The sequence below is a fragment of the Homarus americanus genome, unplaced genomic scaffold (genome assembly GCF_018991925.1).
Source record: "Homarus americanus isolate GMGI-L3 unplaced genomic scaffold, GMGI_Hamer_2.0 scaffold56009, whole genome shotgun sequence".
Classification (NCBI taxonomy): domain Eukaryota; kingdom Metazoa; phylum Arthropoda; class Malacostraca; order Decapoda; family Nephropidae; genus Homarus; species Homarus americanus.
In genome coordinates this window covers 1,104,842-1,165,789 of record NW_024739542.1, presented here as the reverse complement: position 1 = coordinate 1,165,789, position 60,948 = coordinate 1,104,842, and the positions used below count along the sequence as shown (strand labels likewise).

General features: G+C 38.3%; 1 protein-coding gene across 3 annotated transcripts; it reads left to right on the top strand.

Annotated features, from left to right (window-relative positions):
• The first annotated feature begins 1,219 nt into the window (after positions 1–1,219).
• Positions 1,220–34,209, top strand: LOC121874843. 3 transcript variants are annotated; one of them, XM_042379127.1, is made up of 10 exons: positions 1,220–1,516; positions 11,837–12,248; positions 18,143–18,270; positions 22,279–22,356; positions 23,472–23,604; positions 25,087–25,122; positions 27,382–27,450; positions 29,814–29,986; positions 30,570–30,699; positions 32,485–34,209. In XM_042379127.1, exons 2-10 carry the CDS (start codon positions 12,179–12,181, stop codon positions 32,706–32,708), a joined length of 1,041 nt encoding a protein of 346 aa, XP_042235061.1. In that variant the 5' UTR covers positions 1,220–1,516; positions 11,837–12,178; the 3' UTR covers positions 32,709–34,209. The 3 variants fall into 3 exon arrangements, with proteins under 3 accessions (XP_042235061.1, XP_042235062.1, XP_042235063.1); XM_042379128.1 differs by lacking the exon at positions 1,220–1,516 and adding an exon at positions 6,486–6,701; XM_042379129.1 differs by lacking the exon at positions 1,220–1,516 and adding an exon at positions 7,648–7,933.
• The last annotated feature ends 26,739 nt before the right edge of the window (positions 34,210–60,948 follow it).

Sequence of the window (60,948 nt, the reverse complement as noted above, 5' to 3'; positions counted from 1 at the left end):
CCTTGGTGCTTCTTCATCGCGGACGTACGATCACTTCCCAGACGTAGCCACGGAATAACTTACGGGCATAAAACTGTTTTATGTATATACCAATATGGGTGAAGAATGAAACAAAAATATATAAATAATTATGCATATATTTTTTTCCTTAGCTAGTTGTTAGTTTCGTATGGTGGTAGTCACATCTGGCGGTGATTCAATTAGATAATAGTGATTTACGTGTACTGATGTGTCCGTGTTGTGGTGTGTGTGTGTGTGTGTGTCAGAGTAAGGCCACAACTGTTTACTGTACATAAAGAATATTTAGCCATTTCAAAATCAATTTCCGATAAAGCCCATCCAGGGATTCTGGCTGAGCAGATTATTAAATAAAATATTGCACTTATGTTCTTCTGGATAGGCTGCAGGGAGTCAGAAGTCCAATTATATCATTAGGTAATTGACTGTGAAGTTTTGACAGGGAAACAATAGAATGAGGCTGGATAACAAGGTAGATGTGTGTTATGACGGCAGTTTAGGGGGCAGTCATTTGATTTCTTAACTGAATGACCTATGAACCACAAAGAAACACATATACTGCCATTAGCAGTGTGTGGAATAACTGATGTGTGTGTGTATGTGTGTGTGTGTGTGTGTGTGTGTATGTGTGAAAACCTGTCGTACATCTTGTTGAACAAAGTGAACTGAATAATAACCTTTGTGGCGATTTCTGCTGAAATTAATGTTCCAGGAAAGGACCAATAACTGAGTTGTTTTTAACTGACAGCAGTGACATAGGATATTCTTTTAGTGCCGAAAGTAAAAATCCCATCTCTCTCTCTCTCACTCTCTCTCTCTCTCTCTCTCTCTCTCTCTCTCTCTCTCTCTCCTTCTATCACCATTCAAAATAATTTATTAGTAATTCCATTTGGTGTAAAAGAATATGCAACATATGTCAATTACCAAACCCAATCGTCACCAACGGTACATAATCTTATTGTGCAAACCCGCTCGTTCAGTCGCGTTCTTCCAGTGATGAACCGCAGGCAGGGGTTTCTTATTTCTGATGGATTTAACTATATGCTGTAGAGAAGCGAGGTGTTTATTCACTTGTGGCAGTTGGTAAAAAAAAATATGGCATTCTAGAGAGAGAGAGAGAGAGAGAGAGAGGGGCAGGCACCCGTGTTAGTGATGGGAGGTGGTGCAGTGGATGGCTGGGTCGTCAGTATGTGCGGGAGAGCCGTGGGTGCTGGTTGTGTGTGTGAGAGGAGAGAGCGAGTTCTCCAGCCCGCAACCTCTCACTAGCTGTTGCTCTTACCGTTTTCGAATTCGCTGTTTTTAATCTGTGGCTAATTTCGTCTTAGCTTCATTGTCCTTCAGATTGATAATGAAAATAGCATTATTCTTATTGATAATTTCCAATTTATATAATAATATCTATACTAATGGAATGCTAATTATAACTAAAGACGTAATCTTTAGCGTTATAGGAGCGAGACAAAAGTGTGCGACTACGTTCTCAGCGTTTGTGTTGACGGTAAAGTGACTTCAAGATATAAACGTACATAACTCGAAAGGTTCTTTTGTGATTAAGGTGTCTAAGCTTTCTATAACCCTGTCTATAGAGAGTATATTCCCGAGTCTTTTTTATCGTTTCAACTTCCTATAGTAAGAATGTATATATGCATAATTTACACACACACACACACACACACATCAACAGGGTCATGTACGTGCTACTATACACAAAAACCACAAACATAATGACTACACACACTAACACACATACATTTTTTTATTTATCCAGATAGATAAAAATTATAGATAAATGCACGTACACCGACTTGTATATATGTACAACATACGTGCACTAATAAGTAAACACACGTACACGAGAACATATAACCATAAAAGCTCCAATACACAGATATCACTCACACACGAACACACATGCAGTACACTTATGGAAACATACACATGCAGGATTTTATTCTCTCACGCTCTCATAAATTATCATAACCAATATTTTCATGAGTTATTATAAACTAAAGTGGCTAATAATGTGTCATCTTAATTTCAAGCCATATCACCTCATTAAAAGTTTGTTAAGGTTTTACCCAGCTTTTAACTACACGTGAGTATTAAATTCATTTATTCTTTGATTTTTCGAGCTTTCTTCACTAAGATATTTATTTATTGCTTTAAGTTGAAGCTTAGGGATGTTAACACCCAGAGAGGCAGCAGTACTCTTTCTTCTCTCAATGTACATAATGCCAACATGAAAAGTGTTTGGGTGAATTTTTTTTTATTTCTCTTTGTGAATAACGAAGCTAATCCAGTATCTCCACACTGGTTAACATAGAGAAAATAACTTTTCTTCTTCTCGTAAACCGGAATGGTTTAAGGACAAGGTTAGAAATGAGTGTGTTTTTATCCCCTCTGTCTGACGAGGATAAGATAGGAAGCGTTGTCTCTGTGACTGATGGTCATAGTTAGGGCATTTCATTAGATGTCACTTGATAATCCCACAAAAAATACAAGTGAAGATGAGATTTATAAAATAGTTATCACATACTGTATGTTTCCCTCCAGAGACAACTTTTACAGCTTACCAGAGCAAACTGTGATACTTTGTTATACCTCAAACAACACTATTAATAATCTATTCAAACGTTCAACTGAGCCTCACGAGATTTACACAAGAACTACAGTGTTTCTGATAGTGGAAGGATTTAATGAAATCTGTTCATCTTAAATGATGAACAGTTAGACAAGGAGGCGCTAAAACAAGGCAACAAAATATTCATATCCTTAGATCAAGTTTAATTACACTGCGTCAAACAATTAAACCAAAAATCTGGATAAAGTAAAGAACTGTTGGGTTTCTATTGACTTCATACTGATAACGATGTTGTCCCTTTACAGTAATACTAAGCTTTTGGTCATGTCATCACGAGTGTCAGAACAAGCCGCACACAATGTAAGCACAACGAATAATGTACATGAAAAATCCCTCTCGCATTATGTTGTATTTTTGTAGACATCTCTGCTGAAAACTTGCGAAGTGACGTTTAATACACACGACTTAGTTGTAGACATCACTTCCATGGCTTGGTTACGGAGACAGCATTATGATTAAGCTTTATTTTTTCTTCCAACTCGATAGATCGTTTAAGATGCGACAGAGTTTTTGCCCAAACTATACACGGATATGACTACATCAACCGCGCCATGTTGGATCTAACAACAGTGTACAAAACAAACCTGTATCAGTGATCTGATGCTGAGTGTAATGATGAAGACGGGAGAAAAGAATTAGTTTTTCCAAGTAAATAATGTTTGTAAATACCTCACTGAGGTTTTTATTTTCACTTAGATTATCTGGATAAAGTATTACCATCACATTTACTCGATGCACACCACGGATCTCACACAGCCACTTGCCTACCCAAACACCACAACCTGAGGAGACTTGACGAGAATGATGAATGAATAGTAAACAACAAACAAAATGTCCCAGAATTCTGTGACTGGACAAGTGTGTGTGTCTGTGCTATGTTGATAAGAAAAGACCAAAAACATCAAGTTATGTACTGAAGATATAAATTATTCCTCTTGAACAATTCTTGATTAGTATAGTAACTGGACTAGTACAGTACACTGAAAATACTTGTACATTCTATCCACGAGACCTGGGCCGGGCAGGAGATAATGCTTAGTGTGTGTAGTCATAACTCAAAAGACTCTAAACTCCACCACTATGCCAGTTGTCAATGGAATTCCGCGCTACTGCAATATATGATAAGGAAGACCAATTTCCTCATTGGATTTATGTCAGCGTGTATCATACATACAACACACATCTATGAAATATGATAGCAGGAGAAACGTGATGGATTGTTATTTCAGTTCATCTCAATTTGCAACAAAGGTTTAGTATTGTCGATGTTGTTACCTATTGTCTCTTACTCTAAAAATAAGGAGGGAATTTTCCTTCAGGTCACTTTAAAGACAACAGTGGAGATTTACCCTTAAACCGTAAAAATAACAGAACTATAATAATTATAATAATAATAATAACAATAATAATAATAATAATAATAATAATAATAATAATAATAATAATAATAAATTATTAAAGTTTCTTCACAAAGATAGCCTGAACAATGTACTGTACGTCACATCAAAAAAAAGTGAACAAAAAAGATACAAAGTCTGACCGAGGGCCCGAGTGATTGATGAAACACTGGGAAAAGTTGGAGAGAAAAGAATGGAAGGGATAGGTGGATGAGAGAACAGGAGGAGGGTGAACGGGAAGAGGAGAGATGACAGGGACACCAGGAGAGTGAGGTGACCGGCTACAGCTGTATCATAGCTAAGTGTGCAGTACTGGTAAAATGGTGCTGCAGCCGACGCCACCTCGGGATGCAAATTGGCCATTATGCATAATATACGCGCACGTCATAAAAGTGTGGCGATATAGGTGGACTTATGACCATACTGGTAATGTGAAGAGGAGAAGGTGGTCTCTTAGAGGTTGGAAGCGTGGTGGGATGTGGGTGATAGAGGGTTAATAAGAGATGGAGGGCTGGATACAGTGCTTGCCGCCTGTCCTAATGGTCACTGATTTACGCAAAGGGCACCCTCTGTCCACCCAGCTGTGAATGGGTCCTAAACTTATCACACTGTTTTTTCGTCTTCCTCTTTTTTGTAGTCTGTGGTCTTGTTTCCTTTAGTATTATTTTACATTATGATGTTTCACCCAGATTTTTTTAGAATGTTTTATGCTTAATGGTTTTTGCAATAAAGTTCTGCTGTACAATGCATAGAGACTTACACTCTCACGTACAGAAACACAAGGAGGATATATTAATTTATATATGTATATCCAAACATAAACCTATGAATTTTAGTTCTAACGTAGAGCCAAGCAAACATGATCTTTAAACACCAACACACTCAAACACACAAGCTCAGGGAAGCAAAGAAAAAACTCCAAATTAACAGCACGAGACTGTTTGTGTTAACTAAATGTTGACTGTATTTCACTATCCCTTATACACCTGTCGTGAAAACACAACCTCTATTATCATTAAGAGAAAAACAGGTAACTGGATATTTGTTAACCTTCATTACGCTCTCTTGTATCTGTGTGACAAATATTAAACTTAAAACTACTGTCCAAAAATGTATATTTTCTCGCACTCGACGTGAGAGGTGAGTTGGCCAGGTAACAGAGAGAATCAGCTCCCCCACGAATCTCGCCCTCTCCAGAGTATGGCTCATTCGCGCCTTTTAAACAGGGTGGACCTAATTGCAGTCTGTTGTACTATATCAACGCCCAAGACATTTCTAACAAGGGGGCTGAGGCCATTCTAGGTTACATCGCAAATTCGGATTTACGCAAACACATGCACGTATTATCTGCAATACGGAGTTAGATGATTTATTCAGCATCACTGACCTCGTGGTGATTCTTGAGAAAAGAGAAGTAATGCTGGGAAATTGTTAACACAGTAAGCTAGAAATAATCATTACCAATACTCTATTGAGTGTCTCTGAAATCCCAGTCAATATGTCCGTATATCAAAACATTTATTTATTTCTCGTCCTTTCATAGTTAAAGGTTAATTGACTTGATTTACCTTATTCTTCTTTATGAATGGCAGTATTTCGTATTTTACTTAAAAGTCTGTAGAACAACTATCAGTTTCCATGACACGTTATACTGTACATCTCCTTCTCCAGGTACTAGTATGTTTTGTTGTCAGTTCGTGTTAAGACATATAATGCGTTTGTAAAATCTATAGAAACTAAAGGAGGGTCCTTAACACGTTTAAATAAATCTGTATCCGGCTGGCATCATTTCCAACTTTCATTTCGTCCTTCCAATTACGTCTGTCATTACAAATACGCCTCAATCATAGTTCATGTTTCATTGACGCAGCTTTATTAAATGATCACCAGAAGAGTCAAGGTTAAGTGTGATAGAACAGATTAGCTCCGGTGAGGAAAATAACGCTGAGTAATAGGACTGCAGTCATTAACCTTGGTGGGGTCATTGTCCTCCACCCACCATGATGAATGACCACAAGTTGGGGCTGCTGCGTTATGTAACTTCTGAGAAGAAATTACTTGACACAATATTATGCTTACCATCTCCGCCCCCCCTTCTCCAAATACCTGGGAACTATTATTATTACTATAGTCGACCTACTGACAACTACAGTGTCTTATTAAATGGTTTACGTGAAGTTGAAGCTAAAGAAAATGATACCACCTTCATGAGTGAGGACCTTGGTATGAGTAACACCTTCTATATAAACGTTTGTGGTAGTGATGGGTTAAAACTCTTATATAAAGACAATATATTTAGATTTTCTTGTGTCATTTGGTAGACGAGATGACGTGAGTGTGGTGATCAAGACTGTGGCTCTCTGTTTTTATACATGTCTCTCTCTGCAGCTCAACTCTGTTCATACTGAATATTGTCTAGTCACCCTGACAACCGGAATAGCAAGAAACCTTTTAGTTGTTTGTAAAAAAATGCTGTAAGAGAGGGAGGAGAGAAGTGCTCGCTGGAAAACTAAATCCCGGAATATTTTGCTGATGATGAATAACCTGTTGAGTATTACAGGTTAAGGGAGATATATGAAGTAAAAGACAGTTAATCACGTCACTGGAAAGGCCAAACAGGAATCTTATTTTGTCAACATTACACGGTAAGATTATTTTTAATATTTATTAGACGTTCTCTAAGAATACGAGACAGATGATTTTTTTTAGTGGGAGCAAGACAGGAGCCTATAACATAACTGAAAAGTAAAGTTGTATTTAAGAGACGAGAAAACTTATACAGATACCACAGCATCGAGCTTCTGTGCGGGATGGAAGGTTATGATGTGGTAAATTGAAGTGGTCATGAAATATATTTAGGTGTTTGAGAAATAAGTAAGTAATGAATTATTATTATAATTATAATTATTATAATTATTACTATTATTATTATTGTTATTATTAATATTATTATTATTATTACTATTATTATTATTATTATTATTATTATTATTATTATTATTATTATTATTATTATTATTATCATCATCATCATTATTATTATTATATAAAAAACTCTATAAACGAGTATGTTAATATTGATACCTGGGCTACAGGATAAAGTAAAATGAAACAGTTCTGGAGTTCTACTCAAATTGTAAGCAAAAAAGGACTTTTGAAACGAAAGTTTTTGGGGCTCCAAACTTTCCTTGCTTGTATTACTCAAAAAATTCCCTAGATTTCGACTATTTAAGACGAATATATTCCTTACAGCTGAAAAATAATATAATATAGGTTATACAATACAAATCGATGGCTATATAGTTAACATCCTTATACTCTCTAACTAAGGCAGGTGATTCACACGTATATTGCTAAAATGGAAATCATCCTATTTTCTGGAATACTCATTTTTATGTAGGAAATCAGAGAGGTAAAGCAAACAGGTTAATGAACAGCGAGATACTAGGAAGCAACACAGGGGCAGCACTGAGACACACCTACAAGATCTCGGACTTTAGATTTGCCTGGTGCTAAGTGAACGCCTTTAGTTAGGGTAGAATCTTAGTATAATTTCGATATTATTTTCTTTTTATGTTAATTTTGTGATGAAGCTTAAATCAGCCATTTAGGAGTTGTCTTATCTAATCACTTAGGAGCAACATTCATCGTGCAAGCCTTTGTGATGGAGCCTGAATACTGATTCCGCTGTTCAAGAGTTCGCCTGATGTCGTCACGTTGAGGCACAAAACCACTGAAATTTACTCCTACCCTAACCAGACAGACGCACCTCCTAAGTAACACAAACAATCCCACCGAGACAAACCCGTTCGTGAAGAAAATTGTCCCAGTCATACTTAGAACTTCATCAATGTTACCGAGAGTTCGCCTCTAAGACGTGAGTACTGTCTTATTACTTATTCTTAACTCCTCCCGAGACACTCACCTCAACCAGCAGGATACTCTCTCTGAGGTAACGTAATATATGTCAACAAAGTTTCAATTTCCCAAGATGTAACATCGTCCTGAGATTATCTTTCAAGACAGGATGACGTCAATAACTTCAAAAGATGCCTGGCCATCACCTGCCCCTCAGTGTGTGTGTATTCTCTGACGCAGTGTACCTGACAACCACTCAGTTGGGGATCATATTGATAGCCTGGAAAGATGGGAGACTATTTGTGTGGGATAACACGTGTAGTCTCGCCCCAACAACAGCTGTTATTGACAACAGTACCGCTAAAGAAGGTTAGGTAATTATGTTAGGTAATAGCAGTATTCAACGGAGATGAATAAAGCATAAAAATTACAAACTATAAAAAAGTAGGATCTAACCTGGTTTCCTAAATCTTATAGCATCCTCTGAAAAAAACAACATAAACTTTATTGCAAGAGTAATCACTCTTGATGGGAAGATGGCTGAGTGAAGTAAAACTAGGATAATAGCAGCAAAAATTAATATTAAAGAAATAGAACGATAAAAATACATAAGTCTGGAACAAGATTAGGAAAAACAATAACTCGACTCGTTCCTGAAAAAAATACCTTCATGGTTGCCGAAAATTAAGAGTAAAGTTTGAGAGGGAAGTTCTCTAATAGAACGAAACAGAAGAGGATATTGGATAATGTAAACAAGAAAGAGGATAACAGGGTAATATATTGTTTAAGTGTCAAGTGTGAGTCAGGACAACTACTATAACCCATGTATTTGATTGACTTGTCAAGAAACCCCTGTAGAATCACCAGTTACGCAGGATATAGAAGTTTTCAGAAGTGTGTAGCGAAGGAAGAGAAAAATCAGAAGTGGGGGGTATGAGAGAGAGAGAGAGAGAGAGAGAGAGAGAGAGAGAGAGAGAGAGAGAGAGAGAGAGAGAGAGAGAGAAACGTGAAGCAGTCATGCTGGGGTTTATGTGCTTAGAGTCGGCACCAAGATAGATATCCTCGGGCCTTGTTATGCAGGAGGCACATCACACCAGAACACAATCTATTATGGGACAATGTGTTAAACTTGATCTACACTTCCCTGTACCATGTTACAGTAGAGAGTAATGGATGAGAGAGAGAAAAAAAGCGAAAGATAAACTGATAACTGAGAAAAAAGCCAAACAGACGACACAGGGAAGAAAGGTAACCACAACCTGCCCGAGACTCCACCACCGCTTATATATTTTATGTAAATTTTATATTGTTGCTGCAAATTTATGGGTTTTATATTGACTTCGATCTTACGATATATTTTATAGTCGTTTCATTAAATGATTCATGGAGGTACAAGAACTCACTTGTTTCCCAAGTCTAAGTCATACAGTACAGTATATTAAGAAACACTCTCCAGTGTATTCACTAACGTCTTCTGGGATATGGAAGCCGGAACAGATCCCGCGAAATATATTAGATAAATACTGGGAAGATGTAATATATACAGTATAAGCACTATTGTTGTTGTGTTGCGGCGAAAAGACGGGAAGTGTGTTGTATCCCTTCTTCTTCTTCTTCTTCTTCTTCTTCTTCTTCTTCTTCTTCTTCTTCTTCTTCTTCTTCTTCTACGTTGTTCCTTCAATTTTTAAGTCAATTAAGTTGAAGCTTGCCAGCAGATAAGTGTTCTGGCTTCATGTTTCATCAAGTGTGAAAAATAACAGTGGTCAGCTTGAGGTGTATATCAAAACTATATCTCCGTATTAGATATTACTTTCCAGACAATGGTATTTAAAACTGCCGAGGGGAAATTAATCATAAAGATGTGCTTCCAGACACAGCCAACACAGCCAACATCATCAGATATAAGTTAGGAGAAAAGAGATTCTGTCACACGGACAATGTCAGACGTCTGAACTCCGTTTTTTTTAACCTAGCATTATGTAAATGTTTAAACATTTAAGTGAAACATCTAAGAGATACACTTTATGTTAATGAATATTCTGTTTGAGATCTGCATAATGTTGCGAGCTGCCTTATGTATGATCCTGACATTTCCGACCATCCATCTCTCCAGCTTCCTCTATGCGGAAGACACAAAACCGTATGTTATAGTTGCTGATGACCAGACACTGTATGAGTCAAGATCCAAACCATTTATTCTCTTCAACAGTATCATCAAGATATACATTTATATCTTTAAATAAAGATAGAATCTTAAATATATGTATAATCTATTACATTCAAGAAGTCTTAATAATCAAACCAACGAACTAGATTAATAGCTTGTTACAATAATTCACGGTAGATAAGTGTTATATCCATTCCATTATGCTGGCAACAAGACAATATAATATCGTGGCAGAGGAAAATATTTTCATATTCGAGAAGTAATGAGAGCCCTTGCGGCTTCACGTCTTTAGTATACTACTATATTGCCTTTCAAATTCCTGATGCCAAGCGTTTGGTCGTGACAGCTGGCAGTCTCTACAACAACATTTTATTGCTTTAATCATTCCAACGATTTTTTTTCAAATACCGTGTAATAAAATTGAAGGATTATGACTGATTTATACTTAGAAGTAATTTAGTGAAATGAGATTAGTCTTCAATACAGTGACGTGGCCGCTGTTGGGTTAACTCACCTTCTGGGCAGGACACTCTCCCATCTGATAGTGTACTCACTTTATGACTGAGTGTACAGTACAGTGCAAGGATACAACCCAGTCCTCCACTCCGTCCTGGATTGCGAGGTTAAAACTCAACCACAATGGTATTTTCATCTCGATCCCTGAAACGACTATGAAAGACTTCAGTAACCAACCTTTGTACTGCAACCGATGGGATGGTAGTCAGCACACTGCACACTACAGCCTAGGTTCAACTTCCTGCCGAGGATTTTTGTTTTTGCTTTTTTTGTTTTATAACGGGGATTAGCTCACCCGGGAACAGGTCACTGACCCACATCGGGGCCTTCGGGGGATAATAATAATAATAATAATAATAATAATAATAATAATAATAATAATAATAATAATAATAATAATAATAATAATAATAATAATAATAATAATAATAATAATAATAATAATAATAATAATAATAATAATAATAATAATAATAATAATAATAATAATAATAATAATAATAATAATAATAATAATAATAATAATAATAATAAATAAATAATAATAATAATAATAATAATAATAATAATAATAATAATAATAATAATAATAATAATAATAATAATAACAATAATAACAATAATAATAATAATAATAATAATAATAATAATAATAATAATAATAATAATAATAATAATAATAATAATTCATAGTAAATACAAAATTTAATAAAAATACAAAAATTTAAAATAAAATAATAAAATAATAATGATAATATTGACAATAACAACACTGTAATAATAATAATAATAAAGAACCATAAAGAAATAACAAAAAACTAAAAGTAAATCAATATTGAGAAACAATATATGTATGTTGTGTTGTCAAAGTAAGAGACAATTGAAACCCTGCAAGTGTGTGTAAATGAGGCAGAAAGTCAGATCAGCAACCTGGGACTTGATCACAATTTTCGTGATGCCATATAGCAGCAGGGTCTATCCATTAGACAACACATTAAGCTTCCAATATCTTCCCAATGTGGCTTATTAATTTTATAAATTAGTTCTTGTAATGCAGTTAATAATAAATGTCTGTCACTAATGATATGTGATAAAACCCTTTATTGCTGTAAATATATGTAAACAAAAGTAATAATGATAATTATACTTATACTAGTACTACTACTACTACTACTAATAATAATAATATATTATACTCAACAATACTGTATATTGATAATTATGAATTTTCCTCTCCAGGTTATCCAGACACAGTAACTGCCGTGAGTTTGTGTACAATCTGAAGACGCCAGTGACTAGATTAACTGACTAGAACAACAGAACTTCCCAGTACCAAATACAGTACAGTGTACCTCTCACCCATGTACGTACAGTACCTACATACGTGAGATATATGACACAGAAATATATATAAATTATATATGCTCTTCTCAGGTGAAATACAATATAAAAAACTGATTAAGAATTCAAGTATTATGTGTATCTCAGGAAAGAAATTAAAACTGTTAAAGAGTGAAGAAGTAAAGTGAGAATTTGAACCTGAGGATGTGTCGCTTATAGTACTAGACGGTGTGGACCAACATGGTGAGAATCTTTCGTACCTCCTGCTGCTGCCGTCCATTTCTCTGGCTCTTCCTCTGCTGTTGTCTGGGTAAGTCTCTCTCTCTCTCTCTCTCTCTCTCTCTCTCTCTCTCTCTCTCTCTCTCTCTCTCTCATTTTTACTAGGATTTTAGTTCTACCATAGTAAGACTACAGTACAGTACGCACTTGTAAATTTCGTATAATAATATTGGATTGGATTTTACACATTACACTTTGTCCCGTGTTATTGACCTACCAAAGAACTTCATGGAGTCTACAGTACATCACTGACTGACTTAAGTACTCTGAAGGTGGTACTTACATTTATGTATCATAAGTTTTTGACTATGTTGTATGAGTGTTTGGTGTGTGAGATAAATTTGTTAAGATAAGGAGGATGCAGGTTTATACAACAAGAGACCGTGTTACCAGCGAGGAAATTCGAGAGAGAAATTTGAAATAAGGAGAGGAAAGGGGGGAGGCAGTGGGTGAATGGAAATGTTGACAGAATGAGAGTGGAAAGGTTCGAGAGAGGGAAAAGTAAATGGATGTGGAAGGAAGTAGACCAAAAAGACCATAAAATAAAAAGGAAGTAGGTGGGTAAGGAAAAATGTGTATTGAGATAGAAGGAGAAGAGGAGATATAATTGTAAAAAAAATAAGATAGAATTGTTTTATACAGTTATAATTATATATACATCCATGCATACACACACACATACATTTGCATACCTCATCCAATTTCTCTTCTATGCATTTGGAATATTAAATTAAAACTTTTCTCATGAACCTGCATTTGGGGAGCGTGTCGTGTTTACAGTGGATGGCTCCCATGGTGGGTCGCTGCACGCACTTTATCTCGTTAAAATGTAAAGGTCAACATATGTGCCCCTTTCATTACTCCAACCAACTGAAAGAAATATTAAAAATTAATTACGAATTTCCATGTGTTCATATCAATGTTATCGGAAGTGAAATATTCCCTTTAGTCACCAGTGGACGAGAGGGGGGGAGGGGGCAGGTATACAATCATGTACTAAGTATGACGAGTCTTTAATCCTCAAAATAGGTAAAAAAAAAATTCTTGTCTCGTATTGGTTGTATTGCCACGTAAAGATATGAGATATTCTTATTATATACTTTATAAATCCTCAATGAAAGACACTTAACAAAAAAGCAGCTGTTTTTCTTTACGCGATAAAGTTTATTTACAAAAATAAAATAACCACAAGTGTTAGTTTTTATACCAGATAACAACACTGCAATGTTCTATATGTAAGGTAGGGGTCAAGGATGAATGTGTCACAGTAAAAATTTCAGAATAACAGTTAAACCCATAAATAAAAACTTTCCAAATACAAATTCACAAGTTTTCAAGATCATCTCTCATAATTTTCAAATGCAGCATTAAGTTAGCCGGAGTCTTTGATACCAAGAAGAGAAAAAGAGCTGAGAGATAGAGAAAGAAAGAGATCAGAGAGACAAAGAGGGAAACGAAGGAAGAAGGGAAAGAGGTTATAAAGAGAGGGAAGGGAAGAGGCAAAGGAGAGAGAGAGAGAGAGAGAGAGAGAGAGAGAGAGAGAGAGAGAGAGAGAGAGAGAGAGTCGAAGAAATATATGATAAGAAATATTGGTGAGAAATACAGCCACGAACTTTGGAGTGAATTGTATTGACCTTTTGAAGTGATGGTGCTCGTGTTGGGTATGGATGAGAAGGAGGAAGAGGAGGGTGAGGAAGGGGAGGGTGAGGAGGAGGAGGGTGAGGAGGAGGAGGGTGAGGAGGAGGGGGGTGAGAAGGAGGAAGAGAAGGAGTGGAGGAGCAGGACGATAAAAGAGTTGGGGGTATAATACATAATAAGGGAAGGTGAACGAAATAAAAGAGAAAACATTCAATTGTCCGGATTTTGGATATTCAAGGTTGTTATGAAGCATTACGACACAGCTTAATGATATTGTTTTTCTAACGCTCGTTCTCTCTAGTCCTATTCCGTCCTTATAACGTTAAATGCTGTTATTATCTTCGAGATCACTGGACAATATTATCATTATTTTTCATCGGATATCTTATTTGTTTTGGGCCAATAACAAATAGATATAACAAAGAAGGCAAACAGCCGCTGACAGTAGTAACTAAGAAAATGTTTGTTCGAAAAATGAGAGACATATTTAGGGAGAAAATAAAGATAGTGTCTGAAGATGAGAGGAATGAACACTAGACACATTTTGGCAGTGTGTTTAGGATGTCAAAGATGTGTAGTAATAATGTGCAGGAGTATACGCTTGAGAATTCTGTTGTTTTCAAGTACAAGGATGACTGATGGAGATCTGCCAGAATATTGACAACTAATTACAGAACAGAGAAGGGAATACAACAGGATATGAAGGCAAGAAAGATGTAGCTGAAATCCCGAACGTTGATAAAACTTTTGATTGGATTTTTTCGAGAGGGATTACGTAGGATTTGGAGATTCATCCCTAACTTGTAGGAGTTGTCCATAAAATACGTGAGTCACACGGTACTGTACCATTCTGGATTTGTAATTAGGCTTATTGTTTTTTTGTTTTTGTTTTTTATCTCCAACATGAACCACCATCACACCCATCACAACCAATAATACCATTACTAATGCTACCATCTCTACTGCCATCAACAACAATTGCCACTCCAACTACCACCACTAGTATAATAACCACTATTAGCATTTTCACGTAACTCCCTCCACATATTATCATAACACACACACACACACACACACACACACACACACACACACGCAGCTGGCCAGGTTGTGGAGGCAATTTTCCCAGATGTTTTATTTGGACACATTTGCTCGATTTTACGGGCATCGACGAGCTCTGGAAGCACCTGTGATTGTGTCGGTCTCCATTTAATGTACCAGTATGTATGTATGTATGTATGTATGTATGTATGTATGTATGTATGTATGTATGTATGTATGTATGTGAGATAACAGGTACAGACACAATACCTTGAGAGAAAGTGATTAGCCATTGGTTTATGAAGGCGTTAATCTCTCGTCACTAAAGGGATAAATCATCATCCTAAAAGGGTTATTTAATCTACGGTTGATTCTTCTACCTCTAAATTCCTCTCCCCTTCCTCCCGTTCCACCACATCCCTTCCATTTCCCTTTCACATCCCTTTCCTCCTCTACACCTTTTCCACCCTTTCAAAATTCCTTCCTTCCTTCCTTCCTTCCTTCCTTCCTTCCTTAATCCCTCATATCACCATCCTTCTACATAACTCTATCCTTCCATCCTCTTTCGTTCTAATCTCCATCCTTCCTCCATTTCACCCTGTTCCCTACAACCTCTCTTCTTCCGTTTACCTTCCCTCCTTAAAATCTCACCTTCTCTTTCCCTTGTCTTACTTCCGTTCACTTCTCTCTCTTTCTTTCTCCTTCACTCTCCTCCTTCTCTACCTCCTTCAAATCTTTCCTTCCTTCCTCAATTCGCCATCAAATTGAGGTGAACTAAATGCAGATATAATAGACTAAAGTCACTAAACGAAAAGTAAAAAATATTTTAGTTTTAAAATTTACCTTAAAAGTTTATGAAAAATATAATGATATAACTTTCTACATTAATCTGCTTACTCGAGCACAAAATACTCCTTCCATTTTCCGGAATCTAATTTACTTTCCGGAATGAAATGAAGAAGTAAATTTAATAATAGTTTTATAAATGATGAAAAAAAAGAAGACTAAATATACGATTAAAAAAGATATGTTCGAGGAACCTTCAGCGTGACAGGTTATATGCAAATTAGAAGTGAATTTATGATGGTTGACAGTGGCTTTATAGTAGATCATAATTAACCTCTATACACAGCATCATTAACGTGTGTCGCTTTCCCTTGTCGCTGTCTGTGATACTACCGCTATCCATTGACTTTCTCTTTCAAAACTATCATATTTTGTCTCAGAATCGTGCCATATTGTCTAAGTACACTGTAATATTGTTTCAGCACACTGGCATATTTTCTCATAATACTGCAATAAGCCTTCTAAGAGACCCTATTATCTTCTATGAAACTTGTCACACTGATCCTTGTAGGATTCAATTATGGTAGACCAACAAACAGGTCGAGGAAGTAACGATATTAAGAATGTAATTTATCCTGAATAACACAGCTTCAATCATAGTAATCTGTACTTAATATTGGGATGTGTAGTTGTGCTGATATTACTGTATTAAGTTTATTAAAGTGAGACAATTTCTAAGAAGTGTTGTGCCCTCTGGAATGGTATTGTGTGGGTGAAGCAGCCCAAGAATACAATCTGTTGGAGTGGTTGGTGTGCACGTACACAGCCGTTCAAGCAAGTCGTCAAGCATGTTCACCTTGGCTGAGTGTCTGTTTACTGTGTGGCTCCTGGGAGTATATCCAAGTCTTTACCTCACCTGTCCTGGCAGGGAAGACAAGGGATGATAAGTAATCAGTAACCATTACGTAAAATCTATAATAATAAAAGAACATCTGTCTCTTCCAGAAATAGCTCCTAAACGGAAACAGTTAGAGACCTGACACTTTATGCATATATTACATGGGTCCCCAGGCTGTGCACCTTAGTATTACCTTTGACCACGGACCCCAGGGTGGTCCGGGCAAGACCCAAAAATCTTCCCCGACTGAGATGTCATGTCCTAAGTATGATTTCTGTGGCGCTAACAACTTCCTAAGACATGCACATGCACTTGCACATATAAAGTGCAAGTATAGTGCTCACAGAAGACGTAAGACGAGAAGATGGACCCACATCCCTCACACCTGGTCCACCTCAGCTACACGTCCAGACACCTGAGGACGTCTGAGATGCCGTTGACACTTGCAAGCCTTATGGCACTCCGGAGTAAACAGGGAGGTCAGTCAGGCACCTTGGCACTACCTCGTGTCGTCCTACAGTCAATAATTGGAAATTAAAAAAAATCAGAAATCACAATAATGAGCTTTGTTTGAGCCGATTGTCAGTGTTTACAAAAACAGCTGTAACGATTATAATCGTTACAGATAGATAATTATCTATCAGCTTAAACCTCAACTACACTTATTATGTGACTGTGTTGATTTAATTATCGGTTGACTTTTTCACACTTCTCTTCTTCTACTATTATTGTTGTTGTAATTATTATTTTATATTATTTAATTTATTTACTATTGTTATTAGAAAATGCACATTATAAAAATATACATACTGTACAGTATAAAAAGTTTTATTAAAATTTCATTCTATACAATATATGGTTAAGTATAGGAGAAGGTTAATATGACACAGAGTAAAAAAAATATGACCAGCTTTTACTGAAGGAGCATTTAAATAAGAGACCAGTTGTCGGGTGGGGAAGATAACATGAGGTCAAGTGTTAATAAACTCCCAGAGCTGAGAGTTTAATTGTCACAGTACACGAAAAAGAAAATTTCTGTTGTTTGAAAATACAATGAAACTTAATCTGTTTGGAACTGTAAGTATTACTGTATATGTTCAGTTATTGCATAATAAAAAGAATAAATGATAAGATTAAAATTTCACTTCCTGAAATGTGGAAGAAATTGAAATTCAGTTATTGGGCAGAGTACAGCATAGATAAAATATTAATATTTAAAATTGCATGGCATTGCACTGTTACTATGTGAAACTAAAATTATCTAGACATTGAGAGAAAGGCAAAACTATGTCCTCTTGGTCCAAACAACTTTATCATCCTCAGCTCACAGAGAAGCTTGTTGACTTAAGGTGAAGCGACGTGGTTACCATGACAATAGGGTTCAGTTATTTCTTTGGTAATCAGTAGTGAGAAATATATCATTAATGTGTGAGAAGGTTGGATGAGGTGAAAAGCGTTTGATTAAAAAGACAACAATTTCACCCACATAGGTTGCTCGCTTCACAGTATTGACACGTGTTCGATAGCTAGCGATACACAGAGATTGTTCTGGTGTTTTACAGGTACGGGCGCTGGCGGCAAATGGAGAGGTCCTCAGCCGGAGTTCGGAGAGGCAGAGAACACGGTGAAAGTCCAGGAGGGTCAGACTGCCCGGCTGCCTTGTGTTGTGTTACATCTTAACGACAGGGCGGTGAGTGTTGTTTTGTGTGGTATAGTCCTCAAAAACAGGAATCTCTATGGCATGGTGGTAAGTAATATCTACTATATAAAAAGTCCCGTTTCATCTACAAGAGCACACTGAAAATCACCAAGTATGTTTACCGGTTCTATAAACAGTATTTAAAAATTTTAGAGAGTACGTTTGTCTGTGCCATAACCGCCTGAAGTCACGGGTTATTCCTCCAAACAGTGATATTATATTTTCCAATGGTTATCTTTAAGAAATTTATTGTTTTTAGTGTAGGTCAGGTATACGGGTAATGGTAAGGAGCATTTTCTTTACCTTCAGGATAGTGAGGTGAAGTGTTGGTTCCGTCACCTTCAACAAAACCTGATATATTACCTTTAAGTTTGTGCCTTTTACTGAGATAAAACTAAACCATATAAGGACGATGGTAAAGCGGGAAGGAGACGAAACAGTTTTGATGCTCACTCGTGTCGGTACAACTGACACGTCTCACACAGTTATTTGTTGAGGAAATTAACCGGTCAGTACAGAAACTTGAAGCAGACAGGTAGTCGTCCGCCAGTTGCCGCCAGCTGTTGCACAAGTTGAATACACTTCACCTTTGAAGTGTTCGAGGGAACTGCGGCATTGTTATGGTTTGTTCGGAGGTAATCGAGTTTCACGGAACAATAACCAAGCATCTTATAAGGACCAACAACACGTTAAAATTATTGATACTCATATAATTCTAACGTTGTAGATATTTCACTCTTTGTCGACTTTTGTTTTATCGGAGACTCTAAAGTTAAATTTTAGGAGCTTTTATTGGAGACGACTGAATCATATTCCTGATGAAATACTAATATGATGAATTTAACATCACTTAGTTAAAAGATTCAACCATTCCTCGCTGGAGTTCATTGTTTGTTGGTAGTTGTGGATGTTCTTGTTCTCCCTCATAGTGGAAATTATACTATGTATTTATTTCAATTCAACTTTCATTCATATTTTGCGGAAAGTTAAACACGTGTTAGCTTAAATCTGGGATAGTTTATTACACTACATTTTCCATTTATAAAGGGAGGTATTTTATAATCTTTCACATCAAAATATGTTAGACTGTGTCATAAGTATGGTGTCCTGCTAGACTCTATTCCAGTGGTAAGAATCGTGTCGACAATACCTGGAGCTTCTAATAGGATCGTAGCTGGTTATAGGTATTTAGTAATCAGTATCCAGGAGTATCGCTTAAGCTAGAGCTGATACTGTACAAGGTATCTATACATCCTCTAGTTTATTTCGGTCTTACACTCCTCACTGTTCTGTTGAGACAAAGAGATGAAGCGACCATAAAACTAACTATTGTTCTCGAGGTGAAACCCTTCAGAAATAATAGCAGTAGCAATATAGTTAGCTCTGGGCTTAGAGTAATTGCTCTTAATAACCAACACACACACACATGTCTGCTGCCGACTCTAACGAACAGGGCAACTGAGCCAGGAAAGATTAGTACGACTGTTATGGAGTTTGCTTTATTCAGTCAGTGATCAGTGAGTGGAAGAGGTGAACCCATTATGGTGGTACATGGAAAATGGAGTCTCCTGGTTACTCTTTCCTTGTGTCCAGGAGTGGTAGATAGATGGAGGTTTTATCAGGACGCACCATATGCAACCTGAGGCTCAAGGTTACTCACGGTTATTATTATTATATAGAGTCTAGGGGTGGAAGACAGACGCCCCGTGACAAGATGATAAGAACACATGTAAATATCAGCCTGGGCCGGTATACACAAAACTTTTCTGCTAATGACATAATAGTTCTGTTAGCTAGCAGTAAAATTTAAAAGTTATACACAAAGCTTAACTAGCAAAATTTTACCGCACAAATAGTTGTTTGTTAAGTACAGCTAAGCAGCGCTAAGATAGCAGGAGTTCATCATATAAAATGGTCTTATGGGTTTTTCTTGCCGTGCTGCTTGTAAACAAACGTGTTATAGAAGGAGTGGACAAGTTGAACATCACGGAAATGGAAGTCTCAACCCCACGAAAGACAAAGAAGCCCAACTGGACAGCAGACCAGACTTTATTATTGGTGGAGGTCATTGAAGAAAAAAAGTTAATATTGAATGACCGTTTCAAGCCTTTCTTTAATAATAAAGACAAAAAGAGGGCATAACTGGAAATCACCATTGCTGCGTTTCCTGGTGAGGTGAGGTCAATGGCAGAGTGTGAGACACTCTGGTTCTCAGTAATGTCAAAATCAGGTTTATTTATTCATTTATTTTTTTACTAGGCCAATGGTATTTCTGTGAAATCCGTTCTGTGGCATTTTTATATTGATAATTATGTCATGAGATAACCCCTAACCCCAATAGAGGCATTTGCAAGAAAAATGCCACTAAAATTGTGGCAGCTGATGCCATATTCCTCCCAGTTCTACTTTGTAGTTCCCCTCACTAAATCAGTTACTGCCATGATACCTGCACGGTCCAGTCGGTTTCGCATCATGAGTTCAGAATCACTATACAGTATTCATTAAATATATATCTCCTTTCCTGATAAATGTGTTGCCGCCGTTGATGTTGTTGTTGGTTCGCCGTGGTAACAACTAACAGACGACTATTACGCTACTTAAAAGTGCTCCCGGGGTCTTTTAATTTAACAGTACTATTAAGGCCCTTAAAAGTTTTGTGTACGTACTATTAGTGCTTAACAGAAAAATGTCAGCCTTAACAACTGTTTGCAAGCACTTAAAAGTTTTGCAGGTTATCAATCTCACTAAATAATGTAGGTACTCCTCTTCCTACTAATCCTCCCCTTGTAACCTCAATTGTATCACGACCAGGCATATTCTTCTCTTTTCAAATTTCAATATATTTAAACTCGTTCCCAAATTCCTTTACTGTCTCATATCTTTCGTCAATCCCTCCCTCCACCCCCTCAAAAAATTGACACCAATCCATAATCACCTTGAGAGCTTTTAAATATTTTTCCTATCATGACAATTACTTCCCTGATCACACGTATTAACTTAGTGACCAGTAGTAGATCATTACTACCAGGAAGGAACCACCCATGAGACCGACCACTGGCGAGAATAACCACGAATGAGTCAGATTTAATTTAAGCTCGTAGCCTGAAAAAAAAAAATTGCGGCAGCACGGGCTGTCAACATCGCCTGGTATTCCTCTTCACCTCAAAGTTGAATTTTTATGGCAGGTATTTTTCTGCCTATTGTGAAGCTCTTTAGTGGCTGGGAAATTAGACTCGTGTATCAGACGAGGCGCTGGCATGTTAAGTGTTTTTTTGTGTGTGTGTGTGTGTGTCCATAGTCTCTTGTACGTTCCGTGACGTGTTTTTCCGCCTAAGGAGAGAGATAAAAAGTTTGAGCTGTATGATGTAAGGAGGGACCAGCCCAGTACTTGGTGGTGAGTGGTATTCGTAGATATCAGTGACAGAATAATGGATGACGTCCTTATTCCAAATAGTATTAGCTGGAGAAGAGAGAGAGAGAGAGATATACAGTTAAGGGACTCCCGCAAAGTTTCAACACTACCTTCTTCACATTTCAGTTCCTTTTATATCATGTTTTCCTCATTTTCCTTATTTTCTTTCTTCTGTATGCCTAAAAATCTTTCTTCTCCTTCCCTCTGACTACCTTCCTGTCTCTCCCGTCTTGTTGATAACGTGGGATGGTCCGAGACTAAAGTTTATTATGTAAATAACTTAATCTTTCCTTCCAGCAACCAAATTAGGGGGATTTTGTATCAGGAAGGTAATCGGTGGGTGTGTGGGAGTGTGTGGAAGGGAGGTTCTCTCGATATTTAGGGGAATAATGTTTACTTTTACGTAACCCAGTATTGACAAAGGCTGAATTAAACCACAGTATAACTTAGTTTTATATGACTGTCTTCGTAAAATCTATATATTGTGTCTGTTGTGTTGATTAGTTGAATACATATATTTATTCTGAATTATCTCCATAACACAAACACCTTCGTGGACGTTAATAGTATCATGTATACTATCGTAGGTGACGTGGCTGAGACGACGAGACCTTCACATCCTCACTACCGGCCATCACACTTACTCTGCTGACGACCGATTCCAGGTAGGTCTCTCTCAGTCTCTCACGTACACACACAAACACAAACATTGGTAAATTGAAACAACAAATTTACATAGGCAACATACAGAACAAAATTACTTGTAATCACAAAATCTCATAATCAAATACATGCAATTTTGTTCCGTATGTTGGTTGTGTGAAATTTGATTTGTCATTGTTTCCAAAAGTTAAGGTTTTAAGTTTTAGCCTTTTACTGTATTACGAATATGTACAATTATAAGGGCACGAGACTGGAACAACACCTAGATATATTAAATATATACAAGAGAAACAAGACCCAGCGATTACAGTGTGTATCAGAGCTGAGCATCATAACCGGACGCTTCCAGCTACCAGTGATACAACACACTGCAGGAAAATTATATGAAAACCTTCGAGAGTAACACACACACACACACACACACACACACACACACGCGCGCGCGCGCGCTCTTATCCCCCCCGACACATATCAGGATAACCTTTTATTTACCTTCAAGAAGCCACTAACCCCTTAATGACGCAGTGAACCCAATACTCCACTAACTACCCTACGGTGCTGTGCATTGTAATGGCACAATAATACTCAGGTAACATGTGAACTATTATACATGGTGCAATAACTCTTAGGCTGTCCATTAACTTCAGGAGTAATCAACACACCGGTAGTACCACAAACTCGAGGTTCTTCACTTACTACCGTTCATCACGTAGTCAAGACGCTTCTACACAAAGACGTGGTGGGGTGTTTGGGGGTGAGTGAGTTCGGTATTGTCTCCTGCAGCTTGGGTAAAACCTTAGGAGGCATAATATAAGCTTGTTCCTCTAGACAGGTCATGATAGAGAGGCAAGAAGTCGCTGCTAGTTACCAAAGTCATTCGCTGTATAACCTCTTATAGACGCTGAGGTAAGGATACCCACAAAAGTCCTGTCGTTTCTCCTGAACCACGAATCCCGAGATTTAGACTTATGAACCCGAAGCAGTAGACACTGATGCATTATTCTGTCCTTAAATGCTTCGGGTTCACAAGTCTGAATCTCGGGGTTCGTGTTTCAGGAAGAAAGAAGACAAGACTTTTGTGGGTCACTGCAGACAATGGTGTGGTATCCTCCCCCAGGTGGTCCACAGCCCCGGCAGCGATCAGTGGACGCTGGTGGTGACCTACGCCCAGTTGAGAGACTCCGGCATCTACGAGTGTCAGGTTAATACTGACCCTAAAATCTTCAGGCCAGTCACACTCAACGTCTTCGGTGAGTAGTGTGTGTGTGTGTATGTGTTGGGGGCAGTGGTGATATACAGTGATGATGGTGAACAGTGATGATGGTGAACAGTGGTGGTGGTGGTGTACAGTGGTGGTGATGGTGTAGCGGTAAAACAAACATAAAATATATTAAGAATGAAAGATAGCCTAACACGGAAAAAGCTCGCGTATCTTTCCGCTTGATTCATAATGACAATGAAAAGTTAAAACAAGTAATTTAGGTGTAGGACTGCGGCAGTGTTGTAAGGCTTGGGGTAATACGCTTCAGGTGTGCCACAATGAGACGTGGGTCTGGCATAGCACGTAGCACGAGGCATTATAAGAGCTGGGGAGTTGAGCAGAGCCCATCTTGTGATTGCTCTAAAATCATAAAAGCAAGTTGAGGTACCAGGAACATGCTATTATGGAAATTTTTGATATTTGAAGTTATATATATATTTGGTTGTGGGACTTCCTCCCGCGAGAAGTTTCTTACGTATATCGAAACATTTCGAGAAATCTCTTATAAGTTCAGTCGTTATTGTTGATATCAATATTCGTATTGATTCTGACCCATTGTGTATAAATGTCAGCTGAGCGAAGCGAGTTGAAAAAAAGAGTAAGCCTAGAACCAGTGGCAAGTAAGATACAAGGTATCATGATCATTGACATATACTTGATAACAATAAAGCTGAATAGATGGATAAAATTACTGTGTGAGTTTGTCTCTTGGTAAACAAATATAATATGATATAGACCATTGCTTCTCCTGGGATAAAGACGTCTGCAGCTTTTGACAGGTGATAAAACGCTGGTGCTTGATATAACAAGTTGTAGGAGGCATTTTTTCCGAATTCATGACAGAAAATGACTGGATACATCAGCTGGGCCTTCTATTACAAATGATGGAAGGAGGAACAGTTGTAGACATTTACTGTGAATTATTCTTTGTTGCTAGAGAATGACAGAGGGGGGGGGGTCCTGTCGACTTCTGGGAGTGGTTGGTGACTCAGATAGAATTCATAAACTCCCCAGAGTCTGATCTGCTTCCGAATTCTTGCCTCGTTTTCCATGAGAAACACAACAACTTTCCAGGTGATAGCGAGATGGAGTTATTTATCCTGCAAGACTAAAATTTTCATTTTCCTTAAACTTTTGAGTCATAAAGGGAGATTTGTGGCTGAAAGTTTTCGTAAAGTCTGTTTTTTCATGTAGTCCTCAAGATTACGTTCAGGGGGGGGGGGAGTGGTTACGCTTGGATGGACAACAAAGTTTCTGTTGAAGAAGTTTTCGTGCTTTGTGTATCAGTGAAGGGTTCAGTCTGTCTGTGTGTTATTGTTGTTGTGTCTCGGTCTTGGACTTCAGTATTAGCTTTTATATTATGTATCACATATTCATCTTATACTTTGGTTAAAGTAATAGTCAGTCTCCTGGTTTTGGGATAATAATGATTTTAATTAAATTTCTATTTCAAATTCTGTCTTTATTTCAGCCCCTGATGACGATGGAACAACAAAAGCCCCAAAAGGTAAGAAATCCCCCCGTATATCCCTAGGCTCGCTAATTAATTATTGATGATTGCAAAATAGTGATAATCTCTAAGTACTTTTCGTTTTAAGAAAATTCTAACTCGTCTGTATATAGGGCCGAAATACATACAAAATTAGATAATTTTCGTAAGTATTCCTTTTTAGTGTGTGTGTGTGTGTGTGTGATAATAATAATAATTAACGGTTTATTGAAAGAGCATGGCAGCCGGAAGGCTCAAAATATACAAAGAACAGAGATGATAAGTTACATATGGTTAAATAAGGGAGTGGGTCACTTGATTGATAAAAGCTTTCTACACAAAAAAATATAAGAAACATAGAGTCAACATATAGATTAACTACAGATCTGGTACTGTGGAAGCTGGTCTTGTAAATATTCTTGTGACCTGATAATGGCACCAAAAAGTCCCTCTCACTGTTCGGATGGCCGTCGTACCTGGGTGCTAAGCCGCTACCTCACTACAGCTGTAGATGTTTAGGACATCCACCACGTGGTCGGGGTAGGTCCTCCAGCTAACATGGGTGTTGGAGATGGTTCTTGTTCCTCATGTGATGAAGTTAGGAATTCATAGTTCCTCACTTGGGTGGAGTAGGGATTCCTCATTTCTCACCTGCTGTAGTTTGGAGTCTTTCTTGGCTTCTCATCCAGTGTTGGTGGTGACGAGTGTACGGCGGACCTTGGGTGTGTCAGGTCAGCGTCAGGTTAACATTGACCGCTAAGCACTGATTGTCACTCTAACAGTTGTTTCTTTCTTTTGAATTGAATTTGTCACTTTTGTATATCACTTGTGGGTTGATCGTCAATCTTTGCACTGTACTATTGGTGGGAGGATGTTGATAAATCCAGATGGGGAGAAGGAGATGGGGAAGGGGAGGGCACGACAGACCGGTCTGGCAGCTGTCTCCATCGCCGCTTCAGCGGGCAGCGCCGACCAGACTCGTCCACTCCCCATGAAGGCTGAAGACGATCCGTGTGTGTGCCAAAACGTGCAAACAACCGGGCTCCAGCTCTCCAGATTTTTGTATTCAGAGAGAATATCTTCGACCATGAATCGCTTCCAGCTTCTAAAATTACATTAGATTTATTCTCTTTGCAAGTCACTAACTTCCCTTTGTAAATATGTAAACTGCTCAAGATTTAGCAGTATATTTCTTCCCACAAACCATTATTATTTTTTTTACCATATGCTTCAAATACGCGTAACATGACATACGAGTACTGTATCAATAAAGTCTTAACATACGTCACTACTTTTCGCAATATACATCAGTTTATTATATATTATCTGACAATAAACCACAATGCCTTAATATACAATACTAAATGTCTAACACCAAACTAATATACAATTTACGCAATACACCAGTGAGAGAAAGGGATCCAATTCTACATCATTAAAAAACATACGACAGTTGAATGTATATTGTTTATCCCATCGACCCTATGATGACGATGGCTTAACTCCTTTCCCCTCCCCCATATGGTAAAATATTGCGGCAGCCAGGTAAAGGAGTCTCCAATCTCAGTCCAGGACTCGTTCACCATGGACCAGACGACAGCCACCAAGAAATAGAAGTGGCAAGAATATCTGGCCCCGACACCTTTACCAGACACATATGACCATTCTGCTGAGAACTTTCGTAATATCTGTGAGCGACTGAGGATATGATGCTTTTGTTGATTGCTGAAGGGAGTTTTTATTTTTCCATGACATGTTCACTGCTTTGGACATTCCCGTTGCTTTTTTTGTTTTGTTTTTAATGAATGATCGTTTGTCGTTCTTTGTTTTTGTGTCCATGTTTCTTATCTGGAAAGTTTTAAAAGGAAGCTAGATAGATTCATGAATGATAGAGAGTGGTAGTAACTCTCGACAGGCCATGCACAGGCCAACCGGTCTATTGCAGACTCCTTATTTTCTTATGTTCTTATGTTCTTATTGTTCCCGTGGTCTGAAAAGGTGTTGATGGTACAGGTGTTGATGGTGCAGGTGTTGATGGTACAGGTGTTGATGGTGCAGGTGTTGATGGTGCAGGTGTTGATGGTGCAGGTGTTGATGGTACGGGTGTTGATGGTATGGGTGTTGATGGTACAGGTGTTGATGCAGGTGTTGATGGTACAGGTATTGATGGTACAAGTGTTAATGCTGCAGGTGTTACTTTTAATGTTTACTGAACTGCTTCTTCTACTTACAGTTCTCCTTAAACAACACTAATATAAATATTTTCTTTCATCTCAGAGTCATCTAAACCGATTGCGGTGGCCAAGGACGTGTTCGTGGCCAACAACACAGCCTCTACTAGGGACGGTAAGTCATATAATACAAACGATATAGCTGGAGGGAAGAAAAACTTACGTGGGAATTAGAGAGGAAGAAGGTAATGGTAATATAACACACGGTCATAAACTGGCATCTGCACCACAACACAGGATGACAAATTATTACACATCATCTTGTGAAAAATACTAACCACTCTTTTATGCCGTGAGCTCATGTTACTGAAATATTTTATTGTGGTGTGAGTTTATAATACTGCCCTTGTTTATTACTCCGTTGAGTTACAACACCGAGGGATTCTGCTCTGTTGTAAATTTTCTGACTTTTGTTAATTTTGTAGGAGCTTTCTGTACCACCGTCAAGCTATCAGCGAGGCAAGATCTATGACGTGATACCGTGTTTTATATTGTTTACGCTTTAAGTGATGCAGTATTTTTTTTATCTTTCAAATCTTTAATTTTATTACATCTAGAAAGACATAATGGTAGATTAACATAGCAATAGCTAATGAGGTAAATGTTTAGAGATGTGGGAAGTTTAGACAAGAGATGTATTAGTCAACCTTAGACAAATTTCATAATATATATAAGCTGACAGACGTGTAATACTAAGCAGTAATGTTGACATGTACAAGGAATGAGGAACGGAATGAGAAATATGTTGTGTTTATGTGGGTTTCAGTGTTGAATAGATGAAAAAAAATGGATTGTTAAGTAAAGTGTTTGAGCAAAAATAGGTTTTAATATCTGGCGAAACATAAGTTGTAAATAAGAGATGATCCTGAAGGGATGGAGAAAGAGGAGGCAAGAGAGAACTTATTCGTGAAGGAGTTAGTTTTATTTCGGCTGTATATCGCTAAATTAAAGTTCGTTTGTAACTTACCCCAACTGTGAGAGTGGTTGTCTATGTAAACACGAACATAGTTTTAATGACATGCAAAGCGAAGAGAATTCCAGAGAAACTCGAGCGTCAGAAACTTAAGTTCGTCAATTATGTGTGACGATTTCTGATGTTTTTATTCAGAAACAAATTGTGGGTGGATTTTTATTACTGATACTATAATTTTCTGAAGAGGAAATGTCAGAAGTATCCTTTACGATGAAGGAGATATAATGAAAGATGTTTACTGTTGAAGAAACACTTACTGACTGAATTACATTAAATCGAAGTAAACATAGAACTGAATCATCTTAATTTTGCTGGGTCATTTTAGAGGAGTTTGGTCAGATATAATCATAAACACTATCATTATTTCCTCTTGAACACTCACAGAATAAAAGAGTCATTTGTGATCCTTCTTCAACGGCACTAACACAACAGCCAGAGAGCACAGAGATCACTCATGAGATGCGGGAAGCAAGAGTTCTAAGAGTAATAAAACAATAACGGAATTGAATGAGAGCAAGAGAGAGAGGGGGGGGGGGACTAGGAGAGAGTAAGTGAGACGGGGTGTGTAGAGGGAAGAAGAGAAGTGTTCTCATACAGTACTGTATGTGAGTGTAAGAGCTTTAGATAAGGAGAGGGCAACCTAAGGACAGTCAGTTTCTATGAGGGAAGAGAAGCCAAGTATGAATGCTAACAGTGTAGGGGAGATTGTTGAGTTGAGCGTGGGAGACAAGGTGCTGTATATGGTCATGTGGACTTAGGAGGGTCACAAGTGTTACTGTGAATTGATACACGAGGTGGATTCATAGTATTTGTGGCGTCGTGAATCAAACATTTTCTCAAGGGAGATGGTAGTGAGAGGTGGTAGAAAACAGAATTGTGAATATCTTGTTCAGACAATAAGTGAACTGCAGGGAACAGTACGAGCGGAAACGTAAAATAGAACACTTGAAAAGCTGACTTCATAATAATGTAGTGCCGTCCCCGGATATCTAATCAAATTTTAAACCCATAGATTCTCATCAAAACAATACAGCTTCGATATCGGTTGTCATCTTCTTGAGTATTGAGTGAAGCTACTAAACACAAACTAGAATCTTATCTACCCTCACCACTACCCCGTGTTACATGTGTTAAATCTACTACTACCAGAACTACCACCTCGGAAACCCAAATCAATACAACTACCACCACTAGCACTACCACTACCACCATACAGCTAGACCTACCACTATCACCATACCCCTAGACCTACCACTATCACCATACCCTCAGACCTACCACTATTACCATACCCCTAGACCTACCACTATCACCATACCCCCAGACCTACCACTATCACCATACCCCTAGACGTACCACTATCACCATACCCTCAGACCTACCACTATCACCATACCCCCAGGCCTACCACTATCACCATACAGCTAGACCTACCACTATCACCATACCCCTAGACCTACTACCACCAGCACTACCTCTCATAACACAGGCTTTTATGGTCACAGGTCATCTGCGGGTAGAAATCCTGGGGCCACGGGAGGTGTACATTGAAGAAGGCTCCTCCCTCACTCTAACATGCCTGGTGACGTCTACTTATGGCCCATCTACCCTGGTCTACTGGTACCATGACACCCGCCTCATCCAATACACTTCCTCTAGGGGCAGCATTAAACTCAAGGTAAGCGCCGTCACCCTGGGGAGTGATCAGGCATCTAGTCTAGTGTAACGACGTGGAATAAATTTAAGAAGCTTTTACATGTATATGCTGAGGAAACTGTGGTCCCAAAGGTGATATACTCTAGCCAGTCCTAAGGTAACATTTTTCACCTAACCTAACCTAACATAACCTAACTTAACTTAACCTAACCTAACTTAACCTAACCTAACCATACCATCATGCTTTTTTTGTTTCGTCAGGAAAGATCTCGGTCTCTGTAGTTACGATATAAATTTTGTCTTTACTGAAACTGCAAATTTGTACGACTTTAAACTATTTAATTTACCGACATATTAAGGTAATGTATATGAATGTATATGATGTATATCTTTAATAATATGTAAACTGATGAAATTGAGAGATGAAAGCTCGTTTTACATAATTATCATCAATTATCAATAACCATCAATGGTAGATGATTGGGTTTAATAACCACCGCTAACCACCACTAACCACCATTAACCACCGTTAACCACCATTAACCACCAATAATCACCACTAACAACCTCTAACCACTACTAATCACTACTAACCACCAACACAGATCGACCATGAGCGGGGGGAGACCATTGCCCGGCTGGTGGTGGAGACGGTGACGGCTGAGGACTCCGGGATGTACTCATGCGTCCCCTCTGGCTCACATCCCGCGTCCATCCGCGTCCACGTCCACCAAGGTACGTACACCTTCCCTCGTCCACTAAAGTACGTACACCCCCCTACGTCCACCACGGTACGTACACCCACACGTCCACCAGAGTAAGTACACACCCCCTACGTCCACCACGGTACATACACCCCCTACGCTCATCAAGGTACGTACACTCTCACGTTCAATAAGGTACGTACACATCCCCTCCGTCCACCACGATACGTACACCCCCACGTCCACCAAGGTACGTACACCCCTACGTCCACCAAGTTACGTACACCCTCATAAAAATGTCACCACACGGCCCTTGTTAACACGGTGTAATTCATTTCACTCATCAGCCCTAATTAGGTCGAGGTCAATTGATTCTGTTTAACCATCCTACACTAATGGTACATGTTATCCGTTGCAATTACTGTAACTCAAATATATAAGAGTGAATTCTTTAAATCAACTCAGTATCATACATCCCTCACATCAGAAACTCAGACGCCATAATTGTCATTTTCTTTCATTACTGTTCAGAGATATGGCACCCTGTACTTTGATGTGGTGTGACAGGGAAAAGTGGCCAGAACTTGTGACAATTCTGCTGGTTCGTGAAATCTACCTCAGTATCAGTGTAATATTAATAATAATTAACGGTTTATTTAAAGAGCATGGCAGCCGGAAGGCTGAAAATATAAAGTTACATAATTGCGGAATGGGTCTCTTGATTTCCAAATAATATACACGTAACATAAGTGATACAAATATGACATATAATAACTAGGTGAGGAGAAGCTCAAACTACAGGGCATTTCAACATAGTGACAGTGTGTGTGTTTGTGTGTGTGTGTGTGAATCGCCTTTTATATCCTTTTCACGCGACTAGCGGGAAGGATTTCTGGTGTGCTGGGAACTTAGTCAGAAATTAGTTGCCTTTTTTCAAGAGGTGAACTCAACCTTGGGGCTGAGATAGAAAAGACTGATTTTTTGTAATTACTGTACCAGGTTTTTATGTCCTACGAGGGAGTAAAAAGGGATGTTTTCTTTTTACAAATATTCTATTATTTTGATCTCGTAAAAGGTGACGTTAACTTTGAAGGGATAATATATTTCTTCTGCGTATGTAAATCAATTTCATAAATTTTCGCTCACTTCTGTAGTCTCTCAGGTAAGTAAAATTGATTCGTTTATAAATGAAGCATCCTAACACAATTAAAACACCACACACACACACACACACACACACACACACACACACACACACACACACACACACACGCCCACACACAAACACACACACACACACACACACACACACACACACACACACACACACACACACACACACACACACACACACACTGTATTCATGTGTATATATATGTGTGGGGGGGGAACAGTTGACACCTCATAATTCCAACCATAACATCCCAATTAACAGGAAATTTTATAACATTATAACATAAATTACTAAATTGTCAGTAGGTTTGGACTGTTGGCATAATAATTGGTATTAACCTACAATAATGTGACACTGCTCTCCTCATGTAGAGAGTAACTTAAGCTTCCTCTCAGAGTCTCCGGATTATTGAGTAACTGCTTATATAATATTAGATAGTTTGTATGCCGTTGAAATAGGTGATTAATTACATTGCTTATATCATCACATGCTGAATAGAGAACAAAAATGAACAAAATTGACAATTAATATTTACAACGCATTTTCATGATTAATGTAGCACCTTTTTATTGAATAATAATGATACAATATATTATCTGAAATAATTGTTTATTTAATGATATTTGTGTGTTACTCCAACAGCAAAACAAGAGGCGGCAATACACCAAGCAGGCATGAACCACACTAGTTCCTCCACCACAATCACCCCTGTTTCCTTCCTTCCTAACCTCCTCCTTCACCTTCCTTTCCTTCTCTGCCTTCCATACCTCCACGTACCTGCATTCTACTCTCTCAATAACCCCACCAATACTTTACTCTTCCTTCTCTTCTATTCCATTTCTCTATTTCACTTCCCAGATACGTAGCGTCTCTCGTATAACGTGTTCACATTTTGTTCAAATATTTTTATTATCTTCCCGTCTGTGTTATGTTTTACCACCATGTGCCTCAAAAGCTCACTATTTATCGTCTGTTTTTCTTTGTCTTTTTTTTTATTTTCTTTTTTTTCTTCAGTTTCTTTTAGTTCCTTTGCTGCTTCCCACCTTCACACTCATCTTTCCTCTTACACCCACTTGAGTTTGTGCATTTTCTTTACCTTCGTCTTTTCTTTTTTTGCTTGTTTCTCTCCCTTTCCCCTTAATTAGCATTTCTTCCTGCCACATCTGGTCTGTTTACCTTCATTCCTCCTAAACTTCAAATAACCCGAGGCTGATGTGAGAGGCAAGGGACACAAGAAGGAGATTCAGTGACTTTGTTTTCATGTTTAGTAAGTTTTTTGATGAGTTACAATTGAAACCTTCGAGTGATTCATACTTTGGAATTGTGTGGTTAAGAAGAAGTGGATGGAAGGGAAATAAGATTTAGGCAGCAAATACGAGTTTCGAATAATTATCAAAATACACCTAAGTTATTGGTTATGATCTACGAGAATATTGGCTACCTTAAAGGAAATTGAAAGAGCATGAGTTACAGGCTCGTAGAATTTAAGGAGCACCTCTCTCTCTCTCTCTCTCTCTTTCTCTCTCTCTGTCTCTCTCTCTTATCAAAAGATGAGAAAACACTGAAGTTATCACAGAAACAATCAAAACTTCATTTGGGTTAAAATTTTGATACCTGAAACATATTTCTTTTCAATTGATGCACAGGAGTTGTCCATCATTTTGCCAATTAAAGTATTCACCTCATCTTTGTTTTCTCTAAGAAAAAAGTCACAGTGTTCAATTAAACGTCTACGGGCGAAAGTGTCTCTACTGTACTTCATATCGACATTAGAACAAGATTTATTTTCCATCATAAGAATCTCGCGCATGTATCACGACTTACGAAAGGAAAATCAGAAAAAAATTAAAAAAAAATCCTTGAGTTCAGGCCACTGGTAGTTGACGAAGCTGATAAATAACAACACAAAGCAGTGAAGGAAAAAAAAATCAGAAAGTTTTTCCTCCAAACAGCGAGGATTCAGAAACGCCGAAGGAGAAATATTTAACTACAACACTTGTCAGCACGAGCGTTCACTGATATAATATAATAACAACAAAAGAACACAGCGAAAAAAGGCTGATAAGAGCTGGATATCTGAAATAAAGAAACCACAAGAAAAATGGAGAAAGGTTTTAAGACGAAACACCGGAAGGGAAACACGATACAGGAGATGGGAAATACAATTAAAAGAAGAGTTGAAAATAACAAAGTATAAGAAATACACCTGACAAGGAAAGAACTGCACAATGAGGCTGACTTACACTCACTGATTGGCCCACGTCTGTATGATGACCAAAGCCCTCTAATGTTGTTTCTTCTTTCCTTCTCGTTAAAACAAACAAACATCCTCGGAATTAAATGTCTGAGTTGTTTCCCTTTTCCCGTGTGATTTTATCAAGATATATATATATATATATATATATATATATATATATATATATATATATATATATATATATATATATATATATATATATATATATACGAGTAGAGTATACATAGTATATGTTAATTCATTACATGTCTATAAATAAACTTAGAATTGGCAACATCAGACAGGTTTGTATACGTAACTCTGTGCAGTGAGGAACACCTTATTACATTATTTTTTTCAGAATATTCTACTAGTGAGTTTTTGGCCTCTGGGGACAATGGTTGCACAGCTAGTCCTCAAACATGTTGAATAAGTTTCAGAGTATATTCTACAATGTATATTTTGTAAAAGTTATTATTTACGGTCAAAGCTGTTGTTATTATGGCCATTTTGGTCACTAAAGTTATAGTACTTCAGACATCTACTAAATTTGTCTAGGGGTACATTATATAAATATATTCACTGCACAGTTTACGAAAAATTTCAGTGTGTAATAATCGTGGTTGTAAGATGCAGAGGTGATGGTGATGAAATGTGAGGTAGGTGTAGACTAAGTGTATTCAACCTTATATCTATATTTGTTATAATGATCATGTTTTATAAGGTTCATTAAAAAATAAAGTGACAAGTATTATATTGTTTTTCTTTATCTTTAACATACTAAAATAAGTAAACGCACATTCAATCAAAGGTAATAAATAAATCTCTAACTAGAAATGTACTCATTAATGCATGAAAGTAACATTATACATTTATCAAAATTTTCTCTGTTAATACACCAAGAAATATATAATAATAAATTACAGTCCATTTAAAAGGATTAGAGCTACTGGTGAATTTTGTTACAACATATAATAATGAATTTAGTAATACAACTGTACCAAATGATTACAAGTGATCTTCTCGATTTTAGATATTTATCATGGAAAAAACACATCAATATGGGCTCCCTTTGTGGCTCTGTAAACATCATTGTGGTATTTTGTTTCTCTCTTTATATTTGCTGCCCAAAATCACACAGAACCTTTTGAACAACGTTTTGTATCCTGTTCTTCATATGTTCCAAAATTGTTGATATTGGTGGTGCAAAGATTTAATTTCTGACATATCTGTACCTCCAAAGGAATAGATCAAAGGAGGGTGAGGTCAGGTGAACGATCCCCCACGCCCCATCCAACGATTAGACAAGCGTTCATTGTATTTTCTTAGCCTATAAAACAAAGGTCAGGCAGAGATTAGTGAGCTTCGCAATCACATTACACAACTTCCATCAGAGGGAAACTTTGACAGAGGGAGAGTGTGTGTGTGTGTGTGTGTGGTGTGACAAAAAAGAGAGAAAGGGAGAGAAAATAAAGAGAGAGAGAGAGAGAGAGAGAGAGAGAGAGAGAGAGAGAGAGAGAGAGAGAGAGAGAGAGAGATGAACGTGAAGAAAGACATTAAGAACAGTAATTATCACACACTCACACACACTACTACTACTACTACTACTACTTTGCTGTCACTCGGAATCGAGGATGACGACCATCCAGCTATGATACAATGATACGAGTTATTAAGGATGTCACCTAGGTTGGTGATCTTCCGATTTTAGATACTTATTAAGAAAAGAAAGTCACTATGGGCTCCTTTTGTGGCTCTGTAAACATCATTGTGGTGTTCTGTTCCCTCTTTATATTTTTGCACAATATCATACAGAACCTTTTGAACAACGTCATCTACCCTGTTCTTCAAATTTTCCAAAGTTGTTGACATTGGTGGTACAAAGATTTAATTTCTGACATACCTGTACCTCCAAAGGAATAAGTCAAAGGGGGGTGAGGTTAGGTGAACGAGCCCCCACGCCCCATCCAACGATTGGGCAAGCGTTCTGAGGTGCCAAAGAGGCCGATATGGGACCGGCAGGGTCGATCACAGATGTTGCATATGTGGGGGATTACATCTAGTGTGGGAGGGGCGGATGCAGCGTCTTTCCGGCGTTGACGCTTATCTGCTAGGTTATGCAGTCGGGCTAAATCGAAAGTATTGACACCTTCTTGTGTGGTGATCTTCCAAGCGTTACGGTGTGGAGTAAGCATCTCCCAGGTAAGGGAGTCGATTTGGCACTTTTGCAGGTTTGTCTTTAGACTATCCTTATACCTTTTCAGTTTCTCCCCAGCGGTACGTTTACTATTCGTTAGGTAACTATAAAGTAGCTGCTTTGGCAGTCTACTGTTGTCCATGCGGGTAACATGGCCAGTCCAGCGCAGTTGCTCGTGGTGTCAGCAAGAATACTGGCATTTGTTCTCTTGTCTTCCCAGTGAACTCGGAGGATGGGATGTAGATTACATTGGTGAAAGTTTTCAAGTGCCATGAGGTGTCTCCTGTATGTGACCCATGTCTCGCTGCCATATTGCAGGGTGGGGAGGACCACTGCTCGATATATGTGTAACTTTGAATATAGTTTCAGCTCCCTACAGCTGAAGACACGAATTCGGCGTCTGCCAAATGCTTGAGAAGTACATCTGATCCGATACAGAATCTCTTCATCGATGGACAGATGGGAGCCGAGATACCAAAAGTGGGTTAAATTAGAGAGGGTAGTACCGTTAAGCTGGATGGATGGTGAAGGTGTGGCTGAACCAGGGGCAGGCTGAAAAAGAATCTGAGTCTTACGTACATTCACCTCAACGCCGAAGTGTGCATACGCATCTGTGTAGATGTTCAGGATCTCCTGTAAGTCGTGTTCAGTGTGAGCGACAAGGGTGAGGTCGCCTGCAAACTGAAGTTCAGTAATGGAAGCAGCCGACACCTTTGTTCCTGCCTGGAGTCGTGTTATGTTGAAAAGACCCTTCATCTAGTATTAGATGTCCACCCCACAGGCTAAATTGGCGCTGGCATGAGTAAGGAGGACAGCCAAGAAAATGGAAAAGAGAGTTGGTGCCAGTACGCACCCTTGTTTAACCCCCGTTTGGGTGGGGAAGAACTCAGACTGGGTGCCATTGTGCAGGACACTGCCGTTCATGCCATCGTGGAGTTGCCTCACAATGGCGATGAATATTGGTGGGCAACCAAAACGGCTGAGGGTCCACCAGACGGCTTCCCTGTTGACCGAGTCGAAGGCCTTGGTTAGTTAGATGAAAGCCATGTACAGGTCACGACGCTGTTCTCCGCACTTTTCCTGTATCTGACGGGCAGCAAAGATCATGTCAGTGGTGCCATGTGATAGTCTAAAGCCACGTTGAGATTCTGGGAGGAAGTTTTCCGCCTCAGAAAGAAGTCTGTTGAGGAGGACTCCGGCGACAATCTTCCCAGCTACGGACAGCAGCGAGATTCCACCGTTGTTGCCACAGTCTGACCGGTCTCCCTTGTTCTTATAAATATTGACGATGGCGGTGTCTTTAAGAATTTTGGGAATTTACTCCCTTTCCCATATACTCTCCAGAGGTCCTCCTGCTTTATGCACCCCCTGAGGCTTTGTTTTTTAATCTGTTTGATGGCAGTAGCAACCTCTTTCAGGGATGGAGGATAGCTGAGGTGGGTTAGCTCTGGATGTTGAGAGACCTGCTGGGTAGTCAGGACATCCACATCGGTGTGTTGGTTGAGCAGTGAATGATAGTGCTCTTTTCAGTGCTGAGGGAGGCCTTCATCGTCTTTAATTATGGAGTTACCGTCGGATGAGAGGAGGGGACACTGCCACGAGAGAGTAGCCCTTAAAATGTTTTAGTGGAATTAAAAAAATCGCGCATTTTGTGCAGATCTGCAAATTTTTGTATTTCACATTCTTTAGTTTTAAACCAGTCGTTCTTTACATTGCGAAGTCCCACTGGGCAGCCGTTTTCTTCTTGCTGAAGGTATCAGCTTTGGTCCGACACTGAGCGTTATTCTGCCAGTCAGTTAAAGCAGCATGTTTATCGTCGACGGGTACATTGATTGCCGGGTCATTTTCATCAAACCAGTCATGGTGTATTCTTTCGATCTGGCCGAGGGTCTCTCTGCAGGTTTTTGTCATGACAGTGTCGAGAATATCCCATTGGGCACAGGAATTTGGGTTGTTTGTTGTTGGGTTGTTTATCAGCCCATGTTCGAGCTGCTCTCTGAAAGCATCTGGTACCGCTGGATCCTCGAGACGCTTACTGTTAAAACCTCTTCTGAAGGCTTGCTGCCTTTGTTGTATTGGGGCGACGTGAATTGACAGCTTGGCTCTGACGAGCCGATGATCAGTGTCGCAGTGGTCTGAGCCACACATGGCACGGGTGAATAGGACATCTGGGCGATCATGCAGCTCGTTAACACCCTGAGTTAACGAGCTGCATGACCCAGTGTTAACGCATAGTCCGAGAAGATCGGACAACTCGCCAACTGCACTGGCTAACCATTGCCTCGGAATACGATCTGTAAATCGATTAACATCCAGGTCCCCAATTACTACTAGGTAGACAGAGGCAAATGGCGTAAAGAAAGTTGCCCAAAGTTTTACCCTGCCCGGGGATCGAACCCGGGTCCGCAAGCTTGCGAGGCGAGCATGCTGACCATTACACCACAGGTCGCCATGACACACACACACACACACAAACACACACACACACACACACATACACACACACACATGCTATCTCCCTCTCTCTCTATCATCGTCATCCTCAAGAGTGTTTTATAAGCCCCCCCAAGTGAGTTTGTCTGACAAGCGAAATATTACTGGACGTTTCTCAGTCTGATCTTATGCTGTTGTGTTATGGAATAGTCACTAAAACAAATACCTGTATGTCTCCTGAGAAATGGTATGACATGTTATTACTTCTATATAGTATTTTCAAACCGATCAATTTTTACATCTAATTTAGAGTGAAAATGATGAGTAGAGGGACATGATAATGGGGTAAAATACTGAGGGGGAAGAAACATAAGACAGACACACATATACACCAGAGGGACCCAAGTGAACAGTATCTTAACGAGCCATCATCCTCAATCACCGTCACCTCATAAGCCTTCAAGTGAGCCTGTCTGACGAGGGAAATATTACTGAAGGTTCCTCTAGCTGACACTACGCCATTGTGTTCCTGTGGAGGGGAAGGGAAGTGGGAGGAAAGGCAGAAAGGGAGGGGGAAGGAAAGGATGGGAGGAACGTAAGGAGGAGAGGAGATGATGTTATATGGGAAGGGGAGGAGGTGGAGAAGCGTAATTAAGACCTTACATGAAGGGTCGTGTAATTGAATGAACTAAAGGGTGACTTATCGCCCCTTACTTTTTTTTACTTCCTGAAAATCAAATATCACTTTGCCCGTCACCTCCAAATTTGTTGTCTAAATCTCTTAGTAATTCACTGTCAAAAAGAGAATAATTTGTCGATTAAATTAGTTATAATTGGAGTTTGAAAAACATCTGAAGGAACATAAACCGGTGACCAGCTTTCTGTCTGCTGTTATTTTAAAACCTATAGGACGGAAATTATCTCCGAGGGGAAATATGTCGACTAAGAGAAGATGGTTGGCTGATTCTTTTCATGTCAGGTGTCGTCTTGCAAGTGAATAATTTTATCCTTTTTTTTTCTCTATTTCTGTAAAAGGAACTCATTCTCGAGCTAATGATTTTCTCTTGGTCATCTACCTACCTTACATCCTCCACACACTACCACCAGCAGAGACCAGCCCACACTTCCTCCTTTGTTTCCGAGTTACATCATCTCGCTCACGCAGCTACACCGTCTCCATATTAATATATTCAGAAATGTCAATATTCTGTAGCCCAACTCATGCTATTGGACAACTCTGAAGACCTCGCGTGACCACGAGAATTGTACTAGTTTAAATTCTGTTCGCGACGCAGGGAAACTGGCTGGTAGTTGTCCTTGTTGGTGATGGATTGTGAGTGGCTAGGGAACCAGTGGTGAATTTTAACCCATACACACTGTTAACTCTCCAGAATTATTTGTAACTTTTCTCCCCTTTGGTATATGTAATTTGTAAACTATATAAATTACTGCCACATTAACAACAAAATAGTTTTATATTTTGATTTTCGTAGTTTATTTTACGACAGGAGAGCGAGTGAGCGTTTAGTACAGTAGAGTATCGGTTCAACCCCACAAGAGTGCTGGATAGTTATTTTCACATGATCTTTTAGAGTGACGACTGACCCACTTACGAAGCATAAGTCCACTAATGAACATCAATATCAAATCATAACTAAAATCCTCCTCTCATTGAAACATATAATATATATTGTGTTTATGATAAAGACTATTACTGAGCGCGGATATCCAGGAATATTACAGGCAAAAACAAAAATCGGGTATGCTAATTACCGGGACGCTGCTGGGCCTGAATACTAAAAATTCATAATTTATAATTACTTACTAACTGTTAAATATTCCAGGCATAGTATTAATACTTTCTGTGGTATCTGTTTAGTCATGACGAATTTTTTTAATCTCCTCTAACTACTCTGTCATATATACTATTATCATACCATTTAGTATTATATATGTCTAATAGGAATGGTTATGATATGACCTTGTTTGTGAGTAACGGATATCATAAGGACGAACATATAAATGGAACACGAGAGGAGGAAGAATGTTTCTAACTTGGATGGTGTCGTGACTATCTGTTAAAATGAATAAAAGACGAGAGACAAAGTGGATTACAGTATTGTATAACTTAAAAGCCTTAATGGCAACGTTACCTGAGAGGGTGTAGATGCTGGGCCGGGTGTAGGAGTGAGTATATGTAAAACAAGGAGTGCTGCGTGAGAGGTCCGGTACACCCAGAGGAGGAAGCACGTCCATCCCTCTTATCGTTCAGCTACCGGTTTGTTTTACAGAAAAGAATTCACGTTTACTATGGTTGTTCGTTTCGTGTACGCTGTGAAAAGTAAGAAATAAATACAAGCTATGTCAACTTCTTTATTGAGTTTGTGGGCGTGTCCTTGCGTGAGAGACACAGTGTGGGGGGTAAAAGAAAAATTGTGTGAGTAATGTAAGTGCCAGTATGTGTAGAGAAAACGACGACATAGATGCTGTGGTGGGTTGATGTGTGGTGACTATTGTGTTGGGTGATGTGTGGTGACGACTGTGTTGGTGATGTGTGGTGACGACTGTGTTGGTGATGTGTGGTGACTATTGTGTTGGGTGATGTGTGGTGACTACTGTGTTGGGTGATGTGTGGTGACTACTGTGTTGGTGATGTGTGGTGACTACTGCATAGGGTGATGTGTGGTGACTACTGTGTTGGGTGATGTGTGGTGACTACTGTGTTCGTTGATGTGTGGTGACTACTGTGATGGTTGACGTGTGGTGACTACTGTGTTGGGTGATGTGTGGTGACTACTGTGATCGTTGATGTGTGGTGACTATTGTGTTGGGTGATGTGTGGTGACTACTGTGTTCGTTGATGTGTGGTGACTACTGTGATGGTTGACGTGTGGTGACTACTGTGTTGGGTGATGTGTGGTGACTACTGTGTTCGTTGATGTGTGGTGACTACTGTGTTGGTGATGTGTGGTGACTACTGCATAGGGTGATGTGTGGTGACTACTGTGTTGGGTGATGTGTGGTGACGACTGTGTTGGGTGATGTGTGGTGACTACTGTGTTGGGTGATGTGTGGTGACTATTGTGTTGTGTGATGTGTGGTGACTACTATGATGAGTGAAACTTCAACGTCAACTGTCCTGATTTTGTCCTCTTCAGTAATATATTGTGATCAGAAAAAAATACTATTCATTTCACACACATATACTATTACACGTGTTTTACGCCGTAACATTCTCACACCTTTACTTATCATAATGGCAAATATCTTTAAACTCACATCAAATATTAGATAATTTACTAGATATTCACACTCAGAAATTATCTAAGACCCTCACTTATCATCACCAAGAGGAAAACAAAACAAAAAACATTCGTATCATTAAAGTTATGAAGAAAATCAGTAATGCATAATAATAACTCTGTATCAAACATATAGGATGTCCCAGAAAAATGTTCCTGCCTCCCTTCCTGTTCTCTGCTTCCCTCCCCCACTGCCTGCTCCCTGCGTGCTCCCTGCGTGCTCCCTGCCTCTTTCCCTCCCTCTCTCCCTCCAACTCACAGCGTCTCAGGGAGTAGGCAGGGTGGTAGGGAAGCAGGGAAATTTTGGGGGACACTCTACACACACACACACACACACACACACACACACATATATATATATATATATATATATATATATATATATATATATATATATATATATATAACGTCCTGCATTACACCGTGGCAGCCATACATCACCTGGGTAGCCTCGCCGACCGTGAAGTCAGTTTAAGTGCTATGGATGGGAGTACACTCTAATTTCAACGCAAAATAAATAAATAAATAAGTAATAACAAGCTATACAATGTGTCGCTTCTTCTATTGTTGTTGTCTGGTGTATCAACAAGGTTAATTGACTAGATTAATGAGCTCAGTTATTATAGTACAGAAAGAAATAAACAGAATAACAAAAGCTCCTTTCAATCAGTGCGCAATAATTGAGAACATTGCCTGTTTTGGTTGGTTTAGGTTAGGTTAGGCTAGGTTCGGTTAGGTTAGGTTTGTTTTGCTACAGCAGGCGTTTCATAAGAATTTGTAGATCTAATGGATGGTGGTTAGCAACCCTTGTAGTTAAAGAAAGTTAACTAGAAAGTGAAGACTGACTAAATCAAAATGGAAAGTTAAATTACTGTAGGTTATATAAATTCTTTTTTAAATCACTTACCTTGACTTTCTTGATAAACAGATAATTTCAAATAAAACTCAAATACAGGTTCACATAGACTCATAGAGGGTCATATAAAGACTCAAATACAGGTTCACATAGACTCAAATACAGGTTCACTTATAGTTTCAACTCTAATTCCACATACAGCAATAGTGAGACTAACAGGAAGGGAGAAAAATTAATATATATTACCCACGAATATCACATTATATAGGTGATGAATGCGACTGATACTCACTTGACCTGGAGACTCTGTAATAAGTGTTCTTCCTATTCAGTATCAGCTGTAATAAGTGTTCTTCCTCTTTAGTGTTAGCTGTAATAAGTGTTCTTCCTCTTCAGTGTCAGCTGTAATAAGTGTTCTTCCTCTTCAGTGTCAGCTGTAATAAGTGTTCTTCCTCTTCAGTGTTGGTTATCGAAGGTCACCGTCCTCTTAAGTGGCAGCTGCCAAAGTGACCTCGCTCATCACCTCTCCACTCCCCGAGGCCCGACAACTCTTCCTTTACCAGCATCTCTCCTCGAGTTATGTTGACAGCTCCTCCTTCCCCCACCTTCTGGTTCAGCCCATCATTTGGCCTCAGCCAGAGAAATTCATTTTCCTTACTTGGTTGACCCTCTTTGAAACAGACCCTGTAATTCAATATATAGAAATGAGACGAGAGAGAGAGAGAGAGAGAGAGAGAGAGAGAGAGAGAGAGAGAGAGAGAGAGAGAGAGAGAGAGAGAGACTCCCTTATTCACAATCAATTGTTAAAAATAATTATTTTCATAGGACCAGAATGATTCAACAAGCTTACCTACCAATGATCATAAAGGTAAACATTTTTGACATAGGATCAGTCGTCCATATGACGCGCTACATGACGGGGCGCGTTACCTTGATTAATCGTCCTGCCAGATTTAATAACCTGCCATCAACCTCGTGATGGGATATGAACACTGATGATCGTTGTGTTTTTGTTTTTTGTTAACAATTTCGGTTTATACATTTGCATCCCATGATATTTGTTTGGTTAATTTTTTTGTTTGTGTATTTCATATGAATTACTTGTTTGTTGTTGTTGCTGTTGTTGTTGATGTTGCTGCGTATATTTAGGTGATTCAACTGCCAAAGTGTTAAAGAACCCGTTCACCATATGAGCTTTTCCAATAGACGACAAATTTTGAAAATTAGTCAAGATTATCTCTGTTGGTTATCAACGTTAACGAAATATGATAATTTAATGCAACACCGAAGTTCGAGAGGGTGTCCATATTTCCATCACCTATATTATAATTTTTCTACTTTTTATCTACTCCTACCTTTAAACGTGTAGAATATTTTGGTAGCAAACACTCACATCGTTCAATTTTACCCATAAATATGTATAGTTTTCCTTAACTAGATTTTGTCACATGTCAAACCATCCTCCTATGAGTTCATTTTCAGAAGCTAGTCACTGGCGAAGAGAATATCAAGGTAGACTGATAAATAAATATAGACTCCTTAAACATGTAGTGAAGGACGAGTGTGTTAAGGTTCTTGTGTCATGACTAAATGGAATCTCAAGGTCAGTGTCTTCAGGTGAGGGAAAAATAAAATATAAAAAGACCAAAAACAAAGAAAAGAGACGAAATCAATCAATCAGTCAGAGTTAATAAAATATTTAAAAGACGCCCAGGAATAAAGGTTTCACGCCCCCGTCAGCCTATTGAGGGGAGACACGAAAATTAAATCTATATAGCTCAATACTATGGTTATATCCACCCCAGGCGAAATACCAAAAGCTCAATATGATATGACCTTTTAATCCTACAAAGAAAGTGAGAGAGAGAGAGAGAGAGAGAGTACTGACTTACTACTGAATCTACACTGCTCTATCACCTCCCAAGTCATACAACTCTATGTACGACTTTCACTGAACACTAATGACAGGTTTTTTTTTATCTTCATCGCTTACTGTTACTGACATAAACAAGACTCAAAACAAAGTCATAATTGCATAGTAATAAAACAACAGTAAAATCATGTTAAACGTTTACCGTTGAATAATTCTCTTGTGTATAAAAGATGAGAAATAAAATTATGTGATTAATTTGATCTTTTTAACTAAGGTGACTCCAGATATTACAAGTAGTGGGCAAACGAGATAGTACTATGAAAGTTAGTGGAAATAAATGTCCTTGTCGAAAAACAATACAAAAAACATAGTTAATTTGTTAACACGTCCCAGAAGACTTTATGAACGGATGATGATATGTTGAAGTGATAATTTTTCCAAAGATTACGAGTAAAGAAAAAATAGGATGGGCAAAAACCAAGGATATATATTCACTTTTTTTATGGATTTGGAAAAAAAAAACCCGAACAGAAATGGACCAATTGGACCATGCAATTCGTTTTCAATACATCAAGGAAGGGAGGATTCGGAACCGATGCATTTTTTTCCCCTACGCGGAGATTTAAGCGTTTGTTAGGACCCTGTAGAGGTAGAATTCAATAGTATAGGGGACCGAGAGGACAAAACAAAGGTCAATTAGAAATGATAGAGAAGGCGATTGAGTCCCACAAATGTTCAGTGTTGTGGTGATGCTGTTGTATTTCTTCCAGCTAAATTGGCTGGCATAGAAGATGAAGGATGCTGATTTCTCACTGTCGATGGACGATTAGAGTAGTGATAAAAACTTAGTCTTGAGATTCCTGGAGTAACCTAATCCAATGATCGTTAGTAATGGCTAACGGATGAAAAAGAAGAAGGATGAACCATAGAGCAATGTGTAAGGAATAAGGATAACACATAACAATAAACGTATGTGATAGATAAAGCAACAATGAAGAGAGAACTGAGGTGGTAATGGAGCGTGAGAATAAATATTAAGAAGATAAAAAGATGAACAAATACGAAGACTTTGAAACTTAAAATCTTGAATAAATTTGAAAAGAGAAAATAGGAGGCGTGAGAAAGAGACTTATAAAAGAAGATTAGAAAAAGTTGAAAGAGAAAAGAGAGAGAGAGAGAGAGAGAGAGAGAGAGATTCACTCACACGGCAACTTTTCTCGAATTTTCCATCTGTGTCACAACTTCTTTCACTAACAGTTAAGAGCTTTAAGAAAAAACTAGGAGAACGTATCTAACTGATATCTGTGACGAGAGAAGACGAGGGGAAGAAGGAAGGGAGAAGAGACGAAGGAAGGATGATGAAGGGAGAAGAAGGGAGGCAGATAGAACAAAGGAAGATAGATTGTAGAAATGCAAAAGGAAAGAAGGGATGATGAAAAAGGGTAAAGCGGGTAAAGGACGAAGGAAGGATGATGGAATAAGAAGAAGGAGGAGGAAGGAAGAAAGGAAGGAAGGAAGGAAGGAAGGAAGGAAGGAAGGAAGGAAGGAAGGAAGGAAGGAAGGAAGGAAGGAAGGAGTTTGATAATCAACTATTCAACACACTGCCACTGATAATTATTAAAGAACTAAAGAACATCGCTATTTGGATCCCTAACTGCACCTATGTTAAATTATACTTCACTGCTTGTTAATTATTTACCTCAGGAGTAAATTAACCTTTGGAATTCAAGGCATAGATCACCACACCGTGAATACATATACCACAACTTCTCTCATGGGAGGTTCAAACTTACTCACATTGCCAATCATTAGTTTATGGTAATCACACGAGAGAGAGAGATAAACAGGTCAACAAACACTACCCAATGACCTTGTTCCATTTGGTAAGTCAATAATGATAGGTGACTACGCATGCATGGCACCTTGACTCAATACGATACACAACATCAGGGACCACTAGAAACGACACTAAGCCTTTACTCTGCTATAGTCCACCCCAACACGCATCCCGTAATTAGGAGTGTAATTAAAATTGCACCCTCTAATATTTTAGCGGGACAACGATGAAAACTATCTCATTCATCTTAAGAGGAAAATAATGTAATTAAATCCCTTAGTGGAGTATAACAGTCATTTTATTACAGGTATAAATATCCCCCAAACTCCGACTATCCCAACATACCTTTATCGTTGTTATTAAGGCATTGTGTTCGTTGTTTACTTTATAAATATGGTAAACCAATCAAATACCTGCATATATTCACTATCAAATCTTTATACGGTGAGAAATTGATAAGCACATCTTGCACATATACTGTACGTCTCCCGTCCTCACTACACACATATTCTTCAGTGTGAGTCCATAGTGCTGTTCCTGGCCAGCTTCTCGGATGGCCAGACGGAGCACCCAGAACAATAGTTTCCCTCAGTATTTACTGTGCAAACATAGTATGTATATTTTATAACAATTAAATTAAAATGCTTCGCTCCAAATAAAAATGAGGCAGGATTAGAATAACAAGGTATTATCTTTAACAGATTATTTATTTTTATTGGCAGTATTACGAAACATATGCGTTACCATTTATTATTGATTTTTTTATCAAGTGAACGACAATTTTGAAATACGCTATAATTTAATAGGATCAAAAGCAGATAAATTATGTTAACCAAATTTGCAAAGTCTGTTTGTTACGAATTTTTTTTTTCACCATTTAAAACATGTATGGAATATTTTCACTGAAATTTTTACTCTTTGTCAAATACTGTATCTACATATCTACATTGCATATAAAATTATTCCGTGTAGTAATTCGGGAATTAAAAATAATGCATAAATAATGTTGAATTTTTTATATAACTCCCAAGAACGTTTATCTGTGCGAATATACTGTAATGCTTACTGTTTATAGTTCTTCTCATATCCTTCTGATAATATACACGACTATAAGACTGCGGCGAGAAATTCAGCATCCTGGTTGTCCTCAGTCAACATGAAATGGATAACAGAGATGAGTTTCCATGGAAGCTGAACACAAACTGGATCTAGAGTGTCAGCTGTGTGTCAGGATCACCCGTCAGGTAAGAAGCCTCATTCATGTGTCAGGATACCAGGTTATGACCTCGAGGCTGACACACCGAAATGAGGTCGCAGAGAGGAGGTGAAGGCTTCTGACAGTTTGGTATTAAGCGTCACCATAATTATGATTGATGCTGAGAGTCGTTGTGATGATAATGTGTTTGTTGAAGTGTCAGTCTCTTAAAAGTTTCGCTCTAGGTTGCCGGATTAGTTTAATTAGGTGTAGTATATTCCTTTATGGGCTGTTATTTATTAGGTATGTATTTTATCTTGACTCCATTCCATTATGACTTCTCTCGCCGAGTTAAGATTATTGTTTTCCCGGTGATGGTTCATACAGGTTGGCCGACTCCATCCTGACAGTGACACCGGAGAGCTTCTAACTCTCTCCCCCTTCGCTGTGTTGATTGAATTCCTGGCGCTGATGTCAAGTGGAGTCACAAGGCAAGACCTCATATAGCCTCTCCGAGAAATAGTTCCTTAAAAATACTGATTCTTATTGCCCTTTACGGGGTAATATGCTCCATGGTTGTCAAGAAGATTGGCTTTGCCTCACGTTCATTTTAGAGGGATTTTCTTATCGTTTACCCTAACACAGAGACTGGTCGTGTCAAGCGTGTTCACATGAAAAGTTCGGTGCTGTAGTGAAGGGCAATCTGGGACGTGGTATTGATCACATGCGGGCCATTATGGGGACGACCTCTAACTGCTATCATAGGAAGAAGAGTCAATTAGAGCCGAGGTGAGGCTGTGGCCAGACCCTCCTCCGTATTGTCAGTTTTGGGGCATCACACAAACACACACACACACACACACACACACACACACACACACACACACACACACACACACACAACAACTTTAGTCATATCCTTCCTCATTGATACATAAAGTTAGCTATATTTTACAGATTGTGTCGGCATCAGTTCTCGACGCAGACCGCTGAACACCCATTTTTTTTTTAATTATCTCTCTTAGTGTTCTTTATAATGGACTTAGCGAGACGTCTGGCCTTGTCATCACTAATAACTAAACGACGTAGACAAGGAGTTACAATGGTATACCTAAAAACATTAATTTCCTTCACTTTTTAGTTGAATGAAGACGTCACCCAAGCGAAGTATCACACGTTTTGTTTTGTTTTTTCTTTGTATTGCCTTCCGTGTTTATTCCTTTCATCTATGTCTATGTGTCATATTGCAACTATAGATAATAAAGTTAACATAAAGTGTAATTCAGCCAAACGGACGGACACGTGTGCCCAGGGCAGAAGGTTAAAGTAAAAATATTAACCTCTGACCTTCCTTCTCTAAAATTGAATCAGTTCCTCTTTTTGGGGAGTTATCATCCAATCTGTACTCGAAATTTCATCAGCAAACGGATTAGTCTTTGTTTTTTTTTTGTATTTCTGTTTTTTAGATACGCTAGAGGCGACACACACACACACACACACACACACACACACTCAAACAAGGATACCCACAACACCTACACACACCTACACATACCTACATTCAAACACAGACACCTAAGCTCACTTACATACACACACATACACACACACACCCATTATTATAGTTTATGAAGAACATGATCAAATCTATATTCGTCATTAAATATCTTAACGAGTTTTTGTTTATCTAAATTTATCTTCAACGATATATTTTTTCTTCTTTATCTTTTTTTTTACAATTTCAAATATCTTATCACTTGAGTAAACCGGATTTTTTTTGTGTGACTTGTTTCGTCAAATAACTAAGAACAAAAACGGGAAAATATATATGTGTGTTTTGTTTCATCAGTGAATAAAACTGAACTGATCGCATGACCTTCAATAATTTCTGAGAGCAACTTCGGGGGAAAAGAATATAACAGAGTTCTTTTGTTATTTTGATTCATATATATTCAACGTTAAGTATCTTTTATATTTGTATGTCTGTCATAGTTTGTGTTGATGGTTCTGCTACTATACCGATTATCTCAGACTTTTACCTCCAGCAGTGCCAAAACTTTCGCTACTGGGTCATTCCTCGTATTCTAATCATCGTAGTTAAGATCGGGCAGTCAGGGTCGGAAGTCTGTAACAACAAACTGAGAGGTAAGTAACTCGTAAGGGCAACATGCAGCAGAGACCCATGGTGGTAGTATGACAAGTTTCATTATTACAAAAATATTGGGGTAAAAATACTCTGCTGATGGAAAGTGTTGAAGCCTTGATGAAAAGGTTGTATATCAGGGCGGTGAATGGAGCTCTTAATACATGTCCACTATTTTTTGGGTCCTGTTGAATGGATATTTTACAAAAATATATATATATATACTTGTTTCCTTGTTTAGGCTGTTAAGTGATATGCTTTTGTTTATTCATTTATTTATTTATTTAATTATTCATTTATTTATTTACTATTTTTGTTTATATAATTATTTCAAAGTGAAGAATTGCATGGAAAAAATATTAAATGTAACCCAAGATAAAGTCGAATGAATAATACCAAAATGCATAATATATATAAATATATATATATATATATATATATATATATATATATATATATATATATATATATATATATATATATATATATATATATATATATATATATATATATATATATATAATTGTACTCAATTTATATGTTCTAGTCACTATTGACGGGTGATTGTTCTGGTACAACTTTGCAATTGAACGAGCATATGAGTTGATCTAGATTTCACTTGGTGTTATTGGCCTCGTAGGTCATCTGTCTGTGTTCAGTTAGTAATATTCCCTTACAACAGCATCACTGATGAATCGATGACGAATGTTGGTTTGTCGTGTTGTCGTCCAAATATCATTGTTGTCGCCGCAGTCAGGTAAATGTCTTATGGTCATATATATAAATATTTTTTTATCCAATTGAAAAATTTAAATATATATCTAGGGAGACTCACAATATACGAACCTTCTTTCGCTCACTAATTTGAATTGTAGGATCTCAGTGGTGAATATATTTTTAGATTTATTTGTGTTATTAGTCCAAGTGTAAGGTCTGTGATTTAGATTTTAGTATATAAATAGTGAAGGCTTATACTCAGGAGTTATCACTACGTCGGGAAATGAAGATTGTAATTGTGTGAGTAATAGAAAAAGAAAGAAAGAAAGAGAGAGAGAGAGAGAGAGAGAGAGAGAGAGCACTAATATTACTAAAATCCGAAGAATCAAAACAAAAACATACCACTAAATCCACATTGAGTTCTGTTTACGACTCATGAAACTCGTCCCAAAACAAGTGACCGAAAACACATAATTTTTCTGACGTGTAAATCAAAGTATGTGTTGAGACGACCCCGGGAGCGTGAGAACAACTCGTGACAGTAACTCTTCCTGGTAACGTAACTGTCTCCTCGCTATATCTTTCTCTCATTTAGTCTTTAATAGACCTATCATTACAAGATAATTTTGGTGGCCATGATCGTTATTAAGGTGGCTGGGCAGGGTGATGAGGGTGGAGGAGGGAAGACAAGGATGGAGGAGGAGGAGGAGGAGGAGGAGGGGAGACAGGGATGGCGGAGGAAAAGGGAAGACAGTGATGGAAGAAGAGAAGGAGGATGGAAGACAGGGATGAAGGAGTGACGATGGAGATGACAGAGGAGAAGAGACGGAGAGGACAAAGAAGGAAGGAAGACAGGAATGAAAGAGAAGGGAAAGAAGAAGAAGAAGCAGACGGGATCGCAGAATTAGGGTAATTAGTCATCAGGTAAAATAAGGTAAACGCCCAGACTTCATGTGATTCAGTAATATGAGGAGGTTGGTGAAATTTCGGTTTCAGATAAATTTTTTTTAAAGAAGTGATGCGAATAACGTGATGGAAATGGAGAATGAAATAGTGGATTCCATGTTGGCGGACAAGCTTAAATTGAACATCCATTTGCAGCAATATGAATAGGAGACGCAACTAAGCAATGTGAACTTGTTTCTCAGACAGCAAATTATAAGATAACTGGAGGTAGTGAGAGGGGGAAGATGGGGCATAGTTGAGGAGCTGGAGGAAGTGAGAGGGGTAGTGTAATGGGCACTAAATTCACCAAGGTACAGTCTGGCCTCAACCCAGCGTGAAAAGGAAAAAAAAAAAACTTGCTCTCCTGCCGTCTACTAACTTCTAGAGTCTGGACAATACCCACACGCAAGGTTATACCACGTTTTCCCCCTCCTACTTAAGAAAAAAAAATCCTTATTCTTTCCTTCCTGTGTCCTACTTCTTACCAGCTAGGGAACGAGTGTCTGTTATTGTTCAACAAAGCCGCTCCAACATCTGTCTCTATGATGAATGGCTCTTGTCAGTCGGCTATAGTTCAGTCTATTAATCTAATTGAAACTGAAAGTGAAACAGTTTATCTGGTTAAAATTTTACAGAAATAAAGTTAACAACAGAAATAGTGACATGGTTGAGCATTTTGTGAACTGTAGCTTTCTTGAGAGGTATCTGACGAAAGTTATAATACTGGTAATTATTATTGTTTCTAAGAGTATATAGCTATAGATGTACACTAAGGTTATGAATGGATGAAAAGATTAGTCTTGGTAGGTCTAGGTGTCGTAAGTGCTACCTCTCTTTTTAAGGAATTGCAAATTATCACTTTCGGTGGCGTATGTGACTAAATTACTGACAAATACAACACAACATGAGGGGTCAGAAGCTAGTACAACTCTTTTTTGGCAGTAATAAAAAAAAAATTATGTAACAAACCTCTTCCATTCAGTCACCATGAACGTTTATCCTGTCAGGCCCTGGACGGTGGTCAGCGTTCGCGGTTATCACTCTGATCAAGAAAAGAAACAGATACCATCAGTTAGTTCCTGAAGATATAGACCTAATCTGTGAGACATGCGTGAATTTTTATGATCATTTCTACTACCTGAACACTTAGGAAGAACTCAGGACCTATAGTTTCACAGGCACTTGGTGGTGATGAGTGTAGCAGTTTGTGAATCACGTGGGAGCATTTATAAAGGAAAAAATGTTTTAAAGATATTTCCCCAAGGAGTGTGTCGGTAATGGTCGCCAATTTTTTTTTCTTCGTGGAAATTAAATTAAATTACAAGTTGTAGTTTTTCCAAATGAATTAGAGTAAATGGTGGGATAAATTGTGCAACTTTACCGCAGGACCTGCAGCCTGTGTTCTCATTTTACAAATATATATGACGTACTCCATTCCAGTGTAGGAAGAAAAGGAGGGAGAGAAAGATCGAGGAACATGCGAAAAATGAAAAACAGAAATAAGCGTGAGAGAGAGGGGGGGGGGGATTAGGACACACTTACACACACACACACACACACACACACACACACACACTACTTTGTATATTTTCAGCCACCGGCTGCAATTCTATTAATAAACCGTTTATTATTATTATTATTATTTACTACTACTTTGCTGTCACTTGGAATCAAGTATGACGATCATCCAGCTATGATACAATGATATGAGTTATTAAGGATGTCACCTAGGTTGGTGAGTTCTAAGGTGACTAAAGAGGCCGATACGGGACCGGCAGGGTCGATCACAGATGTTGCATATGTGGGGGGCTACATCTAGTGCGGGAGGGGCGGCGGCAGCGTCTTTCCGGCGTTGGCGCTTGTCTGTCTCGCTATGCAGTCAGGCCAACGCGAAAGTATTGACACCTTCTTGTGTGGTGCTCCTCCAAGTGTTACGGTGTTGAGTAATCGTCTCCCAGGTGAGGGGGCCAATTTGGCGCTTCTCAGTTTTGTCTTAAGACTATCCTTATATCATTTCAATTGCCCGCCAGCGTTACGCTTATTATTCGTTAGGTAACAGTAAAAATTTATAAGAAATGAATACCCGGGTCTGACACACATTCTTACTATATGAAACATTACAACCCGGAATGACTAACACCTTGCAACACGCACACTAAGTCAGTTTAAACAATAACAATAAATACCATCATTTACCAGAAAATATTAAGTATTTTTTTTATTTTCTTTAGTTCATGTATCGAGTCACTGATGAAAGAGAGTTCGTGATAAACACATACAAAAAACATGTGGCGCTGTGCTCAATTATTCACTCTTATCAACTGTTTTTCTAGTGATAATTAACAAACAGGATAAATCATGATCCGTTTGTTATTGTATGTCGTAAAGTAACATGATAAAATCTAACTACATTAATAAAATTTCGTTAAAACATCCTACACATCGACCACACATCTCGCCGACTACAACCCGAATATAACAGTTTTTGAAAATCTAAAAATTAATGTAAATATTAAAAAAGCGTGTTCGTGACGTGTCTTTGTAATAGGAATATAGGAAATACTCTTCTTGTGGTTTAAAAGTTTTGCAAAGTAATAATATCAATGCTGCATAGTAAAGCGATTTTACTGTACCTTAAAATATTTTATTCGTGTATATAATTATTTTATTTATCATTTATGGGAAAAAATAGGGAGCGTTTATATTGTGTTTAATCTGGCGTGTGATAAACGATATGGTTCCTTGGCAAAGGGGTCATTTTCTGTCCCACTTTTCCCCCCGTTAGAATGTAAACAGTCCACTCAGCGAGCATAAAATACCTGTTATAACCTGCCTGCTGACTTCAGGTCGTGTGTAGCGGGCTTATTCTCTCTCACTTCCCCCCACGTGATGACATTATGCTCCGTTTATTGCCTAAAGTACGAACGAGACTTACCAAATAATACGTTAATAGTTCAGCTCGATGCAACTATCCACAGTAAAATTCGTTGCCTGTCTCGTGATGCTTGTAATTATGCAATGACAATTAAGGCCATTAGGTTGTATTATCTTAGTTTTCGTCTTTAGAAGAGAGTGAAAGAATGGGGGGAAACGAGAGAGACGGGCAAACAGAGGTATAGGGAGAGACAGGAGAGAGATACACATACGAGAAACGAAAGAATCAAATGAGATGAGAAGAGAAGGATGAAGACAACGGTGGAGGGAGGAAAGCAAACAAAAAAAAATAAACAGAGATTAAGATTACCTTGAGAATGAAAAGCCATCTGGAAAAAACAAATAAACAGGCATACAGATCGTGAGGGAGGCGGGAAGGGAAGGGAAGGGAAGGGAAGGGAAGGGAGATTGAGGAGGTATTCTCTATCACCATCACCAACACCTTAAATGTTGCTGATGACTGTCACTAACGCTAGGTGGTACTCAGCCCACCTCCCCTACCACAAGGAGAGAGATAGAAAAGGAAGAACATTTTATAATTACTGTTTTTTATCAATAATAATAATAATAATAATAATAATAATAATAATAATAATAATAATAATAATCTGTTGGTCCAGATTGTAACCAACTAACTGTGCGACGACTGGCTGAAAAAGAATGTTACACGTTAAGATGAAAGTTTCTGCATTATAATAAAGAAGTTTGTTGAATGAGTACTTTTCCAGTCAGCATTTTAACCTGCTGATATCAACATTACTTATCACTGGACTGTCCATTAGCAGTGAGAAAAACAATTCTCTTTTTCCTTCTGTTTATACTAAATCGTCAGGATAGTTTTCAAAGGTTACTTAACAAGAAACCATATTGCATGTAGTACAACAGACACTTGCTCACTAAAAGGTTAATCCATCAGTCCCCTCTCGGCTGTAACGTCATACAGACTCAGTAAAAAATATATTTTTCGTCCATCAATAGTTTGCCCCCGCGGCTATGTGCGGATGCTCATGCTAACACCAGAGTTTTGTTTTTTAACAAACGTAAGCTCTATGTGCTCACATTTTATATTCATGCATTTATTTTCAGCCCCCAGAATATAATAATCATAAAAATAGACCACAAAGCCCCTTTTTTCTCTTACCAACTGAACCAATTGATTTGTCAACCTTGTTCTTTCATAATTCAGGGTCGAGTTTCTGTTCCTCCAACTGGCCTCTCAGTGCACCATGGGACAGAGTAAACACATTGCAACCATCAACTAACGTTACTTGCACTTTCTCTTACTCCCCAACAACCTTCACCACCATTTCCCTTGCTCTTTACACACACACACACACACACCACATAGCCCGTGCACGTCTCCTTCCCCGTCATACAAGCAAATCCTTTTCATATTAATTAATTATTTAAATTCTCCTCTTAGTGTCAACACTTAACACTCCCCAGGGCCATCTCATATCGAATCCGCAATATCACTTTGAGCAACGGGACAGAGAAGCATTTACTTGTTAATAATCTCTCGTTCCACATAAGTAAACGAGTCCCAGCTTGACATAATGGTACAACTTGGAAGAAAGCATCCTCAAGGTAACGACATTAACATTTGCATCTGAAATAGACACTCTTCTGGAGAGATATAAGAGAGGGTAGGGTGTTGTGTCTGAGAGAGAGGGGGAGGGACGAAACAGAGAAACAGAGAAACAGGCAGACACATACACACAGAGAACATACTACAGAGCTAAATATAAAATGTATTTCATGATACTTCTGCTTGCAGCTATGGTCAATGAAAGAGTTTAATAATAATAATAATAATAATAATAATAATAATAATAATAATAATAATAAACACCACTTTCTTCTTCGCTCGTATCATTTTCTAATCACTTGCCCTGAGGTTATTACACAGCAGGATATTACTGGTTTTCGTGCTCTACTGTACTAATTATCGCGTTTACTGTTTAAGAGACGACATAAACGACCTCACAATTATATCATTTATTGTTATGATAAGTGGAAATAGTTGATGTAAGGATATTTGTTTTTATAGAGACGATACATATGTGTCTCATTCTAATTGTGAATGGCTAAGCTTTTAACAAATATATTTTTATACATTCATGCATTTTTTGGCTTCAATGACAGTATAATTAATTGTTCGCGTAAGAAATTGGATGTTTTTAATAATCTGTTTATATAAAAGAATAATTTGGTTTCTTTCATTTTGCTCGTTCAGACTGCCACCATTTCATTTCTTCACTACTACTTACAGATAGTTTACCTGTCTATCCTATACATCTTAGTGTAGTTACTAGTTAATTAACCTTTGTTTCACCTGTATTAAGAGAGTCAGGTATGAACTGTATATATTTATACCTAGTAAAAAAAATACAACTGAACATAAATATAAACAATTCATGAAATAAGAAAAATACAAACATAAACAAATAAATTATACGAAACTATTACAAATAGATAAAACAAATACCTGAAAAAGCTTGACAAATGAAACTCGACTAGACAGACTTACTACAGGTGAACGATGACGAGGAAGGTTATAATTGGCATACATCGCCTTAAATATAAACTAGAGTTGCAATAAATATTATGGCGGCGAGAAGAAAAAAAAATCCTTGGGAAAATGAGAGGCACCAAAGGGGGAAGGAGAGCTAATTAAGAGGGAATCGGCAGAATGTTGAACAAATTTCTCATTAAAGTCAGAAGCGGAAGATTTTTAGAGTATTTGAGTTCAATTTTTTGGTGCGACTTAAGATTGGAATGCACCGTCAAACTAGATAGTGGAATAACTTATATGAGTCGTGGTTGGAGCATGTCATAATGGTCGTGGTTGGAGCATGTCATAAGGGGTCGTGGTTGGAGCATGTCATAAGGGTCGTGGTTGGAGCATGTCATAAGGGGTCGTGGTTGGAGCATGTCATAATGGTCGTGGTTGGAGCATGTCATAAGGGGTCGTGGTTGGAGCATGTCATAAGGGTCGTGGTTGGAACATGTCATAAGGGTCGTGGTTGGAACATGTCATAAGGATCGTGGTTGGAGCATGTCATAAGGGTCGTGGTTGGAGCATGTCATAAGGGTCGTGGTTGGAGCATGTCATAAGGGTCGTGGTTGGAGCATGTCATAAGGGTCGATGTAAGGGCTGTAATGAGCAGGATGGTTGTCCTCCACTCGTTTGCTTGTTCGTTGCCCCACTAGGGAGGGTAGACAGAGGTGAAAAGGCAGCTGCTGCCTCGTCGCACGCTAGACACGATCCAGCCGTCACCACAGCTGTACTTCACCCCGCTGTACTATTCCAACTCTGGTTGTGTACTCATCAGAGGTTCCTGGGGCTCATGGGCTGATTCCCCAGTCCTTCACTATTCGGCTGCCAACTCCGGTCACCTACTCCAGCTACTGCCGCCGCGGCTGCCACGTGATCGTTACTTCCTCCACGCCCTATCCACCGTCCGTGCCCTGGCATCTCTTCTGTGTGGCAAGACATCGCCCACCAACGCCGGCGCCAAGTGAGGAAGCTGCCCTTGACCTTCCCCCTGAGAGCGTATCACAGCGTTACCAGAACATTGCACCGTGCTGGTTAGGTGGAAGATTCATCTGCAGCCGTAGGATATACCTGTTCTTTGTTGTATTGATTGTTTTGTTTGAAGTACTTGTTTGACTCCAGTGCTGTTTATTTAATATTTGTGTGAGTTGTGTCAGATGTTAAATTATTGTGATTATTTTCGTAGTAAAGAGATGTCAATCTCTAACGGTTGTTTGTTACCCCTTGGAAACCCATGGTTGTTGACTTTCCTTTTTATAAGATCCTGATTAGGCTGGCAAGGGATTTATGTCCCAAAGGCCAGGCATTTACAGTCGTGGTTGGAGGATGTCATAAGACTCGTGGTTGAAGCATGTAATAATAATAATAATAATAATAATGAAGTATTTTACCAATAGATAAAACCGTCTCATCTCATACACTCCCCAACTTCAAGATTAAAAAAAACATGTTATCGCATCGCAAAAACAAGTTGGCGACAAACAAGTCTGGTGTGGAGGTCCTGATCAACAAATTCAGTACGATGTTTATATGAGAAGTTTCAGCTGAGGTTATTAGCGAGACTGTCAGCTGAGGTCATTGGGAAGACTGTCAGCTGAGGTTATTAGCGAGACTGTCAGCTAAGGTCATTAGAGAAACTGTCAGCAGAGGTTATTAGCGAGACTGTCAGCTGAGGTCATTGGGAAGACTGTCAGCTGAAGTTAATAGCGAGACTGTCAGCTGAGATCATTAGAAAGACTGTCAGCTTAGGTCACTGGGAAGACTGTCAGCTGAGGCCATCGGGGAAGAGATGTCACACCGCAAGTCAAAGACACTTAATATTTTTTAAAGTTATTTTAATCCTGAATTGCAGAGGAAATTATGTTGATCTTTGTACCATATTGGAGCTTCACTGAGAGCACCCTGCAGGCCAGGAGTTACTTGTAATTATCATTCTTTTTTAAATCTAATATAAAATGAACATTACAAAGACGCGCGTTCCTTACTTCACTATGAGATCAGTTTCCACGTTTGATAGCACGTAACCATAAACTCCTTCTATATTGTTGAAAATGATCCTGGTCTCCTGTATGAGATAAAATGTAAAGTAGGATCATTAATTTCTCCAGCCTATAGCACAAGTGGATGTCATTGTATGCGAGTAGGTACCTAATTTTATAAGCAAACGTCACATGAATGCATCTATAAGACTGATAGTATTCGAGAGGTCTTATTGTTCCGACCTTACGGGTATAATTTATTTAGTGTTATTAACCATCATGTTTGTCATTATAAGAATGATAGCGCGTATATTATAATGAAGCCTCAGAAAAAAGAACATGACTAATTATCGAATTAAATAAAAAAAGTTACGAAATGGAGAAAAAATTACTTCGCTATATTTTTTCCGGAGTCATTTGTATTAGTGAGGTGAGATTAAGTTCTCATTCAGAAAGATTTTTTCCCGCTTGTGCAGAAAATACGTATAAGGGACACTATTGTCTCTACCATGGTTTAATAACCGGAATACTTCCATAATGACGCCGTACAAATGGATTACTCTTTAACAACGGCAATTCAATTACAGAACGCTCATTACTACAACGAACACAAGCAAACTAACCAAACTCCCGCGGTATGACACAAAGTTCAGAGAGCTTTAATTGGAAGTGGAAGGATATTTAATGTACTTTATTCTATTTTGTTTCTCTAAGGTATATTACAAAACTTTAAAAAAAATTATGTTAACCAACATTTACTAGATTACTAAAGCTATGTTATCCAAAACTTGCATCCAAATTCTCAGTTCAGATTCTTTGCATTAGACAGACTAATCGAACACTAGAACAATCTCCATCTTAACCTAACCTAACCTAACCTCTGAATACAAACTCGTCAAGTGTTATGCATAGTGAACGAAACACCATATGAGATAAACATTTTAGAGTGCGTGAATCCGTGAATATTATGTGTTACCATAAAACTTCTGAGAAAAATTATTCGACCTTCACCATACATCATACTCACCACCTGTACCCACACGCTTCACCATCTATCCTGTACAACACCACAACCCTCAGCTGTCCCCATCATACAACACGAATGGTATACCAGGGAGGAGAGTCAGGTACAAGTCACTACTGGAAGCTAAATATTTTAAAACTAATGCCATTACTTATATCAAACTTATATTAACCCTTTTTCTTATTATAGTATATTTTTTTTCCTTTTTTCCCTTATAAAAATCACCACTAATCTTTTAATACTTTCCTCTAGTAGATTAGTCTTACTCTTTCCTCATTTCCATCAACGACGAAAAAAAAAAAAAATCCTCACCCATTCTGCCTCCTGATAACCGAAGACTCTGAAGTGCACTTTGTAATAAATTCGTTCCTTCACTCAGACCGTGACCAAATGTGTCTGGTACTCAACTGCAGACGAAATTATCAGCATCAGGCTGAGAGTTGTTCTCTTAAGATAACAACTGAAGGTAGAGATGCTGGTTATTCTACGTCGGTAAAGTATATCCCCGATTTAACCTCCGTGTGATTCTTAAGTCGAGAGAGAACCATGAAACAGCCACTACTTCTCATTAACAGGTGGATGAAGGAGGCGAGAATATACACGCGTATCGCTGTCTTCCGTTTCTTAATACATGGAGAGAGAGAGAGAGAGAGAGAGAGAGAGAGAGTGTTTGATGAGAAGGCTACAAATCAACGAAGGAGAAATCAATTTCATATTAGATAATGGAAGATAAAAATTACAAAACACATTTAAAGAAACGGTAAGAAGGAATTTTATGTGCAAAGATGTACCAAAAAGTCTCGTATACTCTCTTTAAATTGAAAGGCAAAATCTCCCTTTTTTTCCCCCTCTAATTCATTGTCTTAAACTGCTCAGAA

Bases quoted from the DNA above. Each gene is read 5' to 3' on its own strand.
- LOC121874843 (XM_042379127.1), top strand. From the start codon at position 12,179: ATGGTGAGAATCTTTCGTACCTCCTGCTGCTGCCGTCCATTTCTCTGG. The intron at 25,123-27,381 runs GTAAGAAATCCC...CTTTCATCTCAG, and splicing joins AACAACAAAAGCCCCAAAAG to AGTCATCTAAACCGATTGCG. The intron at 30,700-32,484 runs GTACGTACACCT...TTACTCCAACAG, and splicing joins CCGCGTCCACGTCCACCAAG to CAAAACAAGAGGCGGCAATA.